The sequence below is a fragment of the Coptis chinensis genome, chromosome 5, assembly GCF_015680905.1.
Source record: "Coptis chinensis isolate HL-2020 chromosome 5, ASM1568090v1, whole genome shotgun sequence".
Lineage (NCBI taxonomy): Eukaryota > Viridiplantae > Streptophyta > Magnoliopsida > Ranunculales > Ranunculaceae > Coptis > Coptis chinensis.
In genome coordinates, this window is record NC_141460.1 from 33862164 (window position 1) to 33934252 (window position 72089).

The window sequence follows — 72089 nt, forward strand, 5'->3', positions numbered from 1 at the left end:
GATGAATTTGCATACTAGTTTAATTAATTAATGTTGGTTTTGTTTTGATTAATGGTTATAATTATTTTTAGAATGGTTGATTGTTATTGTTTTGTTGGTTGAATATAATACATTAGCTGTATGGATTGTTGTTCATGTATGTATGTTTGTATCAATTTGTTTGTTTCGTTTATTGAGTATATGAATTTGTATATTTCATTAATTTGTTCAGTTTCTATGTTTGAAATATATGTTGTTACTTTTGATGCGACCTTGTTTTTCGGTTTCTATACTAGAACAAGTGGTATTGTTGTTACTTTTGAATATTTTATTGTATATGTCTGTGATTTTATGTGTTTGTTGATGTTGGTGCAGTAGGTTGTGTGTGTGCTTGTGTAGTGGGCTGGTGTAGGTGGTGTGTGTCCTGCTATGTGTGTGGTAATGGTGGACTGTAGTGTGTGCTAGTGTGGTGGAGTGGTGGTGGTGTGTGTACTAGTGTGGTGGAGTGGTGGTGGTGTGTGTGCTAGTGTGGTGGAGTGGTAGTGATGCGCTGCTGCTAGTGATGCGCTGCTGCTGCTGATGATGTGATGTGATGTGCTGTGATGCTGCTGTTGCTGGTGATGTGCTGTGCTGCTGCTGCTACTGGGCTGTGCTGCGCTGCTGCTGATGTTGTGCTGCGTGAGTGTGTGTGCTACTAAGTCTAATCCTCAAAAATTTTACTGTGTTTGGGTTGTATAGTAAGTCATCCATAAGGGGCATGGTCTCATTAGGCATCATTGCCTTGATTCGTTTTGGTTTTCTCGCTTCTTCGACCTGAAGGTATGTCAGTTGTTGACTGAAGTGTCAGCCCTTATATTGTGAAACAGTGTAATACTTAACCTTTTTTCGAACTTGATAGGGCGACTTGGATCATGGGGGGCTCTATCACTCTGTGCATGTGGCTTGGCCGCATATTTTTGTTGTGGTTTTGATGACGTAAATGAATACAAATCCGATATGCATTAGCATAATGAATATTTTTGTAAGAATTCTATTATCACTTTACGTATGCTGCTACTCTACTGAAATTTTGGTAAACTGTTCTGCATTATTTGTTCGATAAAATTCCAAAAAGAGTTCATATACTTTTTATTTTATTACCACCTTTCCTAGATATTTTCAAGGTGAAGATAAATCTTCTACAAATAAATACACTTTTACAAGATTTTTTTCTCAATGCTAATATTATGTTACGCCTTCTCTCATAATCATTCTAAATTTGTCTTTAATTTAATTTATTTTGTATTTTATTTTTTGTTTTTGTTATATTTCATTGAGTTTGAAATATAAAAAAAATATCTCCAAAAAATTGAAATATCATTTGCCATCAGACCATGTAAACAAACACTAGCAAAACTGACAAATCTCATATTTTTCCACTATAAATTTTTGCAAACAAACACTACTATCCCACTATAATTCCTACTATAATTTTTACAAAGTGAAAATTTTCTAATAGAGATCTGCACAAATCTATAGTGGAAAATCACTAACAAATTTTATAATTTTCCACTAGAAATTAGCGAGTTGAAAAGATTGGACAACAGATGTTGGTGTTTATATTTTTTCTCTTACCTTTTAAGGAAAAATCGATGTCATCCATGTCCCAACCATTTGGGGACCTCTTTTTTTTTTTTTTTTTTTTTTTTTTTTTTTTTTTTTTATTTAAAACGCTTAGGAATTGCCACTTAAATGCTGGTGGGTGTAAACTTTAAGAGATAATTTAATGTTGGGCAGCCAAGGACTGCATAGATGCAACTCTTTTTACAGTAGTTGCTAGTAGGCCTTCCCTCTCAATTTCGCTAGCACTTACTTTTCTCATAGTCAAGTTTCAAAGTTCAAAACTTCAATCTAAGCGCTCCCACCGTCCGTTTAGCAGTATGATTAAGCTACCACGCCAAGAGGGTTGAAAATATCGTCAAAGGTGTGCTGCTGAGTTTTTATAGGTGGAGCCTTAACCTGAAACCGAAAAAAAACGACACTACCGTCTCTTCATTTATGCTTGTTGCCATGCGGCAGATTTAAGTCCTTTCCTTGGTTGATTTATGGATCAATCCACATTATTTTAGTTGTTAGGGTTTAGAGCCCAATTAATTACACAGTTGGACGAAGGCCCAAATTATCGACATTGTCTGGTAAGTTGGACCAAGAGGTTCTGAATTAGGTATTTAGGTGTGCAACTTGGGCGGACCTATTGGTATACATCAAATCAAAACTTTTAGTCCATGGTCTCATATAACACAGTGATATCTAGAAGCCCACCCATTAAAAATCCTAGGTAACTAGGCTTATTCGAAAAATTCATACATGGAATTGCTTATGGGACTATGGGAATAGTAAATATTAACTAAGAGTTTTACTTAAAACTTAGGTAAGAAGCATCTCTTCTTCGATTGCCCCTACTCAAATATTCTCAGAATGTGCAACTCTAATACCACTGTTGCAGAGATTTGCAAAGTATTTGTATGTGCGGCTGTCTACCACATTTGGTCTGAAAGGAAATCATGAAGATTTGAAGGTACCACACAACCATGGCATGTGGTCTGTAGTAGACTAATGAACGACATGAAGACTTACCTACAGGGTCTCTTGATCACTACCAAAGTTAATCATGCAGCAAGGTTCTTACTGGGTAGACTTGGTATAGAAGTTTTATACATGCAGCAAGTTCCTACCAGTTGCATCTGGGCTAAGCCTGCCCATGGCACAGTGAAACTAAATGTTGATGGCTCGTTGTCTGACACTAGAACTGGCTCTGGTGGAACCATTAGAGACTGTCATGGTTATGTATTGCTTGCTTTCACAGGTAGTGGAGGTATCAGGTCGGTGTTGTTTCAAGAACTGAAAGCTATATATGAAGGTTTTTTGGGTTGTAAACTGTTGCAGCAGGGAACAATCTTAGTGGCCTCAGACTGTAAAAGAGTGATTCAAATCATTATGAAGGAGGAAGCACCATGGAACTGTTGGAATTTGGTTCTCGTCATTCATTTTGTTGTTTGTAGGATGTCAAAGGTTGACTTTGTACGTACACGTTTACAGGGAATGTAATAAGGCCGCTAACTTCCTTGCAAGTCTAGAAACTAATGTAGCATATATGTAACAACTTTGTACCTCCCCTCCAAGCTCAATTGCTTAACTTTGTGGAGGAGGACAAAGCTGGTAATATTTGTGAGGGAGTAATATTCACATCCAATGAATATCACATATGTGTCTAGCATATACATACTACCAACCAACCTCGTATTCTCATCCTCAGAGCTCGCTTCATAGTGACTCGATTCAGACAAGCAACCTATTCAGCTCGCGCCTAGAGCGATGTCACCACCAATCGATCTCATGTACTCGTCATGCGAGCTCGCATCGAAGTGACTTGAGTCGAGTAAACGATCTTATATATAAGCAACCTCCATAGCGCTCAATCCTCTCATTACACAATGGCTCGTAACATATGTCTTTATTACAACCATCAAGACCAAGGCTTTAGGCACGCATCACAATAAATGTCCTTAACTCACCATCATGGCTCGCGAGTGACTTGAAAACTTGGATCTGACTTGACACAGGAGAGCAAGAGGCGTGGGCGCCTCGCCTAAATAAAGAGGATGAGGAACTATGTCTGACCTGATTGAAGTCTCCCCCAAACAGAGAGAATTTGATACGTAGGCAGTTCGTCCATGCGAACTCGGTCAAATTCAACCCATCAAACCCAATCTCTTTCTGTTTGCATACTATAGTAAGGTTAATCCAAATCAAACATTTACATTGGCGCCATCTGTAGTTTTATTTCTTGAGTTCACAAAAACCTTCAAACAAATCTCAAGCCCACGAAGCATGGAAAGCCTCTAGGACTAAATGAAGAGCATGGCCACCCAGATGGGAGCCATGAACGACAACATCAACCTCTTAAGACAGGAAAACGCCGCACTAAAAAATCAGGTGGCAGCCCAGAACCCAAACGGAGTCACCGCTGAGGATGACATAAACGAGGTGAACCAACAAATCAACGAGCTATCTGATAAAAGTCGTTTTACGTATTCTAACTATCTATGCGTAAACACAAATAATCAAATTACGTAAATACGTGTTTATATCAATATTCCTACTCTCAATAACGAAGTAATATATTAGAGTCAGGATTCGTTCCACTCTTAAACCCTCAAGACTTAAATTGAATTCAACTAATCAAACCCAAAAGGAACAATGGTGAGAGTAATGATTTGATGTGAATTTTCTATTCTACCATTCCCAACAATTGAATCTAAACAAGACATAATATAAAGATTTGAACTTTATTTGTTTAAACTCAATTTGAAACTACTCATGCAATAATTGAATTAAACTAATAATGACAAATAAGTAAATCTAAGGATTTAAGCTAATAAATAAATGAAAATGAAACTAGATTATGGAGAACTAATTAACTTTATTTATCTAATAGAACAATAAGAACAAGATATGATTGAATGAATAACAACTATTTTATTTATCTAATGAATGATATTCAATGATTTAAATAACTAAGCTAAAACAAAGAATGAAACTAATTAATGGAATGAAAACTAAGTAATTAACTAATCTAGATCTAACTTTTTCTAACCCTAAACTCCATTAACATTAGCTTCCTAACCTAACTGCCATTAACAAAGAGTCAAGCTTTTGTTTTTATACTTCCAGATCCAAAAATCGTGCATGGGCTTGGAGCCATGTTTTGGGCCGGAAAATCGGGCCCAAAACCCAATTTCTTTAGTCCAAAATGGGCTCTTCAGCTGCAGTTGGCTTCGACAGATGTTTCGTCCACTTCTGCTCCTCTGATTGGGCCAAGGCTTGGACAATTGGAAAGCTCTTTTCGAGCGGGGTCGCTTTGACATAAGCTACTCCCAATTAGATCCGAGTCCAAAGATACGGCCTTCGGAAGTTCTGCTGACTTGTGCACTCTTTCTGCCCGTGTTGACTTTTCAGCTTTTGACCGGGCTTTACAAAGGCTTTGTCTCCTTGAATCTTGGCCTTTATTCACAGAACTCCTTAGCAACCGACCTTTTCTCCTTTATCTCGCTAAAGTGGCACATTTCTCGCACATAATAGACTTTGAAGCCCGAAATGCATAAAAACACGTGAATCAAGATTAACTCTTAATTATTACTCACATAATTGGTCTAAAAGTATGATTGTTAAGGGGTTAAAACTACAGTTTTGGGCTCTTATCAAACTACCCCAAACAGCATTTTGCTTGTCCTCAAGCAAAGATGAGAAATTAGAATAAGTGACAAAAATGGAGTTCTATCTACTCGTTTATTTGAAAAGGCGATTGCATTGACCATATGCAACAAGGCCTTAAACCACTAGGAATTCCTTAGTGGACGAAGTTATAGCCTCGTGAGAGTTTTTCGATGAAGGTACTCACAAACTTCATCTATACTACAACGACTAAGAAATAAAACTATTGTTTCCTCATTCATGTCTCAACTATCTATACATCTCACTAGCAATTGAATACGTAATAATCATGTGAAACCTAAGCTAATATATGCATAATAATCAATCATCTACGAATAAACATATATACAATGAGTAATGCTATGAAATGCTTAGCAGTGTCCGTTTTGAAAACTTCGGAATAAGCGTCCCTTAAGTAGGTCCTCACATAAAAGTCAAGACAAAAATCACTCGATTTTTTCCGCTCAAGTTTTCGCTACTCCGGTGTGCAAGTGGGCACACTTTACCTTACAATCTCAATGACACACAAGGAAGCCGAGTCGATCAAACACAACTGCCACTTACTATCACACTAACCTATTCCTAATTGAGCTAGAGGTCTTTATTAGGTGTCATGGGATTAGGAGATGGTTTAAGAAGGAAGGAAATGGATATACAAAAGGACAAGTCCGAGATAATAGAGAGTCTTCATATTATATAACTTAGAGAAAACCTTGTTATTTTCTTTTTGCTTCTATACTTTGTTTCCATCATTAGCCATATTTTTCTTTTTCTTTTCTTTGGCTTTTGACTCCCTTTTATTCTATTTTTGGAGTTTTTATTTATTTCTATTTTTTTTTTTTCTTTTCTTTTCTTTTCTTTGGATGGAAACTTCTTTTTTTTTTAAAACAACTAACTAATTTTTGTTTACAGGTTTTTTTTCTTCTTCTTTCTTCACTCATTATATTCTCGGACTTATTCTAGATTGGGTAAGTTGAATTTTTTTTATTTTGTTTTGTTTTTGTAACAGGGTAAAGGAATTGTGGTTTATGGAAGGCTAAAGAAAGGCTCGAGGGGCTTACTAGCGGGAAAATAATTCATAGGTTTGAATTTTTGGCTATATCGATCCAAAGAGGGCCTAAATTCTCGCTTAGGATATGGCATAGTGATCAAGCAAGTGGGCGTGTGATTTTCTATCCGGATTTTACTTCTCCCTTGTGTCATTTCTCAAATATTTTGGCTCATATAAGGCTTTTTAGGCTATATTCTCACAGGATTTGTAGAATAAGTACTCTAGCCTAGATTTCAGAAACTTACTACTAACAATCATAGATACTCATGTAATATATTTATAGATAGATGCAAAGATTATTACCTACATATTAACCTAAGTTTCTAACAATTATTCTGATGCAAAAGCTACGTGAGACTTCTAGATTGTTAAGAGCATAGAGAAAGAAAACAATACCAATATTCCTAAGTGTATAGCATAAACTTATTTATTTATATTTTTGAAATTTTTAACTTGAAAACAAATGCATATTATACATATCTATATCCTAACAGATGCCTTAATTACACGTGATTTCTATGCCCCCAAACAAGAAGAATGCTTTGTCCTCAAAGCATTTAAATAAAGAGGGTAGAAAAATACCATGGAAATGCGTGAAATTCTGGAACATCTGCAAAACAAGGTTAGAATATACTAATATAGGAAATAAAAAAACTGACGCAACTCTATAAGAGTTCCACCCATTATGGGGTTAACGTAATTAAATTGCTTGGGACATAAGCGCACAAAGAATCAAACTAAAACTTACCTCCACTCCAAATAAGCGTTTACTCGTCATCCTCCTCTTCTATAAAGAAGTGAGGTTCCTTCAGATCCCCGCCATGCCATTATAATTTGCCAAGCTTGCCGCCATTTATCATCTACGGATCCTAACCTTTAAAGCCACTTGGTGGGATGGGGTGTAAGGTGCAACCGATGAGGTTGTATCCTCCACCCTTGCCAAGTCATTGCACGGAAAGATCGAATAATAGAATTGGTGGATCTCACAATGTCGACCCCAACCCGGTCCGTGAAATGGGCACAAAAATAGGGAAGAAACATAGTATAATACGGCAAACTAATATAGGCATAAGAAGATACTTATGCCTCATGCTATGGGCTCATGCTAAACTAGACATCAAAGTTCGGGAAGGTCATGGCACATACGCCCCGTGGCTAAAGCAAGGAAGACGGCGCAAGTGGCATCATTCACGTAAGAAAAATGTCATTCCCCTAAAATGTTTAACATGATCCAAAACATAACAGTTCCTATGTTCATGGACAGGCTACCGCGGCGGCGTTATATTCCCCTGGTCCTCGATATCTGAAAAAATGCCCCATACGACTCATGCAAAAACTCATAAGTGTAGACATACATATTATCTACCCAATAGCACCATGGGTCTTGTATTTCAGCGGGCATGGCAACTCCAAGAACAAATGCTAGCAAGAACCATAAGCGGTTCCCAGCCTACGTGTGTGATCACCTCGCGAAACCAAGCACCATAAGTAGTGCTTTGAAACAAATCTTTGAAAGACTGTTCCAGTATTATTATAGGAGATGTCATCTCGAACTACGCTCTAGAACAGCTGCAAAACAACCGGGCACAACTTGCGGAAAACTGGAATTTTTCTGGTCCACGGAAGTGGTAGAGCCGAAGTCGCTGCCTGTGTATTTGAATTCCAGTGTTTGAGCGAAGTCGCTGACGACTGACCTTGAAGCGGGCGCCTGAACAAAATTTCGACGACAAAAGTGTAGGGAGCTGAAGCCTCCTGCAGAAGGTGGCGGCGCCCGAGGTGTTGATTCGTGAAAAATGCTAATAAAACGTGGGAAACGTGGGAGTGAAAGGTGAGAAATGGAAGTTAGGTGTAGTGTGGGTTGTGAGTGTAGAATGAATGAAGTTTTTATAGGTTTTGCATTGTTAAAACGAATCGGTAAGTTGCCAAAAAGCTTTAAGGCAATTTCCGGAAACAATAGAATTTCCGAACCCGAAAAACAACTCATATTCTTGATTCTATAACAACCCTAATATCTTTTACACTGGATTTAGACTAGTAACTTCTAAACTCTCTTAGATTTCATCATACCACCACATCTAATCATAGGTATGCCAATTATGACAATATTCTCAACCTTCACTCCAAAACAAACTCTAAAATGGAGGATCTTCTACAAATCATGATAGAATAAATAATACCACCCCCAAACAATTCGAAGGTGGGATTAACAATAAAATCCATGCACAATTTGAAAAGAACAACATTATATTAAAATTGAAATTCAAAAACATTTAACTACCAAATTCAAAGTTAACTACGGAATTTAACAACGTAACATCCTATCTACTAAAAATAATAAAAGACAACATCAAAACAACAAACAAAGAGATTTCTAGCTACTCTTAAAGGGAGCGAGGTGGGGATAAGAATAGGAAGTTTAGTGATTAAGCATGGAAAAACCAAACACCCCACCCCCAAACAAATTTTTGAAAACAGGTTTGTAAAAATTTGTTTTAAAAACGGGTCTTTTAAAGTCGATTCTCTAGACTTAAAGTGATATATATGTATTTACATGCAGTTTCCCATATATCAATAATTAAAAAGTTGTGGGTCTTTCCACAAATAATTAACATGGAATGCACCATCAAACAGAATTAAGCACCAAGATTTCCTATGACGTAGCTTAGTGGAATGAGAGTAAAAAGCCTTATAGATCTAAAACCTAATCGAGCATCATGGTTTCTTCTTTGTCCTCCTACGAAGGGGATGCCAAGTAAATGAACGTGAGAAAATTGATGATTGTGGAAGATACGTAGGATGTGGATAATTTTGAGAAGGAAAAAATGAAAAAGTGTCAGGTGGCTTGTCCTTGGGTGTTACTTCTTCACTAGTTGGTTTTAGATAGTTATGAAGCATAGGAGAAACGCCAAGGTCAAGTACAAACTCAATGGTTCTTTGAAAAGGTAGAGGGCGAGGGACATGCGTGATGGAAGGTGAATGAGTGACATGAGGATGTGAGGTGGGTGAATGGTGTTCAACTAGTGTTCTTAGGTCTATATCATCAGAGGCCTTGAGATATGCAAGACATTCCTCAATAGGTGGGTAAGAAGAATCACTAGGATAGAGGGCGAAAAATTCTTCTTCCGTCATGGCATCAAGAAATGAATGGATGTCAATAGGAGAGAACTCGCGAGGCGGCAAAGAAGGGTTGCAAAAGAGTCGAAGGAAATCCTCCTTGATGTTATCTACGTCTAGGGAGTAGAAATTGTGATCCTTGTCTTCTTCCATAAGAGGGTATCTACTAGTGTGGGGACTAAAGTGTCGGCCGCGACTAATGTGAGGTACAAAACTCTCAATGGACTTCACTTCCCTTCTTCTAGAGGCAAACCTAGTTGTCCCCGTGTTTGTCTAAACATGTTAACTTCTACGTAAAGATTTCCAAAAGTAAGAGTCATTGAGCCATCCCGACAATTAATTTGGGCATTGGCGGTTGCCAAGAAAGGGCGCCCTAAGATGATGGGAATGGAATCATGAGCAACTTCGTGTCAAGAATAACAAAGTCGGCGAGGATAGTAAAAATCCTGAACTTTAACGAGAATATTTTCAACTACACCCTTAGGATACTTAATAGAACGATCGGCTAACCTGCAAAGTCATTTTGGTTGGTTGAAGTTTTGTTAGACCTAGTTGTTTATATAAATAAAAAGGGAGTAAGTTAACACTGCGCCCCGTGTCTAATAAAGCAGTTGTTATGAAGGTATCACCTAAGGTGCATTATCTGATAGGGATCGACCGGGTCCTTGTACTTAACAATTCCGTTATGTTCGGATAAAGAGGATATTGTTCAGATTAAGAATGCTTCGTGGGGTATGTTGGTTTTCCTCTTCTTGGTGCACAACTCTTTTAGAAACTTAGCGTGTCCAGGTAGACTTTTTTATAGCTTCTAGAAAAGGTAGGTTTATAGTCAAATTTTTAAACACTTCCCTAATCTCATCAAAATTCTCGTCCTTTTTTAAACACAACTAGTCTTTGGGGATATGGTGCTTTATCGCTATTTTTAGCGAAGGGATAAAAGTTTTATTAGTCTTTGCTTTATCTCTAGCCGTTTTCCAACTAGGTGTCCATCTTGGAACCTCTACAGGTGTAGGGTCTTCACTTTCTATTATTGGGTCTTGTAATGTTTTCCCTTTTTGGTTGTGGTTTAACCGGTACTTCTACGGTTGTAGGGTCTTTAGTTTCTATTATAGTATTTGGTATGGCATCATTTTTAGTTTTATGGGTAATCTTTAGGCATAGTCACTTGGCTATCAACTACTCTCGCCCGAACGAGCGGTAGTGACTGCCCAGGGTCCCCTTGGTTTATATTACCATTATAGTAAATACTGTTTATTTCAAAGGCGGTGTTTGTTGACTTAGGATTAGGCACTGCTTGACTTGGAAACACGCCGGTTTGGTTATTATTTTGGTTAGAAGACATGTCAATAACCTTTTGGCACAAAGACTGCATCATTTGCATCATTTGTTTCATCATATTAGAGTTTTGATCATGCCGATCTTTCATCAAGTCGAGTTTTTGTTGCATAATTTGATTTTGTTTCTCCAACAAGGTCACTACTACTTTGTCTATAGATGGTTGTATTGGAATTAAAGATTGTTGGCGTTCATGTCTTGATGTTGATAGTTCGGGTTATGGGTACTAAACCTCTATTCCGGTCACCTAAGTTCCCTTGTCCTTGATGTTGAGTTAACCTGGTTGAAGTGTGGTGGTTGTGGTGGTGTTTGTGCATAGACAAGAGGACAATAGAAGTCGGAATGCTCAAGACTACAACAGACATTACAACGAAGTAGAGTTAATGTTCATGACTGGAGTGGGTTGTTGTTGAACAGAGATGGCATCTACCTTTTTTTAGTGAGGGCATCGATAAGAGTTTTAAGCTTCGGGATCATGTTTAACCTCAAGAGAAGAAGGAGAGGAGCGGGAGGAATCGTTTCCTCCCCCAATTGTTGTTCTTCTTAGATTGATCTTCTAAGAATTTATAAGCCTCCAAGGCTCCTTTACTAAGAAAGCTACCCCCTACCATGATATCTAGAACCTCCTTATGATAATGTGAAAGCCCTTGAAGAAAGAACGAACAAAGCGTGTCTTTCGCAAGATTATGATGATGGGCATTCAATGAGAAGATCGATTGAAACGATTCCAGGCCTCTCGAAAAGGATTCATGAGGATTACGGGTGAAGAAATGAATCTTGTGAAGCATTTCATCTGTTTTTAGTGGTGGGTAAAATTGTTCCATGAACAATTGAACAAGTTGAGCCCATGAGTCCACGAGAGTTTGACGTTTGGGCAGCTTAACCAAGACGCCGCTTTGTTGGCTAGGGTGAAAGGAAACACCCTAAGTTTAACTTGATCCGACTTACGCTAGGATGATGGAATGTAGTGAGAACTTGGTCTATCCTACGATGTGTTGGTAAAGGCTTCTCATGGTCTAAACCATGAAAACCGGGTAACAAGTTAAATATATTAGTGGGGATTGAAAATCCCCACTAGGGTCTACCAAGAAAGAACGATGCACGACTTAGGGCCATCGTTTAGGGCTTTATAAAAATCAGAGAGAGGAGTCTCTTGTTCTTTAGCCATTGATGCAAGTGTAGTGTGTGTGAAATTCTAGATAGGCATGTTGTATTTATTTCTATGAAAAACAAGCCCGATTATACTAGAATTAAAACTTCTCGACGTAAGAGGCGAGGAGTGGAAGAAGGACACTGAATGCTTTCCTTGTTTTACGAATAGCGTCTTGTATCGCGATTTGATTTTAAGTGTATTTAACTTTAAGGAAATAACTTTATAACTTTAAGGAATATAAATTTGAATTTTTCTTGTAGGGCGAAAATGGGCGCGAGTTGGGCGCAGTTCACGATGAATTTTCCTTGGCGCGCTTCAGTTTGGGCGCGGGTCGCGCTCCAGGGTTTTCAAGTTTTAGGCCTTTTATCGTACTCCAAAAAATCTGAAATTTTTACAGTAATTTTCTAAGACGTCTATCAAGTAGCGTGTAAAATTTCAGATCAATCGGAGCTGTGAAAGTCCCTCTACAGCCCTTCAAAGTTTGCGAAACGGTTTTCGGACACAATACAAACAACCGAATGGTTAACCCATCAAAAAAAATCCAAAAATTGCCAAATTTTTACTGGAGACTCCTGACAGATCCTACTTGTTCCTGTAAAAAATTTAGAGCAATTGGAGTTCTACAACCTCTCCTTATTGGCTGGTGTTTCAGATATTAAGTGTTTGCAACACTGCAGAAACACACTGGAAACACTCTACTATTTAGGAGGTCAAAACAAATCAAAAACTCATTAAAGTTTTACTACAAACTCCTTAGTTAGGATAGATACTCCTGTAAAAATTATAGAATTTTTAGAACTCCCTAAGTAACCTTACTCGTCTGTTTTTCAAGAACATACGGTGTGAAAACTGAAATGCAGCACTGTAAAGATCGTATTTTTTTTCACAAGGTAAAACAACTTTGAAAAATCTGAAAATATTCCAGTAAATCAACAACACATTAAATAATATGTATGAAAATTTTCAGAATTTTCGAAAATTTAGAAATACCTTCACCGCAGTGTTTTTCTCTGTGAATCCGCAGCCCCTATGCCCGAAACAATTGAACAAAGCCCGAAAATTCAAGAAACAAGAATGAAAAATTAAAAGGGTGGGTGGGTAGAGAATGGGGGATTGCCCCTTGGATTCAAGCAATTGAATTCTTGTCATGAACGAGATTAAGATGGCAGCGGCGCCATTTGATAAATGTAAAAATAGTAGAATCCTAAATATTAATGCTACAAGAACACTAATACGAAATCCTACCGTTCTTACGTTTAAATCAATTCTTCTTACTCTCAAAACATATTCATGCAATATAATGAGTAAGGATTTCCCCGGCAGCGGCGCCATTTGATAAAAGTCATTTTACGTATTCTAACTATCTATGCGTAAACACAAATAATCAAATTACGTAAATACGTGTTTATATCAATATTCCTACTCTCAATAACGAAGTAATATATTAGAGTCAGGATTCGTTCCACTCTTAAACCCTCAAGACTTAAATTGAATTCAACTAATCAAACCCAAAAGGAACAATGGTGAGAGTAATGATTTGATGTGAATTTTCTATTCTACCATTCCCAACAATTGAATCTAAACAAGACATAATATAAAGATTTGAACTTTATTTGTTTAAACTCAATTTGAAACTACTCATGCAATAATTGAATTAAACTAATAATGACAAATAAGTAAATCTAAGGATTTAAGCTAATAAATAAATGAAAATGAAACTAGATTATGGAGAACTAATTAACTTTATTTATCTAATAGAACAATAAGAACAAGATATGATTGAATGAATAACAACTATTTTATTTATCTAATGAATGATATTCAATGATTTAAATAACTAAGCTAAAAACAAAGAATGAAACTAATTAATGGAATGAAAACTAAGTAATTAACTAATCTAGATCTAACTTTTTCTAACCCTAAACTCCATTAACATTAGCTTCCTAACCTAACTGCCATTAACAAAGAGTCAAGCTTTTGTTTTATACTTCCGGATCCAAAAATCGTGCATGGGCTTGGAGCCATGTTTTGGGCGGAAAATCGGGCCCAAAACCCAATTTCTCTAGTCCAAAATGGGCTCTTCAGCTGCAGTTGGCTTCGACAGATGTTTCGTCCACTTCTGCTCCTCTGATTGGGCCAAGGCTTGGACCATTGGAAAGCTTTTTTCGAGTCGGTCGTTTTGACATAAGCTACTCCCAATTCCGAGATCTGAGTCCAAAGATACGGCCTTCGGAAGTTCTGCTGACTTGTGCACTCTTTCTGCCCGTGTTGACTTTTCAGCTTTTGACCGGGCTTTACAAAGGCTTTGTCTCCTTGAATCTTGGCCTTTATTCACAGAACTCCTTAGCAACCGACCTTTTCTCCTTTATCTCGCTAAAGTGGCACATTTCTGCACATAATAGACTTTGAAGCCTGAAATGCATAAAAACACGTAATCAGTATTAACTCTTAATTATTACTCACATAATTGGTCTAAAAGTATGATTGTTAAGGGGTTAAAACTACAGTTTTGGGCTCTTATCACTATCCTAACGAATTGACCAGAGTACTGTGAAGAAGGACGCCACTTAGATCATCTAGAAGATGCTAAAAACTTATCGGACATCCCCATTCACAACGGAGGTACTCAATAAACCCTCCCCTCATGATTTCATCCAGTCGCGCTTTGCGATATATGATGGCCATACGTGTCCCGGTCAACACAGAGCTCACTACATCTAGAGACTTACACTCTATAGTGCACAGGAGTTCGACCACCTGCAAGCCTGAAGGACGGAACTCTTGATTGGTTTTATTCATTGGAACCGAACTCCATTGATAGCTTCGAGAAACTGACCGATCAGTTCGCTAACCATTACGTCCACAATAGACGTAAGAAAACCGACCTCGACTCACTCTTCCTGCTATCCTAGAAAAGCGACGAGTCAATCCGCTCCTTCTTAGAACGATTCAAGACCGAGTTGTTGTCTATGGACAGCGACCTCAAGGAGTCCTTTGCAACCTTAGCATTCACCAAGGTGATCCAGAAAAACACCTGGCTATACAGGTCACTAATGAAGGAGCCTCCTGAAAAATTGGAAGACATGTACACTCGCGTGTACAAGTATATAAAGCTATAGGAAGCTTTAGACCACGAAGGCAAACAAGGGGAAGTCGCATCAATCTCAGACGTTGCCCCATCCTCAAAAAAGCGACCTAGACCACAAGAACAGAAGTTTGGTACCAGAATGCACACGAAACGCGAGTTTGCTGTGCTGACAAGATCTCCAATCTACATACTGGAGAAAATAAAAACAGCAACCTATTACCGACCTAAGGTAAAACGGACAGAAGACACACCAGGAAAGTCGTACTGCGCTTTCCATAAAGCAAAGTGTCATGAGACCAACGAATGTCGTGGGCTCAAGCACTACCTCCAAGACCTCATTGAGGCAGGGCATATCAAACACTATATTGATAATCCCGATGGCGACCTGTGCCACAAGCTCATGGCTCGTAGAGAGCGAAGCCGAACTCCACATCGCAACACCAATACTCCTACGCTTGAGGACACTCAAACGAGTGATCGTCATAAACACCGCCAACACTCATCCGACAGAGATAATAATAGGATGATCAACATGATCACCTTCCAAGATGATTCTGTCACGTCCTCTAGGGAGAAGAGGAGAAGAGTTGGCGCTCTCCAAGAAATATACAAATTCTCCTCCCAAGAGGCCACCATTCCACAACAAGCTGGCCACAGCTCAAGAGACATAACCTTCACTGAGGCCGACCTCAACAAAGTTTGCCTCCCACACAAAGACGCCCTAGTTGTCCACGTCAAAATTAACGACTAAATAGTCAAGCGAGTCTTGATCGACCCAGGCAGTTCGTGCGACATTCTATTCTATCAAACCCTAAAAGAGATGAACTTGCCTAGGTCGGTTATGATTGATCTAATATCCCCCCTCTATGGCTTCAATAGATCTCGAGCGGACCCAATTGGAGACATAATTCTACTTGTCTCAATCGGGTCACCCGAAGATAAAGTCAGCATCAACACACGCTTCAACGTTCTGGATGTCAACTCGTCTTATACTGCTATTTTAGGACGCCGTTAGATCTACAAGATGCAAGCAGTACCATCAACGCTCCATCAGGTTTTACGCTTCCCTGCCCCAAAGGCATGATGGAGCTTAGAAGCAACCAGTTTAATGCTGAAAATTGTAACCAGATCCTCTTAGTCAACAAGCCTGCTGGGGCTTCACTTAAAAACAAAGGAAGAAATCGCCAAAACCAAGCTGGCAGAAGACGTCATCTCTGAGGTCAAGACCATTACCAATACCCATCGAAACGAACTGACAAAGGAGAACATTGGGGGCTCGGTCAAAAACGTCCCTCTAGAAGCCAAGACCCCAGAGGTCGCTCCACCTCTTCAGGTCAAGGAAGCACCTTAAGAGACCAAGACCCCATAGGTTGCTCAGCCCACTGAGGCGGCTGCTCAGCCTGAACTGAAAGAAATGGTCAACCTAGGAACTGAGGAGGACCCCAAGTTCATTTATGTAGGAGCTAACCTTGATCCTACTCTCAAAGCACAACTTGTAAGCTTTTTATCATTGAATAAATATTTTTTTGCTTGGTCGTACATCGATGTGTCTGGAATTGATCCCAATGTTGCATGCCATCAGTTAAATGTTAACCCAAATGCTAAACCAGTTCGCTAACGACCTCAAAAGTTATCCCTTAGATTTCAAAAAGCAATCAATGTAAAGGTCGAAAATCTTAAAAAGTTGGCTTCATTAGAAAGGTCGATTACCCTGAATAGGTCGCTAACATAGTAGCAGTTCCAAAAAAGAATGGCATAGTTCGCCTTTGCATGGACTTTACCAACCTAAATCAAGAAACTCCTAATGTCATACCCTAAATTTCTAGAAAATTTAAAATAGGGAATTAAGATATAATTATTTCAATCGTCACCCTATTCAATCATCTGAAAACCCAGGATGAAACGAAACCCTAATAACATATTATCTCAAAACAAAACTGTACACTTCAGAAAAACTTAAACTAGAAGACTCCAAGAGCAAATCCAAATCACGTGTCCTCATCCACTACACTCCACAATCTATGTTTCTAAAACACACCCATATTGCAAAAGAAAGCAAACATGGGTTAACAAATTGAATTTGCTGGTATGAGTAAGACTAAAATAAAAACAATATGTTCAATATTTCAAATAAAAGAATATACTATTACAATCATTTCAACTTGGAAGACAAGTTAGTTCCGTTTTCTCAAAACGGCATGTAGTTTTTTCCCAAGTAAGATTTCCCAATATACAATTCAAAGAATCTCATATAACAGTACTCATCATTCCCACTTTCCAAAATAACTCACAACATAAATACCACTTACATTCCACTTATTAAATACACATATAATAACCTAATTAAATATGAGTTTGATACACCTTACCTTTAAGCCAACACGTCATCTTAGGGTAGGATATTTACGTCCCAGCATAAAAGATTAATAGATCCTACCCTCCTGCAAAACAGAGTTAGACATCACAATAAAATGATTTATCTCAGCTAGTCAAATTTTTATTTATAATCAAACCTCATTTAAGACATTTAAGTCTAATTGATACAACCTGGTTCATCCCACATATTCGGAGAATACCACTTATCATAATAAATATATCAAGGGTAGTCATTCACATGACATCATTACGTCATAAAGTTTATGCGCGCATAACCATAGATATCAGACTATGACAAGTCATTAATATTTTTGTAATAACATATCAAGTTATAGTCATTTCGCAATCACATAAAAGATCACAAACATTCACTAATATTATTCACAGTCACACTTCACATCCATAACATCACACAAATTAACATACTTTTAGTTTATTTAATTCCACAATGTATCTTGTTTATTAATCACTTATTTACTGACCTCACCTTTAGTTCCTACTCCATGATTTGCACTTCACACATTTGCCAAATCACACATACCTGTGTGCCTCTCTCACACCGAGTACCACTATAAGACATATGTCCCAAGCGGGGATATCGCCTCTAGGAATATATTTACATCTTGCAAACTTGTGAGTCACAACCATCTCTGGGCTTTCCATTCGCATAATCACATCCTCTTATGGGCATTCAATATCTCAGGTCATTCATGGCACATTCAATTAATACCTTGGGTCATTCTCGCCACATTCAAGGAATACCCATCATATACTAACAGGTCATTCATGACACATTCAATGAATACCTTGGGTCATTCCCGCCACATTCAAGGAATACCCATCATAACACTAACAGATCATTCATGGCACATTTAATGGATACCTTCCTATCACATGACATCTCAAGTCATAATATATCATTACCAAATCCTGAGGTGTGGAGAGTTCTAAAAGTGTGGTCGACTCGTTAAAAATATTATTCTCAGCTCACTTATTGATAAAAGTTAAAATGAATAGTTTACCTACAAAATGAACAATGGAACTCAAAACGTAAGTAAACTAAAACTTATTTACGTGTCTATATTTATCAAAGTTTCTACTATCAATTCTATCGAAATAGAGTGGAGTAACAAATTCGTTCCACTCCTAGTTCTCTAGCATGGAATGTTTTCTAATCTAATTAATCGGGTTTAAGTCTAATGAGAGCTTTACGAAGGGTGTTCTACTACGATACAATATGAAATTGATTATGTTGAATTTAACTACGAATGCTATGGAAATATGATTGTTTTTGAATCTAGATAAATGATTAGAGGGGAATTGAATCCACCTCAAATCCAACTTAATAACCTAGCATAGATTCTTGTATCTCGATTCTTACGTTCTTACGGCAAGAAATTCGAGTTCTAATCCCTAGTGTTCATGGCATTTCTACCGAATACTAACTAGCATGTGAGGTCAGTCCACCCATTCTCATGGCTTAATCACGACCTTCTAGAGTGGAATAGATTCTACAATGCTTCTACACTATACCACTAAGTTTTCATCAAAGCTTCATCAACCCCTCTAATGGAGGTTTTAGCCTTGAGTCATCAACCCATCATTTCCCATTGAATTATAACTACACATCATTTTAAAATTCTAACTTAACTAATTTAACTAACAATGTTTCAATCTACTTCAACTACGAAATGATAATCAACAAGAATTAAAATTAGATCTATAAATTGAAATGCCAAAAATCGAAATTGATAAAAATAACTATTTTATTTATCTAATCAATCAAGAACAATGATTCAAGGACTTAATCTAAAACAAGAATTGAAAATGGAACTTAAACTTAATTACTCTACTGAAAACTAGATCTAGAATTCTATATAGTTTTAGGTCTAATTAGCTACCTTTAACAAAGAGTTAAGCTTTGGTTTTTATACTTTCAGATCTAAAAATCGTGCATGGGCTTGGAGCCATGTTTTGGGCTAGAGAATCAGGCCCAAAACCTAATTCTTTCAGTCCAAAAAGGCCTCTTCAGCTGCAGTTGGCTTCAACAGACTTTCTGTCCACTTCTGCTCCTCTGATTGATCTAGGCTTAAACCATTTGAAAGCTCTTTCCGAGCCGGTCGTTTTGACATAAGGTAGGACCCATTCCGAGGTCTGAGTCCAAAGATACGGCCTTCGGAAGTTCGGAAGTTCTGCTGACTTGTGTCTTTGTTTACGCCGACGTCGACTTTTCAGCTTTTGACCGGGCTTTTAGAAAGGCTTTGTCTTCTTGAATCTTGGCCTTTAATCACGGAACTCCTTAGTAACCGACCTTTGCTCCTTTATCTCGCTAAAGTGGCACATTTCTGCACATAATGGACTTTGAAACCTGAAATGCATAGAAACACGTAATCAGTGTTAACTCTTAATTATTACTCACATAATTGGTCTAAAAGTATGATATTCTGTTGAGGGTTAAAACTACAGTTTTGGGGGCTTATCAAGCCACCCCAAACAGCATTTTGCTTGTCCTCAAGCAAAGATGAGAAATTAGAATAAGTGAACAAAAATGGAGTTCTAACTACTCTGCTTTTATTTGAGTCGCGATTGCATTGACCATATGCAACAAGGCCTTAAACCACCGGGAATTCCCTAGTGAGCGAGTTATAGCCTGCATTGAGAGTTTTCGATGAAGGTACTCACAAACTTCAACTATACTCCAACGACTAAGAAATAAAATTATTGTTTCCTCATTCATGTCCCAACTATCTATACATCTCACTAGCAAATGAATAAGAATAACCAAGTAAAAACCTAAGCTAATATATGCATAATAATCAATCATCTATGATACAAATATAAATACTATGAGTAATACTATGAAATGCCTAGCAGGTTCGTTTATGAAAACTTCGAATAACGCGTCCCTCAAGTAGGTCCTCACATAAATGTCAAGACGAAAACCACTCGATTTTTTCTCAAGTTTAATACTCGATTAGTGCGATGGGCACACTTTACCTTACAATCTCAATGACAACAAGGAAGCGGAGTCGATCAAACACATCTGCCACTTACTATCACACTAACCTATTCCTAATTGAGCTAGAGGTCTTTATTAGGTGTCATGGGATTAGGAGATGGTTTAAGAAGGAAGGAAATGGATATTCAAAAGGACAAGTCTGAGATAGTAGAGTCTTCATATTATGTAACTTAGAGAAAACCTTGTTATTTACTTTTGCTTCTACACTTTGTTTCCATCCTTAACCATATATTTTTTTTCTCTTTCTTTGGCTTTTAACTCCTTTTATTCTATTTTTTTCGGAGTTTTTATTTTATTTTTATTTTTATTTTTCTTTTCTTTGGATGGAAACTTCTTTTCTTTATTTTCTGAAGCAATTAACTAACTTTTGTTTACACCGATTTTTCTCCTCTTCTTTCTTCCTCATTCTATTCTCAGACTTATTCTAGATTGGGTAGGTTGATTTTATTTTTATTTTTTTTATTTTGTTTTGTTTTTGTAACAGGGATTTGTGGGTTATGAAAGGCTAAGGAAAGGCTCAGAGGGGCGACTAGCGGAAAATAATTCATAGGTTTGAATTTCTGGCTATATCGATCCAAAGAGGGCCTAAATTCTCGCTTAGGATATGGCATAGTGATCAAGCAAGTGGACGTGTGATTTCTCTATTCGAATATACTTCTCCCCTTGTGTCATTTCTCAAATGTTTCGGCTTCATATAAGGCTTTAGGCTATATTCTCACGGGATTTGTAGAATAAGTACTCTAGCCTAGATTTCATAAACTTATTGCTAACAATCATAGATACTCATGTAATATATTTATAGATAGATGCAAAGATTATTACCTACATATTAACCTAATTTTCTAACAATTATTCTGATGCAAAAGCTACGTGAGACTTCTAGATTGTTAAGACCATAGAGAAAGAAAACAATACCAATATTCCTAAGTGTATAGCATAAACTTATTTATTTATATTTTTGAAATTTTTAACTTGAAAACAAATGCATATTATACATATCTATATCCTAACAGATGCCTTAATTACACGTGTTTCTATGCCCCCCCCCAAACAAGAAGCATGCTTTGTCCTCAAAGCATTTAAATAAAAAGGGTAGAAAAATACCATGGAAACGCGTGAAATTCTTGGACATCTGCAAAACAAGGTTAGAACATACTAATATAGGGAAAATAAAAATACTGACGCAACTCTATAAGAGTTCCACCCATTATGGGGCTAACAGAATTAATTTGCTTGGGACATAAGCAGACAATAACAAAACTAAAAACTTACCTTATCTCCCGCTTAAACATCCTCCTCCTCAGTAAAGAGATGAGGTTCCTTCAAGCGATCCCCCAGATCCCATTATAACTTGCCAAGCTTGTCGCCATTTATCATCTACTAATGCTAACCTGTTAAGTGTTATTATGTCCGATGGGATGTAGGCGGGCGACCAAATGAGGTCGCACCGCCATCCCGGCCAAGTCATTATTCGCGAATGAGTTTAACCACCCAATTGGTGGGTCTCATGACTTCAACCCTTTTCCAATCTGCGTGAATTGTTCACGAGAATCACGTAAACAACTACGCATGATGCGGCTTACCAAAAACAGGCATAAGAAGATACTTACGCCTCATGCTTTGGGCTCTCTTAAGACTAGCGACTAAAACTTCGGGGAATGTCATATCGGCGACGTCCCCCGCCTAAAGCGAGGAAAATGTCACCCAAAGATCTGTTTTGCAGAAATGAAGCGCCATTCCCCAAAATATTCATCGGGATGAATAACATGGTGGTGCCCTACGTTTAGGGAAAGGCTACCAAGAGCAATGCTATATAAGCCTCGGTCCATTACTCGAAATACCCCTCCCCCATAATACTCATGGAAATATGTATAATCATAAAGGTATGCATTATCGTTCATATATGCCCATGTGTGAACAGGATTAGGTATTGGTAATCCTGAAACTAAACCAACCACATTTTTATTGAATTTATGTGTCGTGTCATCGACTACGACGGAGAATTCTTGTTCTCCATCCTGATTACAATAGAATTTAATGTGGTCGTAGAAATAAGCAGTAAGCTGTGGTGAATATGAATCGTCATCACTTACCAGTAGATGACGCCATCCTAACTGCAGGATCCTGTGTCGGAACCAATGTCCATAAGTCTTGGTTCCCAACACGTCTTCGAAAGACTGTTCAAGTATGACTATAGGAGATGTCATCTCAACGACTCCTTGAACAGTTCCAAAAATCCTAGAATGACCCTCAAAAAATTGGAATTTCCGTGTTCACGGATGCTGGTGCGCTTCGCTTTAAGCTGGGTCGCGCTCGTGGGTTTTAGGATTACTGAGAGTTTGAAGCTGGTCGCTCAAGGAGGGCGTGGGTCGTGCTCTGAGTTTTTAGAATAACAGAGTTTGGGCATGGGTCGCGCTCAAGGAGGGCGCGGGTCGTGCTCTGACTAAACTTTGTGAAAGTGTACAGGGCGCAGCGGCGCTCGTAGAAATCTTTGAAACAGGGAGTTTAGAGGAAAAAGAAGGAAAAACTTGGAGTGAAAGGTGAGGGATGATGATGGGGTGTAGTGTGGTTTGTTAGTGTAGAATGAAGGGGTTTAAATAGGTTACGTGGCTTCCAAAACGAATCGGCAAGTTGCCAAATTGTTTAAAGGCAATTTCGAAATAGAAAGATTCCAAACCCCAAAACGGAAACAAACCATCTTCTTGATTTTCTAAAATCCCGGTATCTTTTATCTTTGGATTTAGAATAGTAACTTCTAAACTCTCCTACATTTCATGCTACCACCACACAATTCATAGATATGCCGATATCGCCAAATTCTTAACCTTTCCTCCAAGACAAATTTACAGCCAGATGATCATATAATTTAATTATATTAAAACTTAAATTTAAAACCACACAACATAAAACAAACACCTTAATATTTAAATTTAACAACTTAATTAAAATCCAACTAATAAAACAAAATCATGAAATAACAGCGAACACAAACTGATGGTGAACACCTAGCTATGTGATGAAGATGGACCCTGAGATGGAGATTGGCCAGGATGGACAATGGCTTGAACCATCGTTTTCGGCGACGACGCTCATACTGTCGGACTTCGGTGAAGCGAGTCCTCCACGGGTGGCATGCGTCGAGCATCTCTATTCGAAACAAGCGCTGTGCTTCCCTATCAGTCCTGAGTAATGCATACTGGGCTTATTGATGCTGGTGGATAGTCTCCATGTTAGACAAGATATCGTCCTGAACCTTTTCGAGCATTTCAAGTCTTGTCTGAAGGTTCGTTTGCTTTTTTCGAACTACAATCTGTCTATCTCAGATATCTTCGCAAATACCATAAACGCAACGCAAGCCAGTTTGCAACACTTGCATGCGTTCTAAATTAGAACTACAATTATCTAATGCATCGTCATCCAGACATGTCATATCCTCCCTTTCATCCTCCGACTCAACAACCTTTCCTTCAGACAACGGCCACGTCTCTTGGATGCAATCCGTATAGATACTTGCATTAGAATGCAATTTGATCTTAATAGGAGCAGATTTTGCGACAGCTCTAAAGGAGAGCATGATCTTAGTGATAAATACGGGAAGAGGCGCCGAGGTCTTTCCCACTCCTCTAATCACATTAAACATTAAGTCGAGGATGCAGAAATTATACTTATTTGTTTGCAAAATCCAGAGAACGTGTAGACATTGCAGGCCGATATCACTGACTTTGTCTTTCTCGAGGACGTTCCTACCAATCCACTGAGCTACAGCCAGTTGATTGGTTCTCAGGGTTGACTGGCGGACGCAATGAGATGTTGGATTGTATTCACCCTCCACGACAGTATCTTTCATCAAAGCAGGAACTCCAGTATATTGGGATTCTTGAATTGTCGTTACGAGGTTGCTTTCAAGCGTAATTCCTAACAGTTCGACCAACAACAACCGTTACTTCCTCCTCGTTTTACGCTACCTTTATAAAAATCCTATCCCTCCAATTCTCGCTTTTTATAAACTGTTCTACCACATCATAGTGATAGAACTCCTCGATCGAAAGTACCAAATCCGTTCAATCCCTCCTAATCATCTCCGCGTCGTAAAATGGCGCGGAGCTGTCGGTAGTAAACGCGTGCTCCGGCAAAATTCTTCGTCGTAGCGCTATTGAAGTTTCTGAGACAACTAATGGTTTTGTAGACTGTGGGGGAGGCGAGTTTGAAGAAAAACAACTAAAAACAACGGTGGTGGCGGTGGTGGCGGTGGTTACTTGAATTGGTGGCTGTTTTTCGGAGTTAGGTTGGTGGTGGTAATGGTTTGGAGAAGATTTTAGTTGGATTTGAATTTCTTGGTGTGGGTGTAGGTAGGTTTCCTTTTCTCTCTTTTTTTTTTTTTTTTTTTAATTTTTTTTAATTTTTTTTTTTTTTTTTAAAATTTTTATTTATTTTTTATTTTGGTGTTTAAGGTTTGTTTTAAACCTTGGTAACCGACGGGATTGAAAAGGAAAGAACTGTACATTTTTGGGAAGGAAGGAGACGCACAGACGTGCGTGCGGTTTGGGCCCAAGCCCAATTTGAATTCCGAAATTTTCCGATTTTTTGCGCAATTTCAAATTGAATTTGCCGCTTTGTTACTGGTCCGATTTTGGCGAATGAGTTATGGAAATGATCAGTAGAGAATTTCCAATCCAATGATCCATAAAACACTCAATTCCAGCCATGGGTGACGTATAAGAAGGTGGAAAAATGCCTCGAAGTGCGTGTGTGACGTAAGTTATGCGAACGAATGAAATCTAAGTTTTAGATTACGTTAACCCAATTGAACTACAAGTAATGGGCCTAAGCAACACAAATGGAAAGTTCGAGCAATCCAGATGGAAAGACCGATTGCTCATCCCCAAACAAATTTTTAAACACAAAATTTGTTCTAACGTGGGTCGTTTAAAGTCAGATTCCCAAGACTTGTTGGATTGCTATTTTTATGATTAAGAATTTTTTTATTATTATTTATTTTTTTATTTATTTTTATTTATTAGTTTATTATAAGAAAAACGAAAAACAATAAATACATAATTCACCCCATAGAGGAACATGACTCCAAAACCGAGAAAACATGCAAAAGTGGAAAACGCGGAATTATGTTAACCGTGGACTTAGGTTCCGTACATACATACACCACACACACTCCATAGGGAGGGCCGGTTACCTGAATGATGCTCTTACCACTATATGGAAGTGAAAGGAAGTACACCAATGACAAAGGTCAATCCTCATAGGTGGTCCCGTAAAAGGACTTCCTCTACATCGAGGGGGCGAAGTTCGTGAAAATATTTTAACCCTTGACCATTAACTTGAAAGGCTTGTTGTCATTGGGATTTACCAAGGTGATTGCCCGTAAAGGGGTGACTTCAAGATAACTAGAAAAGGACCAGACCAACGGATTTTTAATTTCCCTGGGAAAATATGTAGACGGGAGTTGTAAAGCAAGACCTTTTGACCGACCACAAACTCTTTGCGCAAGATTTGCTTATCATGAACACGTTTCATGTTAGCTTTATAATCCTTCGCGAGATCGTAAGAATCGCTACGGATTTCTTCAAGCTCATTCAATTGCAATTTGCGTTTGACACCTGCGTCATCAATATTGAAGTTAAGGTTTTTTATAGCCCACAGAGCACGATGCTCTAATTCAACGGGCAAATGACATGGTTTCCCAAATACAAGTCTAAAAGGAGACATACCTATAAGAGTTTTGAAAGGAGTTCTATACGCCTATAAGGCATCCGATAGACGCTTCGACCAGTCTTTCCTATCAGGGTTTATAGTTGTTTCTAAAATCTTTTTGATTTCCATATTAGAAACTTCTACTTGTTTGCTAGTTTGTGGATGATACGGAATTGCTACTTTGTGTGTAACTCCATACTTTTTCACTAGGGATGCAACAACTCTGTTGCAAAAATGTGTTCCACCATCACTAATGATGGCTTTAGGAATGCCAAACCGACAGAAAATATATTCTTTAATAAAAAGTACAACGGTCTTATGGTCATTGCTACGGCAAGCTAGGGCCTCTATCCATTTAGACACGTAGTCCACGGCAACTAGAATATAAATAAAACCGTGGAAAATAGGGAAGGGACCTATGAAATCAATGCCCCAAACGTCAAAAATTTCTACTATCAAGATTGGATTTAATGGCATCATATTACGTTTCGTGATTCGCCCAAGTTGTTGGCAACGAATACACGTCTTGCAATGCACTTGGGCTCCTTAAAAAGGGTAGGCCAATAAAATCCACATTGAAGAACTTTAGCGGCTGTTTTCATCCCACTAAAATGGCCACCACACTCTTTGTCATGGCGAACGATAGGACTTCATTATATTCCCCACCGGGAATACAACGACGAATAATCTGATCCGCACAATACTTAAAAAGGTATGGCTCATCCCAATAGTATAACTTAACTCTGGCCAAGAACTTCTTACGTTCATTTCTTGACCAATTATAAGGCATAACATCAGCCGCTAAATAATTTAAAATGTCGTCAAGATACCATGGTGTTTGAAAAAATCGCGATCTGAGATGCTCATTAGGAAAAGAGTCCGGTATGGACTCAGAATCACTCTGATCGTCATTTGTGAGTCTAGATAAGTGGTCGGCAACTACGTTTTCGACCCCTCTTTTGTCCTTTATTTCTAATGTGAACTCTTGCAGGAGAAGGATCCATCGGATTAATCTCGCTTAGCATCTTTCTTTGCAAGAAGGTACTTAAGGGTGCATGGTCCGTGTAAACTAAAGTTTTAGAACCAACCAAATAAGGGCCTAAACTTATCTAAAGCATAAATGACAGCTAAGAATTCTTTTTCGGTAGTTGAATAATTCCATTGAGCATCGTTTAAGGTTTTACTAGCATAATAAATAACAGTGGACTTATTATCTAGTTTTTGTCCCAAGACTGCACCAACTGCATAGTCACTAGCATCACACATGAGTTCGAAAGGTTTAGACCAATCGGGAGGCTGTATAATTGGTGCAGAGGTTAGGGTGGCTTTTAAAGTTTCAAAAGCCTGTGTACAGTTAAAATTAAAATCAAAGATTGCATCTTTCAAAAGCAGATTAGTTAAAGGCCTAGTTATTTTTGAGAAGTCTTTAATAAACCGCCTATAAAAACCTGCATGGCCTAGAAAGGCCCTAATATCACGGACAGTCCGTGGTTTAGGTAGGGTCGCTATCTTATCTAGTTTGGCCTTATCTACTTCTATGCCATCACTAGATACGATGTGACCTAGTACTATGCCCTTTTTCACCATGAAATGACACTTTTCCCAGTTTAAAACGAGGCTCTTTTCTTCGCACCGTGTCAAAAGCTTAGATAGGTTAGACAAACAGTCTATGAAGGAGTCTCCATAGATAGAAAAATCATCCATGAAAACTTCCATAAAGCGCTCTACCATGTCACTAAATATATGAAGCATACACCGCTAGAAGGTACCAGGAGCATTACAAAGACCAAAAGGCATTCGTTTATAGGCATACGTTCCAAAAGGACATGTGAAGGTAGTCTTTTCTTGGTCATCAATATCAATAATAATCTGAAAATAGCCTGAGTAGCCATCCAGAAAACAATAAAAAGCATGACCAGCTAGGCGTTCGAGCATTTGATCTATAAAAGATAAAGGAAAGTGATCCTTTCGTGTCATAGCATTTAAACGTCTGTAATCAATACAGATCCTCCATTTTATAGGACCTTGTGTGACAACATAGTCACCCTTCCGTTCTGAACCATGGTAACTCCCCGATTTCTTAGGAACTACATGAATGGGGCTTACCCATTCGCTATCGAGATTGGGTATATGATACCCAAGATCGAGTAAAGCGTAAGACTTCTTCCCTAACCACCTCTTTCATGGCAAGGTTCGCGGCGGTGAGGTTCACGAGAAGTCTTCGCGTTATCCTCCAAATGGATACGATGAGTGCAAACATTAGGGTCAATTCCTTAATGTCGGCTAGGGACCAACCAATCGCCGACCGATGTTCCCTAATCACCCGGATTAAAGCGTGTCTCTTCATTCTTAGATAACAGAGAAGATATAATTATGGGATGACTACCATCCGGATCAAGTTGAATATATTTTAACTCCGGGAAGAGGTTTAAGACCAGGGGGGTGGAAGGAAAATCAATAGATGTTTTCGGGGGTCCTCATTTTGCATAATGAATACTTGCTTAGGTAGCAAGTCTTCATACTCGATATATGGAGCAACCGGGCGGTCTACAATTGGTGTGGACTCAAGGATGGTGTTGACTTCCTCTAAGTAGGAGTCATTTACAAAATCTGAAATTCCAAAAGAAAGGAATTTGTACATATTGTTTTCGAAAGCGTGTTGTTAAAATAATCTTGAGCTAAGCTCTCGATCATGCTAACCTCCCCATCTATATATCTAATCCGGTAACTGTTTCATCATTTTAAAACATTTACCTCAACCGTAAGATGGGCAAAAGATAAGGACATCTTACCATCGCGCAATTTATAAGTCGCGTTTGGTTGCCAAGAAGGGGGCTTCTAAGATGATCGGTACTGAGTCGTTAGCGACTTACGTATCGAGGATAACAAAATCAGCAGGATAGTAAAAATCCACGAACCTTAACAAGCACATTTTCCACTACACCTTTAGGATACTTAATTGACCGTCCGCTAATTGCAACGTTATTTTTGTAGGTTGCATTTCCGTAGACCTATTTGTTTATACAAGTAATACGGGAGTAAGTTAACACTTCGCCCGAGGTCTAATAAAGCGGTCCGTCGTGTGGGAATCTCCTAAGGTGCATTTCTGATAGGGGCGACCAGGGTCCTTGTACTTAACAATTCCATTATTTTTAGATAAAGTTGGGAACTGTTCAGTTAGAAAGGCGTCTTTAGGTATGTTGGTCTTACGCCTAGTAGTGCATAACTCTTTAAGAAACTTAGCGTGGTTAGGGAGCTTTTTAATAGCTTCGAGAAAAGGAAGGTTTATCGTTAGATTCTTGAAAACATTCCTAATCTCCTCAAAGTTTGTATCCCGGTTAGCATGGCTAACTTCCGAGGGAATGGTGGTTTAAGCTCTATATTTAGCGTATGGCTCGACTTGATGTGTTACCTTGGCTTTTCTGTTTCTTAGTTTGTTGTTTAACCGGGTACCTCTACGGTGGTAGGCTCTTCAGTTTCTCTGCGGTATCTAGTTCGATATCCGGTGTAGGAGAAATCGATGGGGTAACTATAGGAATAGTTACTTTGTTATCAACCACTCTTCGAGGCGGAGAGTGGTGATGGCATTAAGGTCACCTACGATTGTAGTTTGATTACTAGTATTACCGTTTACCTCAAAGTTTGTGGTTCTTTGTTTTAGGGTTTGGTATCGCTTTGTCCTGGAAACACGCCTTTTGGTTGGGCTTTCTCTTGGGCTAACTGTTGTATGCCCTGATTTATGGATTGTAAGATCTGTTGGTTTGATTGAGTCATTGATTGGAAAAGTTGTTGGGTAACCTGTATAAAGGTGTCTATACGATCCGGATGTGATGGTGTAGTAGTCACAGGTGGTGCGACTGGAACTATCTCACGTTGATTATTTATGGGTGGGTTGTGATAGTTACTATTGTTAACCGGAACGATACCTCTATTGGTATTATAACTATTATAATTACCCCGACCTTGTGCTAATCCTTTGTCGTGGTGCGCTTTGGTTGTTATAATTATTATAATTTCCCTGACTTTGTCCCTATCCTTGCCTAGGTGGAGCTTGATTATAGTTGTTTGCTTGCCTAACATTTTGGTTATTAAACCCTGGAGGTGAAACTTGTTGATTGTTTCGCCAACTAAAGTTGGGATGTTGTCTCCATGGGGCATTAGGAATAGGATAGCTATTAATGGAGCAAACATTGTCTTGCTCTAATTGTTGCCGCTCATAGGCGAGAGGACAATAGGATTCGTGGTGCTTTCGGGGACTCAAACGGACATTACATGGGTTGGAGTTAACATTCATGATGGGGATAGGCTTTTGTTGCATAGAAATAGCCTCAACCTTTTTAGTTAGAGATTCGATTAAATTTTAAGTTCTAGATCGGGTTTCATCTCAAACATACCGTGCCTTAATCTGTTGAAGAAGAACTAGCAGTGGGGGATATCATCACTACCCCCAATTGTTATTACGTTTAGTTTGATCTTCTAAAAATTTGTAAGCCTCTCGAGGCTCCTTTACTTAGGAAACTACCCCATTCATTATGTCAAGGACTTCTTTATGGTGATGTTGAAGTCCTTTGAAAAAGGCAACGAACTAACGTGTCTTTTGCTAGGTTATGGTGTGGACACTCTATAAGCAGATCGGGTGAACGATTCCAAGCCTCGAGAAAATGATTCATGAGGATTTTGTCGGAAAAATGAATCTTGGAAAGCATCTCATCCGTCTTTAGGGGTGGGTAAAATGTTCCATAAACAATTTGAACAAGTTTAGCCCACGAGTCCACAGAGTTAGCTTGGGAGTTAACTAACCAAGACGCCTTTATCGGCTAAGGTGAAGGGAAATACCCTCAGTTTAATTTGTTCTGTACCAACCGTAGGATGATGGAATGTTGTAAGGACTTGTTCAATCCTAAGCGTGTGTTGATAAGGTTTTTCATGATCTAAACCATGGAAAACGGGTAACAAATTAAATATGTTTGGGGGAATTCGAAAATCCCCCACTGGGTCTGCTAGAACGATGCAAGATTTAGGGCTATCGCTCAAGGCTTTGTAAAAGTCGGAGAGAGGAGTCTCTCTTTCTTCAGCCATTATGTCCGGTGTGGTTGGTGGAATAGTAGCTAGAGGTGTAATGATTGGTATACTCGATAGATTTGTTTGTTGACGCTGACGGTTAATTACGTTCGGTGTTTTTCTCCGACCAGATCTTAATCTCATGCAAGTCTAAGTCTAAACACGACAACACTCTAAACAATCTTGATATTTTAGTATAAACCTCTAACTGGAGATGCGAGGTATGGAAGAAAGAATACCCGAGAAGCGCCCTTGCTTCGCTTATGAATAGTGTCTTTGTTTACGGCGTGGTCGAGTGTAAATAACAAGTTAGAACACCGAAAAACTTAAAAATCGAAGTTCAAAACAAACTGTAGAAATCCGGAAAATTTAGCTTTAGGTGGTGTCACTCACTTAGGGCGCGGTCGTCTCCGTGTAACTTGAAGTTACAGTGTTTTTAGTGTATGGTCGCGCCCACATGGGGGCTGGTCGCTTTCGTTGTTACTGATCTTTTGGGCGCAGCAGGCGCTTAGAAGGCTGGTCGCTCAGGTGTATATTTTTGCGGAACTTTCAACGCTAAAACGGACAACCACAGTATGAATCAAACAAGGGTGGGTGGGTTTAATGGGACTTAAAAATGACTAATTATACTATGAAAACAATGCTAAAGTAAAACTAAGATGGCAGCGGCGCCATTTGATAAAACATAAAATTGATAGTTTACCTACGAAATGAACAATGGAACTCAAAACGTAAGTAAACTAAAACTTATTTACGTGTCTATATTTATCAAAGTTTCTACTCTCAATTCTATCGAAATAGAGTGGAGTAACAAATTCGTTCCACTCCTAGTTCTCTAGCATGGAATGTTTTCTAATCTAATTAATCGGGTTTAAGTCTAATGAGAGCTTTACGAAGGGTGTTCTACTACGATACAATATGAAATTGATTATGTTGAATTTAACTACGAATGCTATGGAAATATGATTGTTTTTGAATCTAGATAAAGGATTAGAGGGGAATTGAATCCACCTCAAATCCAACTTAATAACCTAGCATAGATTCTTGTATCTCGATTCTTACGTTCTTACGGCAAGAAATTCGAGTTCTAATCCTAGTGTTCATGACATTTCTACCGAATACTAACTAGCATGTGAGGTCGTCCACCCATTCTCATGGTGAATCACGACCTTCTAGAGTGGAATAGATTCTACAATGCTTCTACACTATACCACTAAGTTTTCATCAAAGCTTCATCAACCCCTCTAATGGAGGTTTTAGCCTTGAGTCATCAACCCATCATTTCCCATTGAATTATAACTACACATCATATTAAAATTCTAACTTAACTAATTTAACTAACAATGTTTCAATCTACTTCAACTACGAAATGATAATCAACAAGAATTAAAATTAGATCTATAAATTGAAATGCCAAAAATCGAAATTGATAAAAATAACTATTTTATTTATCTAATCAATCAAGAACAATGATTCAAGGACTTAATCTAAAACAAGAATTGAAAATGGAACTTAAACTTAATTACTCTACTGAAAACTAGATATAGAATTCTATATAGTTTTAGGTCTAATTAGCTACCTTTAACAAAGAGTTAAGCTTTGGTTTTTATACTTTCAGATCCAAAAATCGTGCATGGGCTTGGAGCCATGTTTTGGGCCAGAGAATCAGGCCCAAAACCCAATTCTTTCAGTCCAAAAAGGCATCTTCAGCTGCAGTTGGCTTCAACAGACTTTCCTTCCACTTCTGCTCCTCTGATTGGATCTAGGCTTAAACCATTGGAAAGCTCTTTCCGAGCCGGTCATTTTGACATAAGGTAGGACCCATTCCGAGGTCTGAGTCCAAAGATACGGCCTTCGGAAGTTCTCACGACTTGTGTCTTTTTTGCCGCGTCGACTTTTCAGCTTTTGACCGGGCTTTTAGAAAGGCTTTGTCTTCTTGAATCTTGGCCTTTAATGACGGAACTCCTTAGTAACCGACCTTTGCTCCTTTATCTCGCTAAAGTGGCACATTTCTGCACATAATGGACTTTGAAACCTGAAATGCATAAAACACGTAATCAGTGTCAACTCTTAATTATTACTCACATAATTGGTCTAAAAGTATGACTGTTACAGGGTTAAAAACTACAGTTTTAGGCTTTTATCACTTATCATTGTACTAGCATTAATCATGCACAATAATTGATCACACGTGCAGAAAGTTATTTTCATGCATCAATGCAAATCACACATTTAAATATCATTGAACGCTACACGAATGGTTATCAATCAAATACAATTCAAACAGCCACAATCACGTACACAATTAAATACTAACATTATATACATATAGTTATCATAAAAACTAATATATAATATATAATATAGTGACTGCACCTGTACATAAGGCTGCCTACGTATCTAATCTTTCAAGATTAGAATCAAGCCTTACGTAGCTCTTAATCAATAAATATCAACATCCTTGTATATACCTTTAAGGAAAACAACAATTTATACTATATAGAATCACATACAATAAGTTTCAAATCATATACGTAAAGTTTCATACCCAGAGATACACTATGAATCTTTAAATCCAAAAACTCACAAATTGATATTTCTCTACTTTTGATTCTAAAAAAAATGATCTTATGAACCATGTCGGTTCCAAATAAAACCACAGTCTAAAAGTAGGCTACAAACACTATATAAAACATCCAAGAAGAGTTTAATGCACATAAAACTATATAGCCCAAAATATAGTTTTATGATATTTATGTGCTAGCCAAATTGTCAATGCTATAGTTTTTCCTACATTCATCCAAATTATATGTAACTTAATTATTTAGAAACTATGGTATGTAGACCTACTTTTTCATGTAGAACTCGAAGTCCCAACCTCAGCCCATCTAGAAGAAAACTTTAGGTAAAAACGGTAAAAATCCTAATTTTAGCAAACTAGATTTCTGACGGACTATCTTCCGAATGTCACAACTCTTTCCACAGGTATCCAAATGTATCGAGGTTTTTTGCGTTGAAAAGCTAACACACAGAAATTACTTTCTTATATTTACAAAATTACTCAATCTCATTCTAAATGTGCAAAACCTAAGTTTGAACACAGTGCGCAGAAACTGATTTCTGACGCACTAGTTTCTGCTAGTCAAACTTCCAGACATCATAATTAAGTCCACGGGCCTCAAAATGCAATGAGGCCAATTGTAATAGAAAACAGACTTCTAGATCTTACTTTCTTATGTTTTCATAAAAATCTAGTTCAAACTCTAACTAAATTAAAACTGGACTTGAACATAGTGCGCAGAAACTGATTTCTGACACACTGGTTTCGGTCAACCAAACTTCCAGACTTCATATCTACCTCCACAGACCTTGGAATGCGACGAGGCCAATTGGGTTGTAAAGAAGACTCAGAAAAATAACTTTTTCATGTTTTGGCGAGAGTTTGAATCTGACCCTAACTAGGTGAAAACCCGATTCCAAACCAGGAACATACCACATTTCTGCAGTTCCGAAGGGTGTAACTCCTTATACATAAATCGAAATGCTATGGGGCTTTTTGAGTTTGAAAGAGGGCGGATAACACTTACTTAACATGCTTTAAAGAAAACCAAAATCAATCTCTAAACACATTGAAATTCGTCTCCAAATCAGACAAAATTCATGGCTTGAACAGGACTAAACAACACGCACCAATATTGGAACAAAGTGTATGCCCATTTGAGTACTTAATTATAAAATTTAATAGAAGGGTTTGTGTTCATGTAGTATCCTTATACACCAAGAAAATGGTTCAAAACTAATAGATAGGCTATGCCCACGCGACACATTAAAGTCAAACTTATAACATTGCAAAATTATTAGGTGGGGATAAATACAAAGGGTGTTGTACCTCCTGGTATTCAAAACCCGTTTCTGCCATGCATGGAAATAATATATCATGACTTATTTTAATATAATAACCAAATCCACACATTCCTGTTTAATTGAAGTTAACAATTCTTAGCCACAAATTAGACAATATATATATATATATGTTTCGCAATAAACTGCTTCAACACAACGAGAGCAATGGTAAAGAACGCACTAAGAAACAGAGGAATTTGATGTTGGGGGAGATGAAACTGAACCAAGATAATGGCTGCCTACGTACCCAAGATCTATTCTCTAGGGATCAAGTTTCTACGTAGTTCCTTATGAAAAATAATGTGCTATTTATATAGGTAGCGTAGAGAGTCCTTGTAGCTCAAGTAATCTCGTAGCTTGAGTAATTGTGATAGAATATAACTCTCAACTGATAATTATCTCTTTGATAAGAAATGAATCTGGACATAAATCATCAGACATTAGTGGCAAGCCATGTAGCTAAGGTTCAGCCTTTAGACACATGAGTTAATGGGCCTCATACATCGATCAATGGTATTGCAAATTGGGCTTTAGCCCTGTCGATTAAATGAATAAAGTGGAGACCCCTACTAATGGACGTTTGCCACGTAGGTGGGGGTCGAAACAAAAAGGAAGTTAGAGAACCCACCACCAGAAACTAGCATGTGAAATTTGCTAACAAGAAACTAACATGAAAAATACCCATCAAAACACGCATTATATCAACAAGGGAACCGTGTTTTATATACTTATATATATATATATATATATATATATATATATATATATATATATATATACCAGAGAGAGAGGAAACTAGCATGTGAAATTTGCTAACAAGAAACTAACATGAAAAATACCCATCAAAACACGTATATCAACAAGGGAATCTTGGCGTCTGTACTTATCTCATGCATCAAAATCAAACAATACCTTTCAGTTAAAATAGTAATCTATAAGGTTTTTAATGTAGCTTTAGACAACCTTTTAAACAATCCAAAGGTTCTAATAAACAATTCAAAGCATTCAACATCTTGCAGACTACCAAAGACCACTTAATAATCTGTGAAAAATCTTTATCTAGCAACTGTGAACCTTGCGACAGAAGAACAGTATGTCAAATTGTCAACCTTGCCAAGTAACATATAATATACAATATATGGATTTGATAAAATTAATTAATACATTTTTAAATCTTCAAATCCATTAAATAAAATGCATAACTACTACAAATTATGTGATAATCAAACAATAAAATTTCAAAAGAATTAAGCAAGTTTAGACTACTCACCGAAATTAATCGAAAAGCGAAAACGTTAATTTACGTAACAAACTCGAAAACCGGCGTTAAGATAGTCTTTCTCCTTCGAAACCTTCTCTTTACCACTCTCAAGGCAGTAGCACTCTATCTCTCTCTTTTCACTCTTTACGTCTTTTTTTTCTTAACTTTATTTTTATTTTTTTTTTTTTTTTAAACCCCTGAAAATATCCAAGAGGGAGCAAAAGCGGGTTCGGTTGTAACTAAACCCCTTTTCTCTCTCTCCCCATGTTTTCTCTCTCTTCTTTTATCTTTATCTTCTTTTCTTATTATTATTAGGCTTAAATACAGAAATATGCAACGTACTTAGGTCCTATTAACACTTGTATCAACATAGAATTTTTTTTCACAAACGTATCAATGTACTATGCCCGATTTAACAAAAATATCAATTCGTTAAGTTCCGTCAGTTAAGTGATGATATGTCATTATTTTTTCAATTTCGTTTTATTTGTATTATCCACTTGGCATGCCACAGCAGCATTTTCTACCAACTCAGCACTACCAACTCAGCATTTTCGTTTTTTTTTTAAGTGACTGAAAAATAAATTAAATTTTTTTTGAATTAATAAATATATATATAAAAATAAATTAATAATTATATAATAATAATAAAATAATTATATAAAAATAAAGAAATATATAAATAATATATTATTTTATTTATTATATATATTTGAAAATTATAAAAAAAAAAACTATAAATTATAAAAAATTATAATAAATATATATATATATATATATATATATATATATATATATATATATATATATATATATATATATATATATATATATATATATATAAAATTTCAAAAAAGAATTAAGCAAGTTTAGACTACTCACGAAAATTAATCGAAAAGTTTAAAACGTTAATTTACGTAACAAACTCTCAAAACCCGTTAAGATAGTCTTTCTCCTTGAAACCTTCTCTTTACCACTCTCAAGGCAAAGTACTCTATCTCTCTTTTCACTCTTTTACGTCTCTTTTTGTTTTCTTAACTTTATTTATTTTTTTTATTTTTTTTAAACCCCTGAAAATATCCAAGAGGGAGCAAAAGCGGGTTCGGTTGTAACTAAACCCCTTTTCTCTCTCTCCCCATGTTTTCTCTCTCTTCTTTTATCTTTATCTTCTTTTCTTATTATTATTAGGCTTAAATACAGAAATATGCAACGTACTTAGGTCCTATTAACACTTGTATCAACATAGAATTTTTTTTCACAAACGTATCAATGTACTATGCCCGATTTAACAAAAATATCAATTCGTTAAGTTCCGTCAGTTAAGTGATGATGTGTCATTATTTTTTCAATTTCGTTTTATTTGTATTATCCACTTGGCATGCCACATCAGCATTTTCTACCAACTCAGCATTTCCACCTCAGCACTACCAACTCAGCATTTTCGTTTTTTTTTAAGTGACTGAAAAATAAATTAAATTTTTTTTGAATTAATAAATATATATATAAAAATAAATTAATAAATATATAATAAAAATAAAATAATTATATAAAAAATAAAGAAATATATAAATAATATATTATTTTATTTATTATATATATTTGAAAATTATAAAAAAAAAACTATAAATTATAAAAAAAAAATTATAATATATATATATATATATAAAATTTCAAAAGAATTAAGCAAGTTTAGACTACTCACCGAAATTAATCGAAAAGCGAAAACGTTAATTTACGTAACAAACTCGAAAACCGGCGTTAAGATAGTCTTTCTCCTTCGAAACCTTCTCTTTACCACTCTCAAGGCAGTAGCACTCTATCTCTCTCTTTTCACTCTTTACGTCTCTTTTTGTTTTCTTAACTTTATTTATTTTATTTATTTTTTTTAAACCCCTGAAAATATCCAAGAGGGAGCAAAAGCGGGTTCGGTTGTAACTAAACCCCTTTTCTCTCTCTCCCCATGTTTTCTCTCTCTTCTTTTATCTTTATCTTCTTTTCTTATTATTATTAGGCTTAAATCTGAGAAATATCACAGCGTCTTAGGTCCTATTAACACTTGTATCAACATAGAATTTTTTTTCCACAAGCGTATCAATGTACTATGCCCGATTTAACAAAAATATCAATTCGTTAAGTTAAAGTCGGTTAAGTGATGATGTGTCATTATTTTTTTCAATTTCGTTTTATTTGTATTATCCACTTGGCATGCCACATCAAAGCATTTTCTACCAACTTTCGGCATTTCCACCTCAAAGACTACCAACTCAGCATTTTCGTTTTTTTTTTAAGTGACTGAAAAATAAATTAAATTTTTTTTGAATTAATAAATATATATATAAAAATAAATTAATAATTATATAATAATAATAAAATAATTATATAAAAATAAAGAAATATATAAATAATATATTATTTTATTTATTATATATATTTGAAAATTAAAAAAAACAATAAATTATAAAAAAAAAATTATAATAAATATATATAAAATATATATATATATATATATATATATATATATATATATATATATATATATATAAAGTAAAGAAATATATAAATAATATATTATTTTATTTATTATATATATTTGAAAATTATAAAAAAAAAACTATAAAGAATAAAAAAAAAAAAGATTATAATATATATATATATATATAATAAAAATAAATAAATAATATATTATTTTATTTATTATATATATTTGAAAATTATAAAAAAAACTATAAAGAAAAAAAAAAGATTATAATATAATATATATATAATAAAAAAAAATATATTATATATATAATATATATAATAAATATATATATATATATATATATATATATATATATATATATATATAATAAAAATATTATTTATATATTTCTTTATTTATTTTTTTTTATTTCTTTATTTATATATATATAATTTTTTTTTATAATTTATTTTTTTTTGTAATTTTCAAATATATATAATAAATAAAATAATATATTATTTATATATTATTTTATTAGAAATTAATATATATTTTATATTATAATATATTTTTTTTTTTATTATTTATAGTTTTTATAATTTTCAAATATATATAATAAATAAAATAATATATTATTTATATATTTCTTTTATTTTTTATATAATTATTTTATTATTATTATATAATTATTAATTAATTTATATATATTTATTTATTAATTCAAAAAAAATTTAATTTATTTTTAGGTCACTAAAAAAAAAAATGAAAATGCTTGAGTTAAAGGCTAAGGTGGAAATCTTTGAGTTGGTAGAAAATCTTTGATGTGGCATGCCAAGTGGAAAATACAAATAAAACGAAATTGAAAAAATAAATGACACATCATCACTTTAACCGAATTTGAACTTAACGGATTGCTATTTTTGTTAAATCGGGCATAGTACATTGATACACCTGTGAAAAAAAATTCTATGTTGATACAAGTGTTAATAGGACCTAAGTACGTTGCATATTTCTGTATTTAAGCCTTATTATTACTTAACTTCATATATTTAATTAAAAAGGGGAATAAAATAATAGGGGTGTTATACCTAAGGATAGTTTTCCCTTACCAAGAATCGACCGACTCGTAGTCCAAACCCGTGGGCACGAACTCTTGTCGTTCATGGACGCCTACAGTTGTTACAACCAGATCCCACTGGCAGAAGAAGACCAAGAGAAAACATCATTCATAACAGAGCAAGGAGTTTACTGTTACAACGTCCTCCCGTTCGATCTCAAGAATGCTTGAGCGACTTACCAACGACTTGTCACCGATATGTTCCAAGACATGTTAGGTGACACCATCGAAGTCTACATAAATGACATGGTCATCAAAAGCAAGAAAGTTGGAGATCACTTAGATCATCTCACACAAGTGTTCTTCAGACTGCGGCGAACTCAGATGAAACCTAACCCCGAGAAGTGCCTCTTTGGAGCGTCCTCTGGGAAATTTCTAGGGTATCAAGTCTCACAACGTGGGATAGAAACTAACCCAAATCAGATTCAAGCATTCTAGGACATGCCCGACCCACAAACAAAGTAGTAGATACATAATATGTCAGGAATGGTTGCAGCTCTAAATCGATTCATATCGAGAGCCTCAAACAAATGACGACCTTTCCTGCAAATTCTCAAGAAGGGTGAACAGTTTTTATGGAACGAGCAATGTCACCAACCGTTCTCTACTCTCAAGGACTACTTGTCAACACCACCTGTGCTGGCAAAACCAATTGATGGTGAAACACTGGGGTTGTACTTAGCTGTGTCTGACTTTGCTATCAGTTCAGTTCTCTTCAAAGAGGAATAGAACTCAGAGAAACCAATCTACTTCACAAGCAAGACATTGTTGCCAGCTGAGAAGAACTACACCCACATTGAAAAGGCAGTACTAGCATTACTTTACTCAGCAAGAAAGTTCAGGCCATACTTCCAAGCACATCCAATCAAAGTGCTCACCAACCTCCCGCTAAAGAAGATCTTTCTTAAAGCCAACAAAACAACTCGCATAGCAGTATGGGCAGAAGAACTTGGTGAACACCACATTAAGTTCACCCCAAGAATCTCTCAGAAGGGTCATGTCGTGGCAGATTTCCCAGTTGACGACCTGAACTGGGAACCAGAGGTCGACCCCACGACATCTAAACAACATGATGCGTCGGTATGGTCACTCTTCGTAGATGGAGCTAGCAATCCAGGTGGCAGCGGAGTCGGAGTAGTCCTAGTATCACCGGATGGCACTATGGTGGAGAAATCAGTTCGCATTGATTTTGAAACCTCCAACAATGAAACTGAGTACAAAGCCCTGATCATAGGGCTTCACATGGCATTAGAACTCAAAGTTCAGGAGCTTAAGGTCTTCAGCGATTCACAACTGGTCGTTCGCCAGGTCGCCAATGAGTATACCAACAATGAAGGTAACCTTTCTAAGTACCTTCAAGTTGTAAATCAATTACTGCATTCTTTCAAGAAAGTCACCATATACCATTTCCTACGAAAAGAGAATCGCCACGCTGACAGCTTGGCTAACCCGTGACCCAAACACTGAACTGTGACCCTAGGAAACTACTTATCAAAGTAATTGATAGACCTGCTTACCAAAATGAGCACGTCCTAGAAATCAGCGACCTATGCCAACTCTCTGACACTCAGATGAGTCAAACATGGATGCAACCTATCATAGATTATATCCAGCTAGGCAAAGCACCAACAGATCGCACCAAGGCCAGACAGGTTCAATACCAGTCAAGTCACTACTGCCTAGTAAACGACAAACTTTTCAGAAAGTCCGCCGGAGATTCCCATATGAGGTGCATAAGCCCAGAACAGGGTCAGATGATTTTCGCAGAAATCCACGAGGGAGAATGTAGAAACAATGCAGGAGGTCGCTCTTTGGCTCACAAAGCGATCTCACAAGGATACTTCTGGCCAAGAATGCATATCGATGCAAAAAAGTATGTACTCAAATGCATTAAGTGCCAAACATTTGGCCACAATATCATCCAGCCAGCTCGAGAACTCATCATGTGAAATTGCCAACCCTTGGCCATTTCACATGTGGGGCTTGGACATCATAGGTCCATTCATCCCACAGAAAAGCACTGGTTTCCGGTTCGTCCTAGCGGCAACTGATTACTTCACCAAATGGGTGGAAGCAATCCCCTTAGCTCAGGTCAAAGAATCTAATGTTAGAAGTTTTATCTGGACCAATATTATTACCAGATTTGGCCTCCCCCACATTGGTGATAGACAATGGCTCCCAGTTCAAGGGAAAAATAGTTAAGGAGTTTTTTGGCTAAGTGGAAAATCGTTCACGCCTTCTCCACTCCCCAGTACGCTTAAAGCAATGGTCAAGCAGAAGCCGATAACAAGGCAATTCTGGAAAACTTAAAAAAGAAGATTAAAAAGAACAAATGCCAGTGGCCAATGCAGCTAGAAAACATTCTATGGGCTCATAGAATGACAGCTCGTTCTAGTACAGGCGAGTCACCGTTCTCACTATGCTATGGTACTGAGGCCGTCATTCCTACCGAGCTGACAATTATGACGACTCGATCTGAGATCATCGAATTTGATCAGAACGATTCCATTCTTACTCGAGAGGTCGACTTACTTGAAGAATGCCACGACCTAGCAGCCATTCGAGTAGCATCCTACCACCAAACTCTGAGAAAGACATACAACAAGCGAGTAAACCCTCGAAGTTTCCAAACTTGTGACCTTGTCTTGAAAAAGTCTAAGGATGACTCGAAACTGGCACCCACATGGGAGGCCCTTACATAGTGGAACGAGTCGTTGGCAATGGAGCATATTGAATCAAAACCTAAGACGGACAAACATTACCACGTCCTTGGAATACTTTCTTGTTAAAGAAATTTTATCAATAAAATATTCCATTTGCAGGAGTTCTTACTCTTAACATTATACACATAGTTTTTGTTTGCATCAATGCACCGCAGTCTCTCAATATTAACAAAAAGACGCACAACTCGCTCTCTAAGAGCAAAACACTTACTTGAACTAAAATGCTTTCCACAGCTCAAACATTCTCTATGACAACACGATTACTCAAGTTAAAAATGCTCACTCGAGCTCAAAGGCTTCACAACTCCAACACTTCTCACTAGTTGAGGACCTACAATTCTAAGATCAACTTAGAGCAGAACGCTCTCTAGAGCAGCCAGAACGACTACTTGAACTAAAACACTCTGCATAGCTTAAACGTTCTCCACAATATAACGTTCACTCGATCTCAGGGCTACATAGCTCACTCACTAGTTGAGGACCTACAATTCTACGATCAACTTAGTACAGAACGCTTACTCGAACTAAAACACTTTCCAGAGCTAAAACGTTCTCTACGGTCAAACGCTCACTCGAGCTCACAGGCTACATAGCTTAAACACTTCTCATTAGTGGGAAACCTACACTTCTAGGGTCAACTCCGTGTAGAATGCCCACTAAAAGCAACACCCTTACATAGGCTAAAACAATCACTGGAGTAAAACACTCAATCCAGTTCTAAGAACTACACAACAACTCGATCACTCAAGTCAAAAGCACTCTAGAGCCACAGTCTTACTGATCTTGCATAACATACACTTCTAAGTTCAAATCAAATGCAAATATTAAAACAGAAGGCAATTGCATTCAAGATGAAGCAAAAAAAAGGCGAAAGCAAAATACACCGCTTTAGCAGCGGACTCGGAACCAGTTCATATACTAAACCGAAGTTACGGGACATCCTTAAAACCAACTCGGTTAGCACGATAGCAAAATCATACCGAACTGCCTAGAACATTTTGGGAAACTAGTTCGTCCTCTTACCATAAATAAAAACAGATAATAAAGGCGAACTGCCTAGGTCATCCCAAGTTATCAGCTCTTAATGTATCTGGCCCTGGCCATACAACCAATAATAAGGCGAACTGCCCGGGCAAGCCCAGAAAACCAACTCTATTATATCCCACCAATTTCAAACAAGATTACAACTTCAAGGAACAACCAAAAACCTTACAATTTCAAAGACACAGATGGAATCAAGCAACATTGGTTAAAGATTCCGTCTGCAATAAATCCAGTTTGTCAGGGTAGTAGCATTAGCATAAACATCAACAGGAATAACGGCAGATGGAGCATTACTAGCATCTCCAGGTACATCAATCACTAGTGTACCTAGAGCCCCACTTTCATGCTCTTATTTCAATTGAAAATACATCTGCTCCAGTTCATCGAAATTTTGCCCCAAACCATCGTAAGCATGCTGAGCCCGCTGAGCAACCGCTTTACAAGTTTTAGCGTACTCGAAGCCACCTTTTCCTCAAGCTCTGCAATCAAGCCGCTCATAGTCAGCTTATCCATAACGGCATCATTATACAGTCTCTTCAGCTCGTCTAACTCTTTCTTTTCTACCACCTGAACGTCCCTCACATTGGCCAGTTCGTCTTTCACTTTCTCTAGTTCTCCCTTCTCAGACTCACTTATCTGAACCATCTGTTTTAGCTTCTGATAACCAGCTAGAAGCTACACAAAGACATCAAGTGTTAAACAACTACTTATATAGCCAACCAACCACAAGAAAAGTTAAAAGACGTACCAAACAATGGGCCAAATCCATTAACCTCAAATTTTCAGCCAGGTCTTTGCCATCCAAATCTTTACGATCACCATCCAGAATAACACCATCAAGCAAACATGTGGCAATATAATAGGTGCAGATTTATAGCTGCAATCTGACCTCTTCATCAGGTGCTTCTTCCCAGACTTCGGGTTCACATAAACAAGGTTTCGATACAGATCGTCACCCTTTTAGGAGGTCATCTTGCCTACTTCTGTGGCAGTGACCTTCCCCTTCCCTTTACCACCAACATCAGCAGTCACAGCCAGCCCCTTCTCAAAATTGTCCATATCAAGTATCGCCAGGTCAAGTCCAGCCCTAGACCTCGAACTCCTCACCCCCTTACCTCCAGTTTGCTCGGGCAAAGCACTGGACCCACTCCTAGCAGAGTGGTCAGCGACCCTAGCCACCTTGGTAGCCCTAGGATCAGGTGCATCTGCCTTCCGCTTAGCCAAGCTGCTTGGCCGGCGAGGCACAAACCCAATCTCCTCTAGGTCTAGTGGCAAACCTTCCATCGTCTTCCCCTGTGGAGTGACCCCCGAGCTATCAGTGCCACCATAGACAGGTTGCCTCACCAACCTGCCCCCAGACCCAGAGGTTCCAGCTCCTCCGGCAAGACTCCCATAACCAAAATGGTTCTTATTCCTTTCTTCCATCGTAACAATTCCACTGTTTCCCCTTTCCATTATTGGCTCAGTAGATAACTCACTATCAACTAGACCATGAGCTCGCTTATTTTGGTTCCTTTTCTTCAACCGTATCTCCCGACCTCCCCTCTCTACAAAGTAGTTCGCTATTTTGGGAAGCCTTGCTTGTTTCTGAGCTCGACTAAGCTTGGCGAACTTCTCAACCACTCTACGCTTACTTTGCATTGTGATAACGACCTCTGAAAAAACAACCAGTTCAAAGGTCAGGTCAATATAACACCTATTTTTCAATAATACAACAAAGGAAACATAAACATACCAGCAAAATTACAAACCCTAGTCTCAACACTAAACCCAGGAGCACAATAATTTCCAACCACCAGCAACGACCTCTTCTCCCAGTGTTCATTACTAACCCTATCTAGGACGCTCGACTTCTTGGTCAGTGTCTGTAAACTAAAATTATTGGTCCTGGACCGCTTCACAACAAAGTATTCCATGATATCAGTGACCTCAATACGGTACTCACCAGTCTCATTCAACAAATCAAATACGCTTAACAAACGCCACATATTATCAACGAATTGGCAGGGCACTTTCTCACAAAAATTCAAAAAGTCATAGGTTAACCTGGAGAACGGTAACCTCATCCCAGCCCTCAGCTATCCCTCACAAACCACAACTCCATAATCTCTAGGAACGAACTCCGTACTAAAGACGTTCTCTACGGAACTCAAGTCGTAAATAGCCAGTTCGCTGACCGTTATACCACAAGCCTCCCTTAACTCTACAAAACTATTTACAACATTTCTATTTACAATACTAGGGGGCAACCCACTTGAAATAGAAACCTCATCACGACCAGAACTGCTAGGTATAACAATTACATAATCAGATTTTACCACCTCCTCCTCACTCTTAACCCCTAACGACTCCTCTATCAGTTCGTTAGAACGGGTGTCATCTGAATCAGACATGATTTACTCTCTCTCTCTCTCCCTTTTGTTACAACACAACGACCTAAACAAAACTACAAACAAAGAACCTTCAAAACAAGAAAAGAAAACAACAATGGCGGAGAGACTAACTTGGATACTCTAAACCTTTCGCAAGTTCTAAAAAATGACAAAACGGTGGCTCTCCAGTTCTCTAGATGCGGTTTTGTTCAAGAAAAAACCTTTTAGTTCCCAAGGCACGTTATGATCGCATAAAACCCTAGACTGACACATACCTTTATGTAGCGTCTTTTTGAATTCCATAAAACGAGGCGGTTGCTATTTCTGCTCACAACCGTTCCCATCCTCACATGTGCTAAACACGTACTATCGTTCTCTCTCAGAAGGTCGGTCCTCTATAAAAAGTGACCTAATGAAATAGGGTTGTGTGAGAGAGTAATATTCACATCCAATGAATATCACACACGTGTCCAGCATATACAGAACTACCAACCAACCTCGTATCCTTGTCCTCAGAGCTCGCTTCATAGTGACTAAATTCAGGCAAGCAACCTATTCAGCTCGCACCCAGAGCGATGTCACCACCAATCGATCTCACGTACTCGTCATACGAGCTCACTTCGAAGTGACTCGAGTCGAGTAAATGATCTCACATAGAAGCGACCTCCATAGCGCTCAATCCTCTCATTCCATAATGGCTCATAATGTATGTCTTTATTACAGCCATCAAGACCAAGGCTTCAAGCATGCTTCACAATAAATGTCCTTAACTAACCATCATGGCTCGCGAGTGACCTGAAGACCTGGATCTGACCTGACACAGGAGAGCAAGAGGCATGGGTGCCTCGCCTATATAAAGAGGATGAGGAACTACGTTTGACTTTATTCAAGTCTTCTCCCAGTAGAGAGAACTTGATATGTAAGCAGTTCGTCCATGCGACCTTGGTCAAATTCAACCCATCAAACCCAATCTCTTTCTGTTTGCCTACTATAGTAAGGTTAATCCAAATCAAACCTTTACAATGTTTATCTACGTTTCTAATAAAGAGAGGGGGATTGACTAACCCCAAGCTTATTAAAAAAAAAAGAAGTAAATCATTCTTGTTGTTATATTTAAAATAATTAAATATTTAAATTTAATTGAAGACATATTAGTTTGATATTTGGTGGGAGCTAGTCCACTAGATCATGTGCTCCTCTTGGTACGGAGCAGGCTACTAGAGCATGCTATCATATCAAGAAGAATACAGTATAGTGAAAAACAACTACATAAAAATGCATTGACCATTAGAGAATACATGAAATACATAAAAACATGAACTACATTTGTACCCTTATATTCTCAAGCCTATTACATTTTTTTTAAAGTAAGAAGCATTATATGGAGTTTAAGATTTTTCTTTTAAAAAAAATAAAAATAAAAGCTTTAGTAAAGAGGATAAAAACGTAATTGACAGCATATCAATGCAATTGTAGGACTCTCTCTTTCAGTTTCTCACTTTCCGTCTTCTCACATGCTACTAAGACTCACTAAGACAAAATTCGATCGATTTTCTTATCATTTCAAGTAAAATACAAATTGAATCATTTTTCAGAGAGAGAGAGGTAAAACATCAAATGGTTTTGATTGTAGTAGTCATGGTGGTTAATGGTTGAAAGGTCATCTTACACAGTATCAACTTTATACTAAGGTTAGTATAAACTAACTAATTCTTAACTAAAAGATTTTTGAAAAGTATTTGCAACTCAATTTCAGTTATAATGTGTTGAGTTGTTAAGGTTTCTTCATTTTGGAGATTCAATCTCATAGTTGTTAGAGCTAGCTGTTGGAGAAGTGGGGCAAAATAAAAATAGGGACCAAATGCTTGGAGATGGGGAGTGAAATAACTTAAGTTATTTAAATGATTTAGTACTCCTTTTTTGCCGCTTTTAGACACAAATTAGTTTAGAACAATATTCTTATCCTCTCATCTTCATCCTTCATCCCATTTCGGGTAAAACCCTCCTTGGGATATTTCTTCCTTCCTCTTGGGTAAAATCCTCTGCTGCTCTACAGTGAGAGTCCTGGAAGGTGGGAATACAAGGTTGGTTTCATCACTTTCTCATACTCAAGCTCCAAACTTTTCCAGGTAAAATCCACAGTGAGAGTTCTGACTTTGGGGTATCTCTTCCTTTCTCTTGGGTAAAATCCTCCGCTGCTCTACAGTGAGAGTTCTGGAAGGTGGGAATACAAGGTTGGGTTCGTCTCTTTCTCATACTCAAGCTCCGAACTTTTCCAGGTAAAATCCAACATTGCGATACAGTGTGTGTTATGGAAAAGTTTTCTAGATGGATTTATATGAGTTGGAGAATCCAAGTTTAACAACTAAGGAAACCCAGCCACTAGATACGCAAGTCATTATTAAAGAGAAACCTACTGAAGAACCATAGAAAAGTGCTCCGACACTTTCCTATGCGGATGCAGCAAAACAACAAATGCGGCAACCAGTTGAATTCCAGGAATTACCCATTCCAGAAAAAATGGGTGAGTATCCGGCAATCACAATTCCAAAAAAAAGCCTATGAGAAAGGTTTGCTCTTTTACAAGCACTGTTTAGTTGGACGAATTGATTTGCAAAAAGTTTAAATGGAGAGAGTATGGTTAATTGCATGACAAATCTGGAAGCCATCAGGAGAATGGCTTATTACCCCTATTGGCAAAAGTTTTCTCTTTCTAAGATTTTCTAATGCAGAAGATTTGACAGAGTTTGGGCCAAAGGATCATGGGACTTTGATAAAACTCCTATGAGAATCAATCAATGGACGCTGAATTTCAATCTGAAGAGCCAACGACAATCTCATGGTCTGGTATGGATCAGACTACCCAGACTAGGACAGGAATATTGGGAACCAGAATCACTGATGTCCATAGCTCGTGGAGTGGGGTACCCAATGTAAATCGATGAAAAAACTCTTAACAGAGAGTATGGTTACTATGCTAATATCTTGCTGGATGTTGATCTCTCTGAACCAATCCCGGACCAAATTTTTGTTAGGACAAAGCACAACACTTTTTGGCAAACAGTGGAGGTGGGAAAACTTCCAAAGATGTGTACACATTGCAAGATTGTAGAGCACTTAGTCATAGAATGTAGGAAGCTACGAAGTGATATGCAGAATAATGAGGAAAAGGGTAATAAAGATAAGGAGGTGGTAGTGGGTGTCACTCCCTCCTTGGATCCTTTGGGTGACAAACCCTTCAGAAGGCATGGAAGAAAAAAGAATTCAGGAGAAACAAGTAAACAAGGGGCGAGTTTTTGGAGGAAAAAAAACACAGAAAAAACAAAAAGAGTACAGGTCCAGAATATGTTTGAAGGGCTGGAAGTGGACGAGATACATTCTATTGAGTACCACGAACAACAAGGTGATGATCAGGAGGTATTTCCTCTTAGTTCCACTGGGCTGGGAGAGACTCATAAACATAGTCTTGAAGTGGAACCATATGTGGACTCAAGAATCCAGAATTCCTCACGCATTCCTAGCAGCGATCAGGCAATTGATGAGATATCAAGCCATGTAAGAGTTCAGACTAATATTGAATCTACAAGCCTTGTCAGAGACCAAGAAATTACACCTTTATGTCCTGCCAGAGTCTAGACCATGGATGCAGCAATAAGCCCTGTCAGAGAATAGGCAAATGTTGCACACAGTCCTGTCAGAATTCAGACCATGGCTGTAGCAGCAAACCCTGTCAGAGAACAGGCAAATGTTGAAAGTCCTGTCTTAGCACAAGAAACTGTAGCAATTCATAGTCTTGTCAGAGCCCATGATTCTGACAGACCCCATGATTTTGAAAGAGCACACGGAACAGATAGTTCGATTAGGTGTAAGACTTTAGCAGAAGGGGTGGGCGATCATCCTGAAGCAAGGGACTCTACAACAACATCCAGAGAGGATTCTATACTACCTAATAGAAATGGAAATAGCTCTGTCTCTCGGATTCATTCCTCCCCAGTCAGAATTATCATCACAGACTCGGAAGCAGAAAAAGTTCTACATCTTCTAGAAAAGAAGAAAAAGGTTCGAGAGTTAGAGGATAAACCATCTGATGTAATCTCTCCTCAATCCTCGAGCTGGGTTGATGTTGCAAAAAAGGAAGAGTGTGATCAAGTCCTTTCTACCAAAGGTACTCACAGGTCACAGTGGAAACAACAGAAAACAAATTTCCCCATCATTAGGTCCAGATCCCGATCTAGGACTGGCAATAGGGAAGAATAAGGTGGCTATCGCCATTTCTAGCAATAAATTTCCATCTTTCACAATGAGGTGCATCTTTTGGAACATTAGAGGTATTGCAAATGACAAATCGCAGAATCGTCTATCCAAGCTTATCAATAAGTGGGATCCAGATTTTGTGGGAATCGCAGAACCTAAAAATTCTTCCATAGGATTTTCCCATTAATGTTCTACACTATTTAGGAATGAACAGTGCATTCTACTCTAATCCTAGTTCAGATCCGAATCGAGTTCCCAATCTTTGGCTCATCTAGAAAGCTTCGATCCCCACTCCTACTCTAATTCATTTTTCAAATCAGCACATTACTGTGATGATTGACAGAGCTCTCATTACCATAGTTCATGCTCATTGTCTCTCAGTGCACAGAAGGCAACTCTGGCTAGAATTGTCTAATACCAACCCACTCAATTTGGCGTGGCTGATTCTGGGGGACTTCAACGCCTACCTAAGTACTACTGAAAAGAAAGGTGGAAATCATCCTACGACAACTTCCATGAATGAATTCAGGGACTTTATTAATAATAATCAATTGATGGAAGCTCCTAGCAGTGGATATCAGCTCACTTGGTGGAACAAACAAGTAGGGAGTTTTAAAATTCTGGGCAAGTTAGACAGAATGCTTTGTAATGCAAACTGGGGTTCCTTATTCCCTGGATGGAAGTATCAGGTGTCTAGCCGCATTTGTTTTGATCACTCTCCTATTCTGGGTGGAAATATCAACATTCCTCACCCAAAGAACAAGCCCTTTAGATTCTTCAATATGTGGTGTTCCCATCTGATAAAATGTAAAATGATAGTTTTACCTACGCATAAGTAACGAGACTCAAACACAAGTAAAACTAAAATTGTTTTACGCTTAATATATCAAAGTTTTCTACTCTCAATGCTATTACAATATAGTTGGAATAGAAAGTTCATTCCACTCCTAGTTCTTTAGAATTCAATGTTAACTACAATTATCAGTCTATCAAAGTCGATGAGAGTAACGATTATCTAATTATGCTAACAACGATGGGAAATAATGTAATCGAAATGTTCTAAATAATAAGATGGCAATTAAAATACTAAGGTTTGAATCTAGATAAAGAATTAGGAGAATTTGATTACACCTTAACTCGACTTAATTTACTAACGAAGAATTGCCATAATCCGAATTGTAATGCTTCCGCATAACAATTGGGTGTTTCTAATCCCTAATTGTTCATGGTAATCTCTACCAACTAACAATTAGCATGTGAAGCAATCAAACCCATTCTCATGGAGAACTAATTACTTTCTAGAATGGAATAGAACATTACAAACTACTCTACGCAAATCAAAATCAAGTTTCATCAAGGCTTCCTCAAACCCCTCTAATGAAGGTTTTAGCCTTAAATCATTATACTATCATTTCTTAAACAAGAACAAATATAACGACTCATTATTAAATAAATGATTAAACTTTATAATGTAATTTAACAATAGTCTAATATTCAAAATGGATTAAACTGAATTTAAAACTAATTTAGAACTAAGATTATGAATACTAATTATTAAATTAAAACAAACTAATTAATAATTTAAGACAACTAAATCTAAATAAGAATTGAATCAATAAACTAAATTGAAATAAAAAACTAATACTTTATTATAAAACTAAATCTAATTCTAAATAATAATCTACTTTGTTCTAAAACTAATTAATTCAATGTAAAAACTAGATCTAAAAACAAGTTCTTGGATAATGACTAACTAAAAAACCTAGATGCTTAAGAGCTAAGTATTGTGTCTTCAAATGGAGGAGACAAGATTCACTTTTTCGTGCATAAGTTGAGGAGCCATGTTTTGGGGTGAAAAATTGAGCAAAAAACCCAATTTCTGCAGTCCACAGAGGCCTTTTCAGCTGGATTTGACTTCAATAGCCTTTTTGTCCACTTATGCTCCTCTGATTGTGTCAAAGCTTTGACCATTAGAACAATCGTTCCAAGTCGGTCGTTTTGACATAAGGTAGGCACAATTCCAAGGTCTGAGTCCAAAGATACGGCTTCTGGAAGTTCTGCTGACTTTTGTGCGCTAATTTTGCCCGTGTTGACTTTGACTTTTCAGCTTTGACCGGGCTTTAAAAAGGCTTTTTCTCCTTGAATCTTGGCCTTTAATCATAGAACTTCTTAACAACCAACCTTTGCTTCTTTATCTCGCAAAAGGGACGCATTTCTGCACATATTCGACTCCAATGCCTGAAATACACAAGAACACGATAACAATACTAACTCTTACTTATTAATCACATAATTGGTCAAAAGCGATATTGTTAAAGGGGTTAAAACTACAGTTTTGGGCTTTTATCAAACCACCCCCAAATAGCATTTTGCTTGTCCTCAAGCAAATATGAGAAATTAGAATAAGTGACCAAAAATGGAGTTCTAACTAATCTCGTTTCGCCGAGTGCGATTGCATTGACCATATGCAACAAAGCCTTAAACCACTAGGAATTCCCTAGTGGACGAGTTATAGCCTCGTGAGAGTTTTCCAGTGAAGGTGCTCACTAACTTTATATATACTACAAGGGCTAAGAAATAAAACTATTATTTCCTTATTTATTGTCTCAATTATCTATATATCTTACTAGCAATGAATATAGAATAATCAAGTTGAAACCTAAGCTAATATATGCATAATAATCAATTATCTACGAATAAACATATATACAATGATTAATACTATGAAATGCACTAACAGGTCCGTTTCTGAAACTTTGGAATAGTGCCCTTAAGTAGGTCCTCATATAAATGTCAAGACAAAAACACTCTGACTTTCCGCTCAAGTTTCGCTACTCCAGTGTACAGTGGGCACACTTTACCTTACAATCTCAATGACACACAAGGAAGCCAAAGTCGATCAAACACATCTGCCACTTACTATCACACTAACCTATTCCTAATTGAGCTAGAGGTCTTATTTAGGTGTTGTGGGGATTAGGTGATGGTTTAAAAATGAAGGAAATGGATATTCAAAAAGGACAAGTCTGAGATAATAGAGTCTTCATATTATGTAACTAGATAAAACCTTGTTCTTTACTTTTGCTTTTACACTTTGTTTCCATCCTTAGCGATTTTTTTCTTTTTCTTTGGCTTTTGACTACTTTGATTCTATTTTTTGAGTCCTATCTCTTTATTTTTTTGTTTTTTATTTTTTTATTTATTATTATTTATTATTTGGATGGAAACTTTCTTTTCTTATTTGAAACGACTAACAAATTCTTGATTTCAAAGGTCTTTCTCTTTTCTATTATTCATCTCTATTCTCAGACTCATTCAAAGAATGGGTATGCTAATTTTTATTTTTATTTTTTTTTGTAAAAGGTTAAAGGATTTGCGGTTTATGAAAGGCTAAAGAAAGGCTCAGAGGGGCGACTAGCAAAAAATAATTCATAGATTTGAATTTATGGCTATATCGATCCAAAGAGGGACTAAATTCTCACTTAGGATATGGTATAGTGATCAAGCAAGTGGACGTGTGATTTCTCTATCCGGATTTTACTTCTTCCTTGTGTCATTTTTCAAATGTTTCACTTATATAAGGCTTTAGGCTATATTCTCATAGAATTTGTAGAATAAGTACTCTAGCCTAGATTTTAGAAACTTACTGCCAAACAATCATAGATACTCAAGTAATATATTTATAGAAAGATGCAAAAATTATTACCTACATATTAACCTAAGTTTCTAAAAACTATTCTAAAGCAAGAGCTAACGTGAAAATTCTAGATTATTAAGAGCAGAGAGAAAGAAAACAATACCAATATTCCTAAGTGTATAGCATAAGTTTTTATTTATATATATATTTTTGAATTTTTGAAAATTTTAATAGAAAACAAGTACATATTATACATATCTATATATTAATAGATGCCTTAAATTACGCGTGTTTTTATGCCACCCCCAAACAAGAAGCATGCTTTATCCTCAAAGTTTTGAAATAAAAAAGGTAGAAAAATACCATGGAAACGCGTGAAATTTTGGAACATCTGCAAAACAAAGTTAAAACATACTAATATAGAAAAATAAAAACAGACGCAACTTTATATGAGTTCCACCCGTTATGTGGTTACAAGAAGTAAATTGCTTGGGACGTAAGCAGACACGAACTGAAACTAAAATCTTACCTTAACTCCATCGTTTAAGCGTCATCCTCCTCCTCTTCGTTAAAGAAATGAGGTTCCTACACATCCTGCCACGCCATGATAACTTGTCAATCCTTTCGTCGTGTATCATTAACCCGTGCTAACTTGTCGAGTGTTACTCGGTCTGATGGGGTGTAAGGAGCAACCAAATGAGGTTGCACCTGCCATCCCGGCCCAAGTCATAACTCGAAATGAACGAACCACGCAATTGGAGGGTCTCATGACTTCAACTCCAACCCAATACGTGAACTGGGTACAGAATACAGGTAAACAACCGCACATGATGCGGCAAACCAAAATAGGCATAAGAAGATACTTATGCCTTATGTTATGGGCTCTCTTTAGACTAGCCACTAAAACTCTGGGAATGTCATATAGGCGACGTCCCTCAGCTAAAGCAAGGAAAACGTCACCAGCGGTACTATTTGCAGAAGTAAACTACCACTCCCCTAAAATATTTATCATGATGAATAACATGGTGGTGTCTACATTCAGGGACAGGCTACCAAGGGCTATGTTATATCGCCCTTGGTCCATTATACGAAACACCCCTCCCCCATAATACTCGTGGAAATATGCATAGTCATAGAGGTATGCATTATCAGTCATATATCCCCATGTGTGTGTAGGATTAGGCAAAGACAATCCCGAAACCAAAGCTACCAAATTCTTACTAAATTCCATTGTCGTGTCATTAACTACGAGGTGAATACGAGTCGTCGTCACTTACCAGTAGATGCCGCCATCCGAACTATAAGATCCTGTCACGGAACAAACCTCCGTAGGTCTCACTTCCCAACAAGTCTTCGAAAGACTGCTCTGGTATGACCGTACGAGATGTCATCATAATAACTACTCTCTAGAAGAGCTGCAAACAACCCTGGAACAACCCACAAAACCAGAATTTTTCGTGGCAATGAAGGTAAAGGCTGGGCGCCCAAAATAGGCTCAAAATAGGCTTGGTCACGCTTTCGGATGGAAATCGAAGTTACTGGCGCCGGTGCTAGGGCTTTCAGAATTTGTCTCTTGCGCTGGTCGGTCTCGTGTGAATGAAGAACAGAGTGCAGTGAAAAACAAGAGGAAAAATTGGAGGTTTAAGGTGAGAGATGAAAGTGAGATGTTTGGGTTTTGAGTGTAGAATGAAGGAAGTATATATAGGGTTTTAGTTTCTAAAACAAATTAACAAGTTGCCAAAAAAATTTAAGGCAATTGCCGGAAACAAAATATTTCCAAAAACCTAAAACGGAAACAACCCATATTCATTATTCTAAAACAAACCTAATATCTTTTAGATTGAATTTAGAATAGCAACTTCCTAACTCATTGAAATTTCATCCTACCACAATATCTAATCATAACCATGTCAATATCGGCAACATTCCCAAAAATCATCGAAATATTACTTCTAAAATGGTGGATCATATAACAACAATGCTAAAAGAAATAAGACCACCCCAAAACAATTCGAGAAGGTGGAATTAACGCAAAAATTCATCGCATGCATTGAAAAGAACCAAATTAAATTAAAATCGAAATTCAAATAACAATTAACTACCGAATTCAAATTTAGCTACTGAATTCAACAACTAAACATCCAAACTAATAAAAACAATAAAAAAAAAAACATCAAAACAACAAATAACCATTAGCCATGAGATGAAGATGGGCCCTGAGACGAAGAAGGGCCAGAGTTAGTCGTCCTTCTTTGACGATGCTCATGCCTCACAGACGCCTCCTCCTCAGAAGAACCCCCTGGGGTGGCAAGTGTTCTAGCATTTTACTCGGAACTTGCGCTGTACCTCCATAAATGCTTTCATCTCTTTCCAACGCTCATCCTCGTACTGGGCATGAGTCTCATAATTCTGATGTATGGTAGTCTGCCGAGTCCGGAGATCTTCACAAATAGTATTAAGAGAACGCATGCCACGATGAAGCACTAACATGCGTTCTACATCAGAAGTACACTTCTCCAAGGCATTGGCATCAAAACATCCCGTGTCCCCCTCCTCATCATCCGAACTAACAACCTTATTAGTTGGCAACCTCCAAGTCTTCTAGATACATTGCGTGTAAATACTTGCATTTGAATGCGAGTTCAACATAATCCGATTAGATTTTGGAGTAGCTCTCAAACTCATCATGATCTTTGTTATCAACACAGGGAGAGGTGCAATACTCTTCCCAACTCCTCTAATCATATTTATCAAAAACTCGAGGATACATAATTCATACTTCCTCTCCTGGAGTATCCATAGAACGTGAAGACAATTCAGACTGATGTCACTGACTTTCTCTTTCCCAATGACATTCCTACCAATCCACTGAGCTACAGCCAGATGGTTGGTTCGCAGAGACGACTGGCAAACACAATGCGAACTCGCATTGTAGTTTCCCTCCAAAACTGTCTCTTTCATCAAAGGCTCGATCCCAGCAATTTAGGATTCCTGCAATGTGGCTACTAGATTGTGTCCTTCCTCCATGCCGAAAATACGAGCCAACAAATTTCTATCCACTTCTCTCCTTGATTTATTCACCTTCACAAAAATTTTATTACCATCCAACTCCCTCGTCTTATAGAATTTTTGGACCAAATTGTCGTGATAAAAGTCGTTCGTCGAATACCACAAATGCGTCCAATCCTTACGAATCATCTCGTCACTGTAAAATGGCACAAAGTGGTCGACAGTAAAAGTTTGTTCTGGCAAAATTCTTCGTCTTTGCACCATTGAAGGTTGTAGTCGGTTTGTGGGCTTGAATGCAATGTGGGGATGGAGTTTGAATCAAACTCACTTAAAATTTGGGAGGCGGTGCGGTGGTGGTTCGATTTTTTTTTAAAATGTTTTGGGGGTGCAAACTATTGGAAATGGTGGTGGAGAAGTTTTGGAGTGGGGGAATCCTAATTGGCGTGGTGGCATTTGGTTTTTCTTTTTTTCTTTTTTTTTTTTTTTTTTATTTTTTTTATTTTTTATATATATATTTTGGTTAGGGTTTTGTGGGCGCTAATGGCAGAATTGGAATAGAAATTGCGAACTAATTTTGGTTTGAGGAAGGAGACGCACGTGCGTGGCACATGCGTGCGAAATTTTTTTTGGGCTCAAGCCCAATTCGATTTTTGACATTTCCGATTTTATGCGCGCAAACTTCAAACTAAAATTGCCGATTTGTTACCGGTCCGATTTTTGCGAATGAGATATAGAAACAATCAAGGGAGAATTTCCAATCCAATGATCCATATAACACTCTATTCTAACCGTGGGTGACATATAAAATGATGGAAAATACCTCAAAGTGTGTGAATGACATAAGTTATGCGAACAAATGAAATCTAAATTTATAGATAATGTCAACCCGAATCAAAATACGATTAAATGGTATGCGCAACAAAAAAATGGAAAGTGGAACAATCAAGGACGGAAAGACCAACACCCCATCCCGAAACAAATTTGATAGAACAGAGTTTAGAAAATTTGTTTTAAATGTGGGTCTTTTAAAGTCAGATTCCCGAGACTTCCTAGATTACTATTTTTATGGTTTTAATATATATATATATATATATATATATATATATATATTTTGAATATGGATTAATATAAGGAAAAACAAAAAGCAATAAGGACATAATTCACACCATAGAGGAACATGACTCAAAAACCGAGAAAACATGCAAGAATGGAATGCGTGAATTATGTTAAATGTGGTCTTAGGATCCGGTACTTATAGCCACACACTCATAGGGAGGGTCCGGTTACCTGAATGGTGCACTTACCAATATATGGAAGTGAAAGGAAGTACACCAAGCAACAAAATGAGTCTTTTATAGTTAGCTACTCAAGACTTTATCTAAAACATATATATATATATATATATATATATATATATATAATGAACATGTAGTTTAGCATATATCAACAATCGAAATAGTTGTGGATCTTTCCATAAATAAATAACAAGGAATGCACCCCCAAATAGAATCAAGCACCAAGATTTTCTACAATGCAACTTAGTGAAATAAAAGCGAAGTCTGAGAGACCTAGAACGTAACCGAGCATGCACCTTCTTCTTCATCTTTGAACGAAAGGGTGGGCAAGTGAATGATTGTGAGAAAATAGGTGGTTGTGAAAGATATGGTGGATATGGATGAATTGTAGAAGTAAGAAATGGAAGAATTGAGAATGTGGGTTTAGCACAAAACTCATTCATGGTGTAAGTAGGAACTGTCTCAATTCTAAAAATGAAGGTGTCAAGTGCCTTTCCCTTGGAAATTATTTCCATATTATGAGGATTTAGAAAATCATGAAGCACAGGAGAAACAAGAGGGTCAAGTACAAACTCAAGGTTCCTTTGAAAAGGTGGAAGGTGGGGGAATTTGGTGATGGAAGATGAATGAGTGACAGGATGATGTGAGGTGGATGAATGGGGCTCGGCTAGAGCTCTCAAGTCTAGATCATCAGAAGCCTTGAGATATGCAAGACATTCCTCAATAGATAGGTCAAAATAATCACTGGGATAGAGGGTGAAAAATTCATCTTCTGTCATAGCGTCAAGGGATGAATGGATGTTGACAGGGAGGGACTTGCAAGGTGGAAAGGAAAAGTTGCAAAAAAGTCGAAGGAAATCTTCCTCGACGTCCAGGGAGTTCTCATCGAAGTTGGAACTTCCAAAGGAAAGTAATTTGTGCATCTGATTATTAGGAAATGTGGTTTTGAAATAATCTTGAGCTAAGCTCTCGATCATGCTAACCTCTCCATCCGAAATCGTATCTGAGAACTGTTTCATCGTTTTAAAAATATTTACCTCAACAGAAAGATGGCCAAAAGACATGGACATCGAACCATCGCGGCAGTTTATGAGCGCGTTGGCAGTAGCCAAGAAAGAACGCCCTAAAATGATCGGAACAGGGTTGTTAGCAACTTCTGTATCAAGGATAACAAAATCAGTAGGATAGTAAAAATCCTGAACCTTAACAAGCACATTTTAAATCACCCCCTTAGGATGCTTAATAGACCGATCAGCTAATTGCAACGTCATTTTAGTAGGTTGCATCTCCTGTAGACCTATTTGTTTATATAAATAATACGGGAGTAAGTTAACACTAGCCCCCAGGTCTAATAGCGCGGTCGTCGTGTGGGAATCTCCAAAGGTGCATTGTACAGTAGGACGACTAGGGTATTTGTACTTAACGATTCCATTATGTTCGGTTAAAGTTGGAAACTGTTCAGTTAAAAAGGCATCTTTAGGAATATTTGTTTTACACTTAGTAGTGCACAACTTTTTGAGAAACTTAGCATGGTGAGGTAACTTTTTAATCGCTTCAAGAAAAGGTAGGTTTATCGTTAGATTTTTAAAAACCTCCCTAATCTTATCAAAATTTGTATCCTTGTTTAACATAGCTAATCTCTGGGGAAACAATGGTTTCTCTCTATATTTAGCATATGGATCAACAGGATGTTTAACCTTAACCTTTTGTTTCTTAGGTTGCGGTTTAACTGGTACTTCTACAGAGGTAGGTTCTTCAGTTACTATTTCGGTATCTAGTTCAATATCAGGTGTAGGGACTACTGGTGGGGTAACTATAGACATAGTTACAGCGTTATCAACCACTCTGCCAGAACGGAGAGTGGTGATGGCATTTAGCTCACCTACGTTTGCATTGTCCTTACTAGTATTATCGTTTACCTCAAAGGCTGTGTTTATTGTTTTAGGATTAGGTATCGCTTGACCTGGAAACACACCTTTGGGTTGTACTTTCTCTTGGGCTAACTGCTGTAAGAAAAGTTGGATGGCTTGTAAAATCTATTGTTGGGTTTACATAAAGGCGTCAAAATAATTCGGTTAGGGAGGAGTAGTTGTTACAGCTGGTGTGACAGGAACTATCTCACGGTGATTATTAACAGGTAGGTTGTGATAGTTATGATTAACTGGAACGATACCTCTATTAGCATTATAATTATTATAATTACCTTGTCCTTGTCCTTGTCTCGGTGGAGCTTGATTGTAATTGTTTGCTTGCCTAACATTTTGATTATTATACGCTGGAGGTGTAACTTGTTGATTATTTCGCCAACCGTAGTTGGGTTTTATCTCCAAGGTGCGTTAGGTTTGCTATTAATGGAACAAACATTGTCCGGCTGTGCGGATGGTTGTTCATAGACTAAATGACAACAGGAGTCAGGATGCGCAGGACTCAAACATAAATTACATGGAATAGAGTTGATATTCATGACAGGGTTAGGTTTTTGTTGAACAAAAATAGCTTCTACCTTTTTAGTGAGGGATTCAATTAGAGTTTTAAGCTCAGGATCAGATTTAACCTTAAACATACTGGTAGCCTTAACTGTTGAAGAAGAACTAGCGGAGCGGGGGATATCATCACTACCCCCCAGTTATTATTACGCTTTGTTTGATCTTCTAAAAACTTATAAGCCTCTTAGGCTCCTTTACTGAGGAAACTACCCCCATTCATTTTATCAAGGACCTCTTTATGGTGGTGTAAAAGTCCCTTAAAAAAGCCACGAACTAACGTGTCTTTCGCAAGGTTATGATGTGGACACTTTATAAGAAGGTCAGTGAAACGATTCCAAGCCTCTGAAAAGGATTCATGAGGATTCTGTCGAAAAAAATGAATCTTGGAAAGCATTTCATCTGTTTTCAATGGTGGGTAAAAATGTTCCATAAATAGTTGAACAAGTTTGGCCCATGAGTCCACAGAATTAGGCGCTTGCGCAGTTAACCAAGACGCCGCCTTGTCGGCTTGGATGAAAGGAAACACCCTCAGTTTAATTTGTTCCGCACCAACCGTAAGATGATGGAATGTGGTAAGGACTTGTTCAATCCTACGCATGTGCTGATAAGGTTTTTCATGGTCAACCCATGAAAAACGGGTAGCAAATTAAATATATTTGGGGGGATTCGGAAATCCCCCACTGGGTCTGCAAGAACGATGCAAGATTTTGGGCTATCGTTCAAGGCTTTGTAAAAGTCAGAGAGAGGAGACTCTCTTTCTTCAGCCATTATATCAGGTGTAGTATGTGGCATACTAGCTAGAGGTATAGTGAGTGGTATACTAGAAAGGCGTGTTTGTTGACGTTTGATTACGTTAGGCGTTTTTCTTCTACCTGACCTTAATCTCATGCAAGGCTAAGACCAATCTTAACTAAACACGACAACCGTCAAAACAATCATGATATGCTAGTATAAACCTCTAATAAGAGATGCCAGGAGTGGAAGAAAGAAGTACCTGAATGCCTCCTTGCTTCGCTTATGAATAGTGTCTTGTATACACGAGCTCAGTGTGTATATCATGTTAGAAACACTGAATAACTTGAAATAATGGAAGTTTTTACTAACCGGTGAAAATCGGGCTGCTCCAGAAGAGGGCACAGGTCACGCTTAAAAATAGCCTAGGTAGGGCGCAGGTAGAGCTCAAGTCCAACTCGAGTTCCAGGCGCTTCAGCGCAGGGGGTGCTCGAAATTTGTCTTGATAGGGCGCGGGTCGCACTCAGGTCCAACTCGAGTTCCAGGTGCTTTAGCGCAGGTGGCGCTCAAACTTTCCCTTGTATGGGCGCGGGGCATGCTCAGGCTTGTTCTTGGAAAAAAAAAAAAATTTATGAACCAAGCAATCATTGTTAGAACCAAACAAGGGTGGGTGGGTTTAATGGGACTTTGGGAAGACTAACAATACTAATGTAAACAATTCTAAACAGAACTAAAATGGCAGCAGTGCCATTTGATAAAATGTAAAATGATAGTTTTACCTACGAATAAGCAACGAGACTCAACCGCAAGTAAAACTAAAACCTATTTTCTGCTTATAATATCAAACTTTTCTACTCTCGATGCTATTGCAATATAGTTGGAATAGAAAGTTCGTTCCACCCCTAGTTCTTTAGAATAACGATTATCAGTTTATCAAATTTGATGAGAGTAACGATTATCTAATTATGCTAACAACGATGGGAAATAACGTAATCGAAATGTTCTAAATAATAAGATGGCAATTAAAATACTAAGGTTCAAATCTAGATAAAGAATTAGGGGAATTTGATTCCACCTTAACTCAACTTAATTTACTAACGAAGAATTGTGGTAATCCGAATTGTAATGCTTCCGCATAACAATTGGGTGTTTCTAATCCCTAATTGTTCATGGTAATCTCTACTAACTAACAACTAGCATGTGAAGCAATCAAACTCATTCTCATGGTGAAATAATTAGTTTCTAGAATGGAATAGAACATTACGAACTACTCTACGCTAATCGAAATCAAGTTTCATCAAGGCTTCCTCAAATCCTTCTAATGGAGGTTTTAGCCTTGAATCATTATACTATCATTTCTTAAACAAGAACAAATATAACGACTCATTATTGAATAAATGATTAAAGTTTATAATCTAATTTAACAATAGTCTAAGATTCAAAATGGATTAAGCTGAATTTAAAACTAATTTAGAACTAAGATTATGAATACTAATTATCAAATTAAAACAAACTAATTATGAATTTAAGACAACTAAATCTAAATAAGAATTGAATCAATAAACTAAATTGAAATGAAAAACTAATACTTTATTATAAAACTAAATCTGATTCTAAATAATAATCTACTTTGTTCTAAAACTAATTAATTCAATGTAAAAACTAGATCTAAAAACAAGTTCTTGGATAATGGCTAATAAGAGCCCAAAACTGTAGTTTTAACCCTTTAACAATAATACTTTTAGACTAATTATGCGAGTAATAAATAAGAGTTAATGCTGATTACGTGCTTTTATGTATTTCAAGCATTGAAGTCAATTATGTACAGAAATGTGCCACTTTGCCGAGATAAAGGAGCAAGGGTCGGTTGCTAAGAAGTTCTGTGATTAAATGCCAAGATTCAAGGAGAAAAAGCCTTTGTAAAGCCCAGTCAAAAGCTAAAAATTCAAAGTCAACGCAGGTAGAAACAGCACACAAAAGTTAGCAGAACTTCCGAAGACCGTATCTTTGGACTCATGCCTCAGAATTGGGCGTATGTTATGTCAAAATGACCGACTCGGAATTGGGCCTTATGGACTGAAGAAATTGGGCTTTGGGCCCGATTTTCTGGCCCAAAATATGGATCCTCAGCCCATGCACAAAAATGTGGATCTGGTCTCCTCCATTTCCACACACAAGACTTAGCTCTTAAGTATCAATTAGCTAAGGATAGAAGGTAGCCATTAGAGCATAGTTTCTAGATCTAGTTTGAGAATTTTTAATTAGTAACTTAATTAGTTTTCATACCTTGTTGAATTTAGATTATTGAATCATTGTTATTCTTTCATTAGATTATTAAAAATAGTTTGTTCTTGATAATTTCGATTTTGTTATTTTAAATTGCTTAGATCTAATTTCAATTCTTGTTTGTTAATGATTTCTTAGTTGTTAATTTAGATTTCAATTATTGTTTAGTTGAATTTAATAAAGTTAGAATCGTTATATTATGTCTTATTCAATTTCGATTGGAAATGAGAGCATAATGATTCTAGGCTAAAGCTCCATTAGACGGGGTTGAAGAAGCCTTGATGAAGCTTGATCGTTGTTAACTTAGAAATCGTCGTGATAATCTATTCAATTTTAGAAAGTGATTAGTTCACCATGAGAATGGGTTTGGTTGCTTCACATACTAGTAATTAATTGGTAGAGATAGCCATGTATAATTAGGGATTAGAAATACCATTTTGATATGCGAAAGCATGGAAATTTGGATCATGACGAATCTTTGTTAGTTGATTAAGTCGAGTTAAGGTGGAATCAATCCCCCCTAACTCCATATCATATAGTATCAATTTAGCATTTTCGTAGTTGAATTAGCGTATCTTGTTATTTGACTTTGCATTGTAGTATAATCCCACCATTACTCTCATTAGACTTTGGATAGATTCGCAATATTAGAAAACATTGAATGCTAAAGAACTAAGAGTGGAACGAATCTTCTATTCCAACAGTATCGAGAGTAGAAATCTTTGATAAACACTGTTTTCGTATAAGTTTTAGTTTTAGTTGCGTTTGAATTTTATCATTTATTCGTAAGTAGAGTTAAGCAAATTTTTACGTTTATCAAATGGCGCCGCTACCATCTTAGTTCCTTTTAGTATTGTTTTCTTTAGAATTGTTAGTCTTCCAAAGTCCCAAAACCCACCCACCCTTGTTTGATTCTAACTGTGGTTGTCCATTTCAGTAGTGAAATTTTTCCTCGCAGAATTACATGGAGCGCGAACCGCGCCCTAGGCAGCCTAAATTGGAGCGCCACCCGCGCCCAAACGCTTGGAACTCCAGTTTTTAGCTGAGCGCGACCCGCGCCTTGCAAAGACAAAACTCGAGCGCCCTCCGCACTGAAGCGCCTGGACCTTGAGTTTTTTCCTAAGCGCGACCCATACCCTACCAAGGCTAAGTTTGAACGCAAAAGGTGCCCAAACGCCTGGAACTCCAGCTTGACCTGAGCGCGACTTGCGCCCTACCTAGGCCTATTCTAAGCTCGACCTGTGCCCTCTGCTGAAACTGCCCGATTTCCACAGGTTTGTTTCGAACTTCCATTTCTTCAAGATTTTCAGTGTTCTAACTTGTTATATACACTGAACACGCGTATACAAGATGTTATTCATAAGTGAAGCAAGGAGGCATTCAGGTACTTCTTTCTTCAAACACCTCGCATCTCCTGTTAGAGGTTCATACTAACATATCAGGACTGTTTGGAGTGTTGTTGTGTTTCGTTAAGATTGGTCTTAGCCTTGCATGAGATTAAGGTCAAGCCGAAGAAAAACGCCTAACGTAATCAACCGACAACGCCAACAAACACGCCTTTCTACTATACCACTCACTACACCTCTAGCTAATATACCACACACACCACCTGAAATAATGGCTAAAGAAAGAGAGTCTCCTCTCTCTGACTTTTACAAAGCCTTGAATGATAGCCCTAAATCTTGCATCATTCTATCAAGCCCAGTGGGGGATTTCCGAATCCCCCCGAATATATTTAATTTGTTACCCATTTTTCATGGGTTAGACTATGAAAAACCTTATCAGCACATGCGTAGGATTGACCAAGTCCTTACTACATTCCACCATCCTACGGTTGGTGCTGAACAAATTAAACTAAGGGTATTTCCTTTCACTTAAGCCGATAAGGCGGCATCTTGGTTAACTGCCCAAGCGCCTAATTCTGTAGACTCCTGGGCTAAACTTGTTCAACTATTTAAGGAACATTTTTACCCACCACTGAAGACCGATAAAATGCTTTCCAAAATTCATTTCTTTTGACAGAATCCTCATGAATCATTTTCGGAGGCTTGGAATCGTTTCACCGATCTTCTTATAGAGTGTCCACACCATAACCTAGCGAAGGACACGTTAGTTCATGCCTTTTTCAAAGGACTTCTACACCACCATAAAGAAGTCTTTGACATAATGAATGGGGGTAGTTTCCTAAGTAAGAAGCCTCAGAGGCTTATAAATTTTTAGAAGATCAAATTAAGCGTAATAATAACTGGGGGGTAGTGACGATATCTCCCGTTCTGCTAGTTCTTCTACAACAGTTAAGGCCACTGGTATGTTTGAGATGAAACCCGACCCTGAACTTAAAAATTTAATCGAATCTCTCACTAAAAAGGTAGATGCTATTTCTGTTCAACAAAACCCTATTCCCATCATGAATGTCAACAACAATCCATGTAATTTATGTTTGAGTCCAGAGCATCCCGACTCCTATTGTCCTCTCGCTTATGAACAACAATAATCATAACAAGATAATATTTGTTCTATTAATAGCGAACCTAACATAGTTTGGCGAAAAAACCCCAACTTCGGTTGGCGAAATAATCAACAACCTCCAAGGTTGTTTAACCCAAATGTTAGGCCAACAAAAAATTACAACCAAGCTCAACCGAGGCAAGGACAAGGTCAGGGTAATTATAATAATTATAACAATAATAATTATAATACTAATAAAAGTATCATTCCGGTTAATAATAATAATAACTATTAAAATCCACCAATTAATAATCAACGTGACATAGTTCCTGTCACACAACCTATAGCTAACACTCCTCCATAACCGGATCATTTCGATACCTTTATGCAATCTCAGCAACAGATTTTACAAGCCATCCAACTTTCCTTACAACAGTTAGCACAAGAGAAAGTACAACCCAAAGGTGTGTTTCCAAGACAAGCAATACCTAATCCTAAAACAACAAACACAGCCTTTGAGATGAACGGTAATACTAGTATGGAAAATGCAAATGTAGGTGAGCTGAATGCCATCACCACTCTCCATTCTGGGAGAGTGGTTGATAACAACGTAACTATGCCTATAGTTGCCCCACAAGTAGTCCCTACACCGGAGATTGAACTAGATACCAAAATAGAAACTGATGAGCCTACCCCTGTAGAGGTACCAGTTAAACCACAACCTAAGAAACATAAAGCAAAGGTTAGACATCCAGTTGATCCATACGCTAAATATAGAGAGAAACTACCGTTTCCCCAGAAATTAGCTATGTTAAACAGGGATACAAATTTTGATGAGATTAGGGAAGGTTTTAAAAATCTAACGATAAACTTACCTTTTATGGAAGCAATTAAAAAATTACCTCACCATGCTAAGTTTCTCAAAGAGTTGTGCACTAAAAGGCGTAAGACAAATATTCCTAAAGACGCCTTTTTAACGGAACAGTTTCCAACTTTAACGGAACACAATGGAATCGTTAAGTACAAGGACCCTGGTCGTCCCACTATACAACGCACCTTAGGAGATTCCCACACAATGACCGCTTTACTAGATCTGGGGGCGAGTGTTAAATTACTCCCATATTATCTATATAAACAAATAGGTCTACAAGGGATGCAACCTACTAAAATGACGTTCCAATTAGCGGATCGATCTATTAAGTACCCTAAGGGTGTGGTTAAAAATGTGCTTGTTAAGGTCCAAGATTTCTACTATCCTGCTGATTTTGTTATCCTCGATACAGAAGTTGTTAACGACTCTGTTCCAATCATTTTAGGGCGTCCTTTCTTGGCAACTGCCAACGCGCTAATAAACTGGCCCGATGGGTCGATGTCCTTGTCTTTTGGCCATATTTTTGTTAAGGTAAATGTTTTTAAAATGATGAATCATTTACCAGATTCTACTATAGATGGGGAGGTTAGCATGATCGAGAGCTTAGCTCAAGATTATTTTAATAACATGTTTCTAGAAAACCAAATGCATAAATTCCTATATTTTGGAAGTTCAGATTTCACCGATGACTCCTACTTAGAGGAAGTCAACACCATCTTCGAGTCTACACCTATCGTAGACCCTTATATTGCTCTATCTACAGAGTTTGAAGACCTGCTGCCTAAGTAAGTATTCATTACTCAAGATGAGGACCCCCCAGAAGCATTTATCGATATTCCTTTCACCCCGGTGCTTAAACCTCTTCCTCATGAGTTAAAGTATATTCAACATGATCCGGATGGTAGTCATCCGATAATAATATCTTCTCTGTTATCTAAGGAGAAAGAGACACATTTGATCAGGGTGATTAGGGAACATCGTTCTGTGATTGGTTGGTCCCTAGCCGACATTAAGGGAATTGACCCTAATGTATGCACTCATCGTATCCATTTGGAGGATAACGCAAAGACTTCTCGCTAACCTCAGCATCGCTTGAACCCTGCCATGAAAGAGGTGGTTAGGAAAGAGGTCTTACAGTTACTCAATACGGGTATCATAAACCCAATCTCTGATAGTGAATGGGTAAGTCCCATTCATGTAGTTCCTAAGAAATCAGGGATTACCATGGTACGTAATGCCAAGGGTGAATATGTTGCCACGCATGGTCCTATGAAATGGAGGATCTGTATTGATTATAGACGTTTAAATGCCATGACACAAAAGGATCATTTTCCTTTACCCTTTATAGATCAGATGCTTGAACGTCTAGCTGGTCATGCTTTTTATTGCTTTTTGGATGGCTAATTTGGCTATTTCTAAATTATTATTGATATAGATGACCAAGAAAAGACTGCCTTGACATGTCCTTTTGGAACATACGCCTATAAACGAATGCATTTTGGCCTTTGTAATACTCTTAGTACCTTCCAGCGGTGTATGCTTCATATATTTAGTGACATGGTAGAGCGTTTCATGGAAGTATTCATGGATGATTTTTCTATCTATGGAAACTCTTTCACTGACTGCCTGTCTAACCTGTCTAAAGTTTTGACACGAAGTGAAGAGAAGAGTCTGGTTTTAAATTGGGAAAAATGTCATTTCATGGTGAAAAAAGGCATAATATTAGGTCAGATTGTATCTAGTGATGGCATCAAAGTAGATAAGGCCAAACTAGATAAGATAGGGACTCTACCAATACCACGAACTGTCTGTGATATTAGAGTCTTTCTAGGCCATGCAGGTTTTTATAGGTGCTTTATCAAAGATTTTTCGAAAATAGCTAGGCCGTTAACTAATCTGCTTTTAAAGGATGCCATTTTTTATTTTAATTTTAACTGTAAACAGGCTTTTGAAACTTTAAAAGCCGCCTTAACTTTTGCACCCATTATACAGCCTCCCGATTGGTCTAAACCTTTCAAACTCATGTGTGATGCTAGTGATTATGCAATTGGTGCTGTCTTGGGACAGAAACTAGATAATAAGTCAACTATTATATATTATGCTAGTAAAACTCTAAACGATGCTCAAAGGAATTATACAACTACTGAAAAAAGAATTCTTAGCTGTCGTTTATGCTTTAGATAAGTTTCGCCCTTATTTGGTTGGTTCTAAAACTCGGTTTACACGGACCATGCAACGACCTTTTAGGTACCTTCTCAAAGAAGGATGCTAAGCGAGATTAATCCGATGGATTTTTCTCCTGCAAGAGTTCACATTAGAAATAAAGGACAAAAGAGGGGTCGAAAACGTAGTTGCCGACCACTTATCTAGACTTACAAACGACGATGATAGTGATTCTGAGTCCATACCAGACTCTTTTCCTAATGAGCATCTATATGCTATTTTTTCAGCACCATGATATGCTGACATTGTGAATTATTTAGCGTCTGATGTTATTCCTTATGATTGGTCAAGAAATGAACGTAAGAAGTTCTTGGCCAGAGTTAAGCTATACTACTGGGATGAGCCTTACCTTTTCAAGTATTGTGCGGATCAGATTATTCGTCGTTGTATTCCCCAATGGGAATATAATGAGGTTCTCTCATTCTGCCATGACAAAGAGTGTGGTGGCCATTTTAGTGGTATGAAAACAGCTGCTAAAATTCTTCCATGTGGGTTTTATTGGCCTACTCTCTTTAAAGATGCCCAAGTGCATTGCAAGACGTGTGTTCGTTGCCAACAACTTGGGCAAATCACGAAGCATAATATGATATCATTAAATCCAATCATAGTGGTAGAAATTTTTGACGTATGGGGCATTGATTTCATGGGTCCCTTTCCAGTTTAACATGGTTTCATTTATATTCTAGTTGCCGTGGACTACGTGTCTAAATGGATAGAGGCCATGGCTTGTCGTAGCAATGACCATAAAACAGTTTGCATTTTTGTTAAAGAGTATATTTTGTCGCTTTGGCATTCCCAAAGTCATCATTAGTGATGGTGGAACACATTTTTTCAACAGAGTTGTTGCATCTCTCGTGAAAAAGTATGGAGTTACACATAAGGTAGCAACTCCGTATCATCCACAAACTAGCGGACAAGTATAAGTTTCTAATAGGGAAATCAAAAAGATTTTAGAAACAACTATAAATCCTAATAGGAAAGACTGGTTAAAGCATCTATCTGATGCCTTATGGGCATATAGGACTGCTTTCACAACTCCTATAGGTATGTCTCCCTTTAGACTTGTATTTGGAAAACCTTGTCATTTGCCCGTTGAATTGGAGCACCGTGCTATGTGGGCTATAAAAAGCCTTAACTTTAATTTTGATGAGGCGGGTGTCAAGTGCAAGTTGTAATTGAATGAGCTTGAAGAAATCCATAGCAATTCTTATGATCTTGTGAAAGATTATAAAGCTAACATGAAACGTGTTCATGATAAGCAAATCTTGCGCAAAAAGTTTGTGGTAGGTCAAAAGGTCTTACTTTACAACTCCCGTCAACATATTTTTCCAGGGAAATTAAAAACCCGTTGGTCTGGTCCTTTTCTGGTTACTGAAGTCACCCCTCACGGGGCAATCACCTTGGTAAATCCCAAGGACAACAGTACCTTTCAAGTCAATGGCCAACGGTTAAAACATTTCCACTAGCTTTTGTCCCCTGATGTAGAGGAAGTCCTTTTACAGGACCCTATCTATGAGGACTGACCTTTTCGTTGGTGTATTTTCTTTTATTTTCATATATTGGTAAGTGCACCATTCAGGTAACCGGGCCCTCCCTATGGAGTGTGTGGCTGTAAGTACCAGATCCTAAGTCTACGTTAAACATAATTCACTTTTTCCACTCTTGCATGTTTTCTGGGATTTTGAGTCATGTTCCTCTATGGTGTGAATTATGCTTTTATTGCTTTCTTGTTTTTTCTTATATGAAATCTTATTCATAAAAAATAAAAATTGTTGAAATCATAAAAATAGTAATTTAGGAAGTCTTGGGAATCTGACTTTAAAAGACCCACTTTTAAAACAAATTTTCTAAATTTCGTTGCCAAAAATTTGTTTGGGGGTGGGGTGTTCGTTTTCCTTATTGGATTGTTCAACTGGCCATTTGTGTTGCTTAGACCATTTAATTGTATTTCGATTCGGGTTGACATTCTCTATGAAATTTGATTTCATTTGTTTGCATAGCTTACATCATGCACACACTTTGAGGTATTTTCCATCTTCTTATATGTCATCCACAGTCGGAATAGAGTGTTTTATGGATTGTTGGATTGGAAATTCTCTCCTGATCATTTTTATAGCTCATTCGCAAAAATCGGACCGGTAACGAAGCGGCAATTTTAGTTTGTAGTTGCGCAAAAACTCGACAAAAATTGAAAAATCAAATTGGGCTTGGGCCCAATCTCGCGCGCACGTGCCACACACGTGTGTCCCTTTCCTTCAAACCAATAGTTCGCGATTTCCTTTCTCCACCACCGCCATTAACAAGCTTGAAACCCTAACCAAATAAAAAAAAAAAACTAAATACACCACACCCAAAGTTCAAATCAATATCAAATCTTCTCCAAACCTCTCCCACACCAATTTCAAACAATTTAAACCACTGAAAACCACAAAAAATCCTAGAAACTTGAACTGCCGCGCAACCACCTCGCCACCACCATTGTTCTGTTAGTGAGGGAATCTCAAACTCCATCCCCACATTCCATTTAAACCCCCAAATCATTCCAAAATATCAATGGCTCAAAGACGTAGGATTTTGCTAGAGCACGCGTTTACTGCCGACCACTTCGCGCTGTTTTACGGTGACGAGATGGTTAGGAGAGATTGGAGTGGTTTGTGGTACTCGACAGACGATTTTTACCACAAAGATTTGGTCCGACAGTTTTATAGGACGAGGGAGTTGGATGGGAATAGAATATTTGTTAAGGTGGCTAGGAGGAGGAAAGAAGTATCTACTGGGTTGTTGGCTGAGATTTTAGGCATTTCGCCTAGACGCCATCTCGATGCCATA

General features: G+C 37.5%; 1 protein-coding gene across 1 annotated transcript; it reads left to right on the forward strand.

Moving 5' to 3' along the window:
- The first annotated feature begins 2583 nt into the window (after nucleotides 1–2583).
- Nucleotides 2584–41335, forward strand: LOC147497357 (uncharacterized). Its single transcript, XM_086562853.1, has 2 exons — nucleotides 2584–2833; nucleotides 40656–41335. Exons 1-2 carry the CDS (start codon nucleotides 2584–2586, stop codon nucleotides 41333–41335), a joined length of 930 nt encoding a protein of 309 aa, XP_086418979.1.
- Nucleotides 41336–72089: the final 30754 nt, after the last annotated feature.

Bases quoted from the DNA above. Each gene is read 5' to 3' on its own strand.
- LOC147497357 (XM_086562853.1), top strand. From the start codon at position 2,584: ATGAAGACTTACCTACAGGGTCTCTTGATCACTACCAAAGTTAATCAT. The intron at 2,834-40,655 runs GTATCAGGTCGG...CATTGTTGCCAG, and splicing joins TGCTTTCACAGGTAGTGGAG to CTGAGAAGAACTACACCCAC.